This window comes from Gossypium hirsutum, chromosome D02 (assembly GCF_007990345.1).
Source record: "Gossypium hirsutum isolate 1008001.06 chromosome D02, Gossypium_hirsutum_v2.1, whole genome shotgun sequence".
NCBI classification, from domain to species: Eukaryota; Viridiplantae; Streptophyta; class Magnoliopsida; order Malvales; family Malvaceae; genus Gossypium; species Gossypium hirsutum.
In genome coordinates this window covers 60,816,049-60,887,909 of record NC_053438.1, presented here as the reverse complement: position 1 = coordinate 60,887,909, position 71,861 = coordinate 60,816,049, and the positions used below count along the sequence as shown (strand labels likewise).

Here is a 71,861-nt window from a genome sequence, read left to right as displayed (position 1 = left end):
AAACCAATTTCGATTGGGACTCATGTGAAAGGTGCAGGCCGAACCAAGGATCCAATCCTCACTCACTTTAGAATTGTTGACAGAAGTAACTAGAAGTTCACCATCGTTGTAGTCTTCTACAATATCAGCTTCACTAAATTTTTCTAGTTGTTTTCCCTTTTGATTCGCAGCCTCCCTTTTGATCTTGTTTTGTAGCTTATAGCACTCAGATTTAGTGTGCCCTTTCTTCTTGTAGAAGTTACAAGTTTTACCTCTGTTTGAAAACTTTGATCTATCCTTAGATTTACTGTGAGGATTTCTTTCATGTGTCCTTCCGTGATCATTATTAACATTCTGATATTATCTCCCACGAATAATGAGACCCTTTTCCTGAGAGTCGGGTTTAACCACAAGATGTTTCATCTTATTATACAAGGTCAAAGAATCATAAACCTCATTAACTATAAGAGACTCGCAGCTATTTAAAATCATATCTTTAAAGGTTGAATAAGACGGGGGCAACGAACAAAGTAGAATCAACCATAGATTTTCCTTATCATACTGAACCTCCTTGGCCTCCAAATTTGAGAGAATTTCTTTAAACACTGTTAAGTGTTCGTTCACAGACGCGCCTTCCTCCAAACGATGAGCATAAAGACGCTGTTTTATATGAAACTTGCTGGTTAGAGTTTTCGACATACATATTTGTTCCAGCCTCTTCCATAATGCAACGACGGTCTTCTCCTTCATCACATCCTGCAAAATTTCATTAGACAAATTGAGATGTAACTGTGTTAATGCCTTTCGATCCTTACGCTTCTTCTCTTCCTCCGTCAGTGTCAAAGGCACCTTATCTATCCCTAGCAGGGCATCTTCCAGATCCATCTGCACAAGAACTGCTTGCATCTTAATCTGCCACAACACAAATCTGGTGTTGCGATCCAACAGCGAAATTTCATACTTCAAATACACCATTACCGTGATTGAGATGAACAATCCGTAAGTTTGGATACCAATTTGTAAAAAATAGAATGTCAATAATGAAAATATATCACAAAGAAAATAGAAAGAAAAAAAAAGGGAACACACAGATTTTTACGTAGAAACCCTTTCGGGAAAAAACCATGGGCAGAGGAGAAGGAAATTCACTATATCGAATTTGAATGATTACAAGAGGAGTAGACTATGTCTTTTTATAGGCTTGTAAAACTATATTCTAATAGGAGTGTAGTAAGATTGAAACACATTATTCTAATCAATATCAAATAGATAGGATTTAATAAGGTTTAAAAAAACCTTATTCTAAAATAAAATAAAAGAAGTGTAGTTCTATGTAGATTTTACTTTTATTTTATTTTACCACTGTATTTTATTTAAATAAGAATTTTGGTCACTCAATTCTAACACTCTAAGAGACAAAAATTTTAAATTCGAATAATTTTTTTAACGTAAAAAAGTATCAATTCTTTTCGGATATTTTTTTTTCTTATCAAACAAATTAATTTAATGTTTTTTAAAAAGCATGAACGATTTAACTGTAAAAAAGATAAAAGAAAAAATCAAACTATATAAAATTAAATATTCCTTTCCAATATGTAAAAAAGAATAACTAATACTATACTAAAAGTTTTATAAATATAATTATAATTTTAAATTTTAAATTTAAAAACTTAAAGTTAATCTTATTTCTTAATACTAAGTATCCTAAATTAGACTTTCCGATTTTAGGATTATCATTGTTGATATATTTCTCTAAGGCATCCTATTTTTCAAGGATTTTCAAGGATTATCAACCATTCTCAGTGTTGATATACTCATAAGTTGTAACTTCAAAAAAACAGGGTAATGTATAAAAATCTGCATTTTGTAAAGAGATTGAACCAACTCATGTCAAACGAAGTTTCTTCTGGCCATTAAGAGTGAGACAGCATAACTCTATTAGCATTTCACCAGATAACATGACAGTTTGTTTGGATCCTGGGAAAATGCCTGAGAAGTACGAGTATACAGTCTTTGGGAAAAAAGAAAGATGTAATGGTCCATATTAGATGTAGGAAACGCAGCATTTTCCTAGAAACTGCATTATTTACTTCATTTCCCCCTCAATCATCATCTTACATTTCGAGATTGATGTAGACATCTTTTACGATGTGAAAAAGTTTATGGTTTTTACACGGCAAACTTGCTTGATGGTTGTCATGTTATGTCCCAAAAACGGTGGCTGGCGTTGTTGGAAGAGATTGTCGCGGTTCCTTATTGGCAAGGTTCTTAGAGTGAGATGGATATTTACAGCAATGATATTAACATCATCAAAACCAAAGGCTATCAGCTGAGCTGCAATTGAATCCTATTTTAAACCATAACAGGCTGGGAAGAATAAGATGTATGATTATTATTACATGTCTGGCAATGGCAATGGCACTGTGTCATCCTCTTCATTTGCTCTCGTACTCTCAACTCAACCTCCTTTTGCTATTGCATTGCATAGTTGTTGATTTAAACCCGAAGTTTATTGTTTGAAGCCTAATATGTGTATGTTGGGTATCGACTCATATAAACAAAGTAAAAACACACAATATTGTACGCAAAAAACCCTCAAAGAGGAAAAAACCACGGGTAAATGATCTATCGGCTTTTTACTAAATGAGTAAATAAACGAAAGTATAATATAGAGAAAATAAACCTTAAAGTACTAAGCGTACAATCTCAAACCTCAAAAACAAAGTCCTAACTCGGGAACAAAATTCTCTATATATTTACCATGAAACTCTCACCAAAATTCATATGCGACTAAATATTGTCGCCTTAAAAAAAACCCTTACTAATTGACATGTTTAAATCAGGGTTACAAAGGCCCTTTAAATATATTAGAGGTCTAATTATACTAAAATAATCCTGAAATAATCAGAGTCCAACTGAGAAAAAAAGTTATGTTGAACTGTACAAAAAGTGACTACTTAACATCAATAATCGTCGTGACGTGTAAGCTCTCCTCGCCATGACGTTGTCGCCACATCCATTGCCAAAAACTATCGCATCGTCCTGATGTCGGAGACCTTGTTGTCCCGACATAGAGCCTGTTCTGACCCTTCTTCAATTACTCATCAATTTTCTTCTAAGGTGCGTGTAATGTATCCGATAAATACAAGTCACACATCACAATATAAAATACTGCTGAATATATCCTCTCTCTTTTTTTACATGTTTTCCTTGATAGGGAAAATGTACATATCCTTGCAGAGTTGTAGCTATGGCCTCTCTCTTAATCATTTGTTTTTTATTTCAAGTATAGAATGATTAATATTTAATGTTTTTAAATTTTTTATTTTTTATTAGGGGTGCAATATGTTTTATGGTTCCACTCGATAATTTATTAAAATAGTTAATTTTAATAAAATTAACTTAAATTACTGTAAAATTAATTAATTTTGATTTCACTGTATGACATGTTGGTTGTTTAAGTTGATAAATGATTTAAGAAACCTTCATGTGCTACATTTATTATCTAATTTTAAATATTAATTAAAAACAGAACTGATTACTAAACATTGAAATGTCTTGGAAAAAAAAGAAGGATAGTTGTCTAACAGAGTGACCCAACCTCAGACTTCCGTTTCTTTTTAATTTATCTTAAAACGTGTGCTACTTTTAATTAATTAAAAAAAATGGTCACATTTTTATTTATATATTTAATTAAATTTGATCTAATTTACTATTAATTGGAAAGAGTAAATCAAAATCTCTACTTCTCTAGTCCTGTGGTTGAGAATGAGATTGCAGATTGTCATTTTTCAGATATCTTTGTTTGTTTCTTCTACTCAGACAATTTGTCCTTCCTTTTCTTCTTCTTCTTCATGGTGTTTCACCTTTGTAGCTATTTTCTAATTATAAGTACACACACATATATATATATATTATATATTATATCATAATGTACAACCAACCAACTACCTGCCTCAGCCAGCTTCATTAACTGGTTCCCTCCTCTTCAAGGTAAATTCTACTGTGCTTTACTCTTTTTTCTTTTTCTTTTTTAATCTTTTCCCTCTCTTAAACTACGATACAAAGAAGAAGCAAAGCATATTCCAATCATCAACGTGGACTCACTTGTTCGATAAATTCATTCCTCACCATTCTTATTCGTAAATTGTAAACGCCTTAAAACCCCATCTGTCTTTTTCATTGATATCGACCTTCTTTCTTCCATTTTTAATCCAATTTTAGCTTTATGGGAAGAACCCATCTAAAGTAAGGAATCTGACCTCTGTTTTCTTAATCTAAAATTTTATGTTTGTTTTTTCTTTTCTTCTTCATGTTGTTTATAGTTTTAGTTTTAGTATTCCTTCCTCCACTCTGCGTCTGCCTCCTAGTGTCTTTTGCAAAATTCTATAATATTAGCCTGAATTTTGATCATATACATGTGACCGCCTTTCAGGATTGCGGTTCTTGATTTTCTTTGTTTTTTTCCTAGCAATCAAATACTATCCTTTTTTTAAACAATAAGACTTTTCTTTGTTTTTCTTCATAAAGAATTTACTATTTTGGTAGCTGAATGTTGCCCCATTGCTTTCAGCTGTTTGGTTTTCAATTTTGATTTTATTTTAAAGAATTACCCTTTTTGAACATCCATGTTGTAGTTAGTTGATTTTTGGGTAGAGAGGCAATCATTTGTTATCTGATAATAAAGAAAGTTATGATAACCAATGGAGCAAGTAGGAGTAATTTATTGAGTTTCTTAACAGGATCCTCAACACATACTTGGCAGCCAGTCATGACTGCCGATACGGCCACCTTAAGTTACTGGTTGAATTGGAGGTTCTCACTTTGTGCACTATTCATCTTAACCACTATGGCTGTGGCAGCAATTATAATCTGGAAATTTGAAGGTAGGAAAAAATCAGAACATGAGGATAGGGACAATGATAAAGAAGCTGCAGGGCATTTATATGAGGATGAAGCTTGGAATACATGTCTCAGAAGCATTCATCCTGCTTGGCTGCTTAGTTTTAGAGTGTTTGCTTTCATCATGCTTTTGGCATTACTTCTAGCCAATGTCGCTATTGATGGAAGTGGCATTTTTTACTTTTATACTCAGTGAGTGATGTATCTCTACACCTTACGTATTCCTTTGCTTCTACTTACATACATTTCAGTAACAGTTTTGTTTTTGTTCCTGAACAGGTGGACATTTACTTTGGTTACAATATACTTTGGGGTATGTCTCTTGACATTTTTTATCATCTCTATTTGTTCGTTTTAAGTGATGCTCCCTCAGTTTCAGATCGCTAGAGAATCATCCTTTGATGACTTGTTCTGCTACTATTGTAGTTTGGATCAGCAATCTCAGTATATGGATGTCAAAAACACTGGGGAAAAGTTGGTGGTGATAGGGGTGATCATTTAAGCTTAGATTCTGAGCATGGCTCCTACACGCCTCCCATTCTTGGCGAAGCTGCAAATGTGTCCAACCAGTGCAAACATTTTGATGCTCACAGAGCACCTCATTGCCCTCCTAGAGCTGGTGTATGGACTTATGCCTTCCAAATTATTTATCAGGTATGTTTTGTTTACAAATTCTGGGTGAATTGACTGTATGGCTTTTGTTTTACCTTGAATGCTGCTCTTTTGTGATTCTAGTGCTCCCTGCTCTTGATTATATCCTAATTATTCTAGTGACATTTTTACTGCCTTTTCACCTGATTTTTAATATTTTTTGGTGTTTCCGAATAGACTTCTGCAGGTGCAGTAATACTCACCGATTCAGTATTTTGGTTTATTCTTTTTCCGCTCCTAAAATCCAAAGATTATGGTCTGAATTTTGTAAGTATGAAGCTGAAAACTCTAGTTGTTCCTGAGATTTTTCTTCTTTTAGTCGGAACTTTTGTTGCAATATATATGTTTAAACCCCTTTGCTCCAATGGCTTAAATGTAATACATTTCAAGATGGAGAGATCTTAGCTAAGCTAGTTGCATGTAGGAGCTAGTGTACCTTATGAAGCATTGAAGTCTGAAGTTAACGTGCAATGAAATACAGATTCTTTTGACACTGCATTGAATTCTGTAGTTGACCATTTGTGCCTAAATATGGCCGCCACAATGCAATATGAACTTGGGAAGGTGATCAAAAAAGCTTCATGGCTAGGGCTGCTAACTTCATTCTTTCATTTCCATTCATTTTTCTTCTTGTAATGTATAGTGGGCTGATAACCTACAATGAAACCATGCATACAACATTACTTGTTATCAATATGAGGACTAAAGTCCATGCAAGTAGTTGGCTGTCTCAAACAATTAGGAGAGTGTTACTTCTAAATTTTGACAAAATGTTTGGTTAAATCTCATTAGATTCCTCCACTTATTCACTACTATCATCACATGTCTTAGGTAGGAAATGTACAGTTTCGGTGGCACCTCAATCTGCTGGTCTTCCTATTAAGTAATTTAGGATATAAAAGAAGGAAACATTTTGCTCTGTTTTCACCTGATGCCATTTAGCTTTCATGTAAGAAGAGTTGAAATGCTGTTCTTTTATTTGTATTACATCTTTTTTCTGGGATTTACGTACGTCCACGTTGTCAACTGCAGTTGATTGTCTGTATGCACTCGATCAATGTTGTTTTCCTACTTGGTGACACAATTTTGAATTGCATGGTAAGTTTCCCTTTCTTGATTGTCTTGGTGGCCTGCCATTTCTAGTATCGTCTTATCAATAACAAAGCTAATTTTCCCTTTTACTTGCAGCGGTTCCCATTTTTTCGAATTGCATATTTTGTTTTGTGGACGGGCACATTTGTTGTTTTCCAATGGATCATCCATGCTTGTATTAACCTTTGGTAATGTTATATTTCCAGGTTACAGTTTTATCTATAGTTCAAATATTTTACCTCTCTTTTTTGTGAAATGCTTTATTCTCACATTGTGGTACCTATCTCTTTGCAGGTGGCCGTATCCGTTCCTTGACTTATCATCGCCATATGCTCCGTTATGGTACATATTCAATCTTTTATTAAATGTCACTGCAGACTCTGCAGTTATGTTTTGACACACACACACACACACACAGTCTTTAGGAAACCAATTGAAGTGAAAATTCATTGAATGGTTGAAATAGAGTCGGCGCTGTAATACCTAGTATCATACTAAAGCAAATGCAAGTTTTAGTTCCTTGTGCTGGTTGTTTGATATGAGCAACTTGTGGTAATCAATCAGTCGTGTCAGTACTGTATTGAACTCAATAAAATGTGCTGCTAATGTGCTCCTCCGTTTATATCTTGGACTGAAACAGGTACTTGGGAGTAGGGCTGATGCATATCCCATGCTATGGCATCTTTGCTTTAATAATTAAACTCAAGACCTTTTCTTTCTCAAGGTCATCACCTGAGTCCTTTCGAAAAAGGACATGAAAAGTGGGATTCCTGGTGTTGAAATTCGGGGATGCTATCAGCTAGCAGGAAGGTTACAGAAATCTAGTGTCTTCATTTTGATGGAAAAAAAAACTAATTGTTCATGAAAGTGCAAGCTATAGAGTCCATGGTAGGAAGTTCTACCAAATATATGATCGAATTTGTATAGAAACCATTGTCGACATGGTAAATATAGAAGATTTTTAACCTAAGCTATAGATTGTGTGATACGGGGGTTGCGCGCGGACCAAGATCGAGTTGCCAAGTCACGAGAAACTCCTACGAAAACCCTAAACAATTAGATCTGAAACGAAACAGAAAATTAAAAGATTAGATTTTTGAATTTTTAGATCTGAAATAAAATCCCCAAAACAGTAAAGAATTAAATAGAGAATAGAAATAAGTGTTAATAAGGAATCTTGAAACCCTAGAAGAGATTGCGATTCTGCCTGAACAATTTCTCCAAAAAAGAGTATGGATGAATCGGCAAGAACCCTAGAAATTGGGGATTTTTGGGCTAATTCCTTAAGATAGAAAAAGGCTGAAAACACAATAAGAACAGAAAATAAATTAGATAATGATTCAGCACAAGTAGAAATAAAGAAAGAATTGACAGTAAGAAATTAAAAGATAAGTCCTAAGAAGCCTTGAAATCTCGAAAGATCTCACAACTCCCTTCAAACGGCTCTAATCTCCCCTCCAAAGAATATCAATGGCAAGAAGAAGGTTGAAGATGGCTCCCACAATCACAAGATTGTTAAAACAACTTCTAAAGAAAACTCAAGAGAGAAATCTTGGAGAAAACTCAAAGAAAATTCTGCTCTCAACAAATCTGAAATTTTAATAATAATGATAAGTGTTTAACAAGGTGGACAGCCATGCCTTTAAATAGGCCTTATAACTAGTCCTAATCTAATTAGAAAACTAAAATAAAAAAAACTCCTAATTATTTTAATATGGAAATTCGGTCAAAGGTCATTTTATCTAGGACTCTTGGACTGAATATTGACATAAAAATTTAAACTAAGTAAATAAATAAATAAATAAATAAATAAAAATAAAAATAAAACTTTACAACTTGGGCCACTTTGACAATTTGGCCTGATTTTCAACTAAGTATGGATGGATTTCTTGATTGGGCTGGGAATTTGCTTATTGGGCCTCGCCTTCAAGAATTTGGGCTTTTGTGACTCGTATCATTCCCCCCTTCCTCAAAAAGATTCATCCTCGAATCTGAAAAATCAAATGAACTCGACTTTCCTCTATCGAACGGGACTAATGGCAATTGAGTCCACTGAGAAGAATAGCCATGAGATAGTAAATAGCAACGGAAATAAGCTTGTAGTCCAATCATAAGCATAATAGAACAGGTATAACGCATGTGAATGGACAGATTCAGATTACCATGCAAACAATCTAATTTACTCACCACTGCCTCGTCAAATATTTGAAACAAAGATGGACATGTTTTAAGGCATTCAGTCGTCTCACATTGTTCCCACAAACAATGAATAAATTGCGAGTAATAAATCAAATGGTAAACATAATCGTCACAAGTAGGTATTTGAAAAGATTCACATGGTTCACAGAGTTGCATAATCATACCATGCATTAATCGACGGTCTATAGATTCACTCACACATGCATTATCAAAAACAAGAATCTTTTTATCAACCATCAAAACAGATAGATCATCAATAAATAAAATAGGACATTCAAGCACGTTTCGATCTAAGTGTTCATCAACACGATCTTTATCACTATCCGAGGAGTACAAAAGTGTTTCAAAGGTTTCAAGCATCTTACCTCGATAAGCAGAAGAATAAGGGTCGATTTTACCTTTTTCATTTAAAACAAACCTTCGCTCATCAGGGGCATAGTGTAGTCGAATCTTCGTTGTTGAGTTAACGTTTGTCAAATGGAACTCAAACTTCATGTACAACCACATAAACTGTTTAAGGCACGAATATAAATTGAAAACAAATTTGGAAAATTTCGTTACCTTATTCTCCAAAACAGATTTGGACAAATTCAAGGATTTTACACAAGGTAAATCAAGAGAATAACAAATCACGCTTCTTTTCGTAATGACTTTATCAACCACAATCGAAGAGTAACAATTAATCGGATCAAAATGAGGGGATCTTTTAAGAACTAAGTCACCAAAAGTTTTATCAATAATTTTCAAATCTGCACTGGACTCGGTTTCTAAAATTTCCTTACCTCGCTTACCTTCGGGATCATGTAGTGTGATTTCATCTTTGCTTAAGTTGATCGTATGAAAGCGTCTTTCATTTGAGAGGTATTGAAGTTGAAAGTTATCTTTCGATCTTTCGGGAACCTGAAAAGTAGCAACACAAGAAAAATTCATATCTTGGTTAGTGGAAACATTCCTCACTACCCTTTCCACGTCTTTTTCTTTTGTTTCTTTTTCTAATTCATTTTCTCTTCTTTCTTCAATTTCTTTTTCACTCTCAATCTCTTTTTGCTCTTTTTCATTCTCTTTTTCTTTTTCCTCACTTGTTTTAACAGAATTTTTCAGTTTGATTTGGTCCTCATGGACTTGTTCCAGAGTGAGCGGCACTAAGGTGAGTTTCTTTCCTTGATGCTTGAAAGAATACCTATTGGTACGACCATCGTGAGTGACTTTTCGATCCAGTTGCCACGGTTCTCCTAGCAACAAATGGCAGGCTTGAATAGGCATTACGTCGCACACAACTTCGTCTTGATACTTACCGATAGAAAAGGCGATGCGCACTTGTTGAGTGACCCTAAATTGGCCTTCGTTGCTAAGCCCTTGTAGTTGATAAGGTTGTGGATGCTTGGTAGTGGTTAAGCAAAGCTTTTCCACCATCGTCGTGCTGGCGATGTTCGAGCAACTTTCACCATCAATAATAACTCTACAAAGCTTACCTTGTACGTGGCAGCGAGTATGAAAGAGATGTTCTCGTTGCTGCTCGCTCTTTGGTTTTGCCAAAGATGATTGTCCATGATCATGACAATCATCATCCATTCTAGGGACACGTTGAGGGTTGCACCTATGGGGCTGGTTATCTCTATCTTCCTTAATTGGATCTCGATATTGATGTTTTTGATTCACTCGTACCTTATTCGAAGTAGTATTCAATGCTTGAAGTGTAGCATTTATTTGTGTGATTGCAGCAGTATGTCTGTCTAACTGTTGTTGGACTTTCATAAGTGCATCATTATTATCACCTTTAGACATCTTCAAAACCTGTAAAAAATAAACACTCAACACTCAAAAATAAAAGTTAGCAAACCTCACCATTAATCACTCAAAAAGAAAAATCAAATTCTCAATGAGGTCGAATTCAATCTTGTGAGTTCTTTATCAGAGTTTATATCAACCAATTAGAGAGTGTGAACCAAACTACCAAAGAATCCTAATTTGCACTAGGATGCCAAAAACTGACGAGACACCAAGTGATTCGTGTTGCACCGAGGAAGGATTGTGCACACGTTTAAATCCTACTAACACAAGAAACAAGAAGGTGTTAGATATTTTAAAAGGATAATAAAAAGCAAACAAATGAAAACCTACAGCTAAGAATCAATAAAAATTGCTGAAAACAGAAAACCCGAAAAACTGTGGAGTAACTTGACAACTTCGTTCGAGGTGTTCCCAATCTCAAAAAATCACAAAATTAAATCTCGAATGTCCTTAAATATTTAATTTTTGATCTGGAAAGTTTGGGCACCAAACTCAACCCGCTGAATTTTTTTTAAATTTTTATTGGATTTCGTCTTTTTTTTCAATTTTTTGACTTTTTTGACTGATTTTTTTGCAGGAATAAATTTTTTATATTCAATCACAGTGCCACAAATATGTATGTAAAATTTCAGATCAATTTGACAACGTTTACCCACTCAAATAAAATTTTTTTGAAAGATTTTTCTGGGTAAAACTGCTATTTTTGCTTTAAAATATTGAGATCAGTTTAGAAATCAACCAAGAACACCCAAAACGCCCAAAATCTGATACCAAATGATACGGGGTTGCGCGCGAACCAAGATCGAGTTGCCAAGTCACGAGAAACTCCTACGAAAACCCTAAACAATTAGATCTGAAACGAAACAGAAAATTAAAAGATTAGATTTTTGAATTTTTAGATCTGAAATAAAATCCCCAAAACAGTAAAGAATCAAATAGAGAATAGAAATAAGTGTTAATAAGGAATCTTGAAACCCTAAAAGAGATTGCGATTCTGCCCAATTGAACACCCAAATAGTTTTCCCCAAATTTCGGCAATCTAATTTCTCCCAAAAAAGAGTATGGATGAATCGGCAAGAACCCTAGAAATTGGGGATTTTTGGGCTAATTCCTTAAGATAGAAAAAGGCTGAAAACACAATAAGAACAGAAAATAAATTAGATAATGATTTAGCACAAGTAGAAATAAAGAAAGAATTGACAGTAAGAAATTAAAAGATAAGTCCTAAGAAGCCTTGAAATCTCGAAAGATCTCACAACTCCCTTCAAACGGCTCTAATCTCCCCTCCAAAGAATATCAATGGCAAGAAAAAGGTTGAAGATGGCTCCCACAATCACAAGATTGTTAAAACAACTTCTAAAGAAAACTCAAGAGAGAAATCTTGGAGAAAACTCAAAGAAAATTCTGCTCTCAACAAATCTGAAATTTTAATAATAATGATAAGTGTTTAACAAGGTGGACAGCCATGCCTTTAAATAGGCTTTATAACTAGTCCTAATCTAATTAGAAAACTAAAATAAAAAAAACTCCTAATTATTTTAATATGGAAATTCGGTCAAAGGTCATTTTATCTAGGACTCTTGGACTGAATATTGACATAAAAATTTAAACTAAGTAAATAAATAAATAAATAAATAAATAAAAATAAAACTTTACAACTTGGGCCACTTTGACAATTTGGCGTGATTTTCAACTAAGTATGGATGGATTTCTTGATTGGGCTGGGAATTTGCTTATTGGGCCTCGCCTTCAAGAATTTGGGCTTTTGTGACTCGTATCATTGTGCGACTTGCATTATTTATACATGTAAGACAGGGTTAAAATTCTTCTCCACAGTAATCATTTTCATTCATAAAGACATGTATATTCTTCCCTGGAAAATAAAAATCTGGAGGTAATAAGGTTACAAGAAACTAAATCAGTAAAATATTTTTGTTTTGGTAACAAAAGGAGAAGTCACGAATATCAATGCCTCAAACTCAGGAATTGGTGTTTTGAGTAAGTGCAGATGTTAATGTTACACTACTAACTAATGGATTTTGTCACAGGACAACTAATAGGCTAACCATCTATCTTAGTAGGGCTTTTCTCTTGATTTCAACTTCATCGGGAATAACCTATGATCAACAGGCGGAACTCTTCGATCGGAATTCCAGACCTTATAATAAACAAATGGAACTCTTTAAAGGGAATTTTACACCATAGACTTGTTAAGAGACTTAAACCTTTGAATAAACTTCGACTTAATTTTATTGTTACTAATCATCCTCTTAGATAGCTATTACACGGATTTATTTATTGAAATAAAAATAATTTTAGACTCATATTGTGGATCTGAGGACGACTTTGCAGGTCTATTTACCAATACTCTGGTGGTTAAGAGTTTTGAAAAATATGTAGAGATAATGAGAATGCGAAATATGACTCGTCTACTTCACAAAAAACAAGTGAGAAATTGTTAAGATCTTGTGCCTAAGTGTAGTCCATTCGTCATTTGTACATTTAGTTTTTCAAACAAATTAAATTTAATAAAATTCAATTATTCACATTAATACCGTTTGTGTTTCTCCTCATTAATTTTTGCACGCAAAACCAAATATAAGCTAATATTGACTCACTGATTACCTAATATTTAACTAATACTAAGTTGCATTACATGGTCGAAGTAAACCTAAAAGGTCTATAGTATGATGAGTTAAAATTGAGCAAATTAATTAAATAACTATTATATTGTCTATCAAGTGTACTTAGGGAGATATCTTGTCTTGGATATTATGCTCAAAGTTTCTGGTTCTCATAAAGAGAATTAACTTTCCCACTGAAAGTTAATAAAAGTTTTCTTTCTGTGTGTTTGATTCTTTTTGTTTGAGTCCACACTCAAAGTAAGTTAGGGTTTGAGGATAACAGAGAAGATCGTTTGGTAAAAAGTCGAGAAATGACTTAATCGTCTCACACAAAACATAGGTGATAATTCAATTAAAGTTTTATTGCTATAAATATCATAAGACTCGGTTTTAAGAAAAAAGTTAAACTTCTATCGTGTCTAATAGCATTGTTTTCTAAACTGATTTTTCGGAAAAATATTTAGTCACGAAAGACATAGTGGGAAAAAGAACTAATTAATGTATAGAAAAGGTTACAACTTGAGAAGTGATTTAGAAAATTACTATACAGGGAAACTCCACATATACAAAAAAATTTCTTAATTGCAAAACCAAAGTTCATCTCATCTTTTAATTCTATTAATTAATAAGATTAATTACAACTAAGCATATAAGTGGATGGATACCAAACCACCCTACACGTTTCATTTTAACTAAATAAAAATACCTTCGTAGCTTCTATTCATGATCATTTTATATATGTTTGTTAGTTTTATTTGATAATCTTCTTTTTAATCCACACTGTTAGTTATAATCACTAAAAATAAGTCAAATAAAACATTATAGTTGACATGTGCAAATTATATATTCGTAACAAATTTCTAATAATTATGGATCCAAAATTAATCACTAAAACTATTAAATAAAGCTAGAAATCCTATCACACTCGCATGCGTGTGAAATCCTGTGTTTAAAAATAATATACGATGAATAATGAAACATAAAGTTTGAAACTAAAATAACAACGCATATGCAATATGTACGAAATTAAAATAAAAAATAGTTTAACTTGTGAGTAAAAGAAAAATGAAATAGGTAAATACATCATAATAAGAATATTAAATGCACTCCAATCAATGGCTATCTATATACACAAATTGGATGGAGAACATTTTATGTTAAAAGTTCACTCAAGAATTATTATTAGTGTAGTCGTAAATAATTTACTTTACACGGGTTAATTTATAGATATATCAATTATTTAAAAATTATATAAAAGTATAAAAAAATAATTATTATTTTAATAAAATAATATATTAACGTGTTATATCACCTCAATTAAAAAATTTTGTTAATGATAAAGTGTAGATAAGTTGATAATAAATTATTAATGATAAAAATAAAATTAATGAGATGCAGGCGCAGCTGGGTCCATGAAGGCGGCTCACCTGTCACTCCATTTTCTATTGCCCAACGATGATAAAAATAATTGGTCAATTGATTCTCAAGGATGGCTCCCCCAAAAAGAAAAATAATATCCCATCCCCTGAATTTATAAAAACATAATATTGTTTTTAATGGTATAAATTGGGCTAAATCATCTTTTCAGGCTCAAAATTTTGACTGAAAAATGCAAGAATTTAAGTAAAGATATAAACCTAAAAGATAAGACTCCTTTTTCAAATAAGTTTATACTATAAATTTTCTTCCAACTTTTAAAATCCGCTTAATTTGACTACTTTACATCAATATAATTTTTTTTTATTACTAAACTTTTTTTATTGGGTGAACTACACCCATGGTAATTTTTGTTTACCTCAAGTTATATTTTAATCACTTATGTTTGAAATTTTTATTTTTTAATCACTTACGTTATCATGTTGTAACATTTTAGTCATTAAGTCATTAATTAATATTAACGGTGTAACAGTAAGCTGACATGACACATTAAATCATTATTATAAACAAAAAATTTAGGTTAAATTATACAATTAGTTCCCATATTTTTTTCGTTTTGAGTAATTTAATTTTTTTATTTTATATTCTTTAAACTTTTCTCCCTTTTTTTTCTTTTTTTTTCATTCTCTTTTGTTTCTCCTTCTGTTTTCCTACTTCTCCATTTCTTTTAACATATCAGGAAGTCGAATTGGCAGTGAAGAAAGAAGTAGAAAGTCAAAAGTCATCATTGTTTATAACCAAAACCCATAAATTCATACCATCTACTAACCATCAAAACCCTTCACCACTACCATGACCTTCTTTTGAAAATATCTCAAAAAATCTGTAACTTTTGGACTACCCAAGATCAAATCTCATTCACTGGCAATTAGATCGACTCGATTTTCTAATATGTGCTCCTCTGTCACCAGTCAGTGTATAATCTTTGACTCTCTGTGATTTTTGGGGGCTTATTAATTGTTGTTTACTTGGATTCTTGATTGATTTGAACGTGGGTTTATTTTGTGAGGGGATGATATTGTTGGGTTTGTCATGAATGAGGTCATGGTAGTGATGAAGGTGTTACTAGATGAAATGAAGATGATGGGTGGTGGTAGAGGATTTTGATAGGTAGCAAATGGTATAGGTTTATGGGTTTTGATGACTTTTGACTTACTACTCTCTTTTTTTCATTACTAATTCGACTTCCTAATATGTTAAAAGAAATGGATAATGTAGGAAAACATAAGGAGAAGTAGTAGAGAATAGAAAAAAAAAGAAAAGAAAAGAAGTCTAAAGAACATAAAAAAATTAAAGTGCTCAAAATAAAAAATATATAAGGATCAATTGTATAATTTAACCTAAATTTTTTCTTTAAAATGATGATTTAACATGTCGCATTAGCTTACCGTTAGACCCTTAACAGTAATTAATGGCTCAATGACTAAAATATTACAACACGATAACATAAGTGACTAAAATGTAATGTTTCAAACATAAGTAACTAAAATATAACTTGAGTAGGGGTGAGTAAAATCCGATTCGATTCGAAAAACTCGATAAATTTTTCAAATTTTGAATTAAATAGTTCGAGTTATTTGAGTTAATCAAGTTATTTGGATCAATTCGAATAAAAAATTAAGTTTTTCGGTTTAACTCGAATATAAATTACACAATTCTAGTCATCCAAAAATTCGAAAAAGAAAAGGCAAAACTACGTCGTTTTGATAAATGTTTACCTTTTCTAAAGTTAAAAGTCAAAATCATTAAGTTAAAAGGTAAAACTACATTGTTTTGATAAATGTTTACTCATTAATTTAAAAGGCAAAACCATTATATTGTTTATGTAGTTAAATAATTTTGTACTTCGTTTACTAGTAAAATAATCGGTTCATGTAAACGGAACATTGAGTATAAATAATAAGATTTGTTAACTCGACTCGACTTAACTCGAAATTTTTTGACTCAATTCGATCCGATTCGAAAAAAATTCAAATTGAATTCGGTTGTTAAAATAGGATTCATCAACTCGACTAACTCAAAAATTTTTGACTCGATTCGATTCGACTCGATCTGACTCAACTCAATCAAATACTCACCTCTAAACATGAAATAAATAGAGTGACATGGGTGTAGTCTACCCTACTTTATTTTGGGAATATGACTTGGGGGTGGATAAAATATGACTTCTTTTCATTAAAGAACGAACGACCATACGCCTCAAAACATTAAACAAAGCCCAGCCAAAGCCGACAAAGCAACCGTCAACATCGTGGTGATCTGTATTTAATAATATTTCGATTTTATGTCAATTCATGATCTATTTTTAGTAATTATATTTTAGCATAAAATATAATCATTATTAAACCTTTTAAAGGAATAATCATTATTAAACTTGATGAATAATTTTAGAATTTACATTACATATAAACAAATTTTATAATACAATACATTTATACAGGCAGAATAGAATGTGCTGAAAAAAAAATTGAGAAATTAGCTTTTTTTAATTTTTTTTAAATTTATTTATCTATGTTGTTTTTAGAGAAAGAAAGAAAAACGCGTCTTACAGGGCTCGTTGTCACTGATGTGACAGTAAATACACGCCCTATAAAACATATTTTCCTTTCAACGGTAACTTTTCTAGCGGCTAAAAAGATTCCAACAGCCATAATATTTCCTATATAAACCCCCCAAACTTCATTCTTTTCAACTAAATACTCAATACTCATTCATCAATCTTAAATTCTCAACCTTAGTTTTCAACCCTCAATTCTCAATTGTTTTTTAATTCTTTTTTTGAATTTTATTCTCTTTGATTTTATTTTATTCGTTATCATTTTTAAATGGTAAATTAACTCATTCATTTGGATGACAGACATATCACCGATGTTAAATTACAAATGGTAAAAAAATATTATTAAATTATTTAATTACAAATGGTTAAAAAATATTATTAATTTTTTAATTTTAAATAATTAATTATTATGTTATTTAGATTATTAATTTTTTATGTTTATATACTCAGCCCAAAGATCGAATTTTGGAGACATACATAAACAATTTAAGCGAAAGTGCACCAGATGTCATTTATGGACACTTCGAGATGCAGGTTTTTTATACGTGGCTCGCACGCTCGGGGGACTAAATTGGACCCCCCCACTTATCAGTGTTTTGGTCGAAAAATGGAGATCAGAGACACACACATTTCATCTTCCCTACAGTGAATGTACAATTACACTCAAGGACATTAGTTTACAACGTGGTTTACCGATCGATGGGGAAGTCATTACGAGGCTAATAATTAGTGACGATTGGAGTCCAACCTGCGAACAAATATTAGAGAAGGTACCGAACAAGTTTAGGGGTAGCTGAATCGAGATGAGATGGTTAGAGGAAAACTTCCAAACTATCGAGGCTTCTGCGAGTGACGTTGAAAAAGAACAACTCACGCGCGCATTAATCTTGAGGTTGATTAGGGGTTTGCTAATGCCAGATAAATCTCGCAATATGGTACATTAAAGGTGGTTATTACTACTAGTCAACTTAAAAGAAGTGGGACGACTTAGTTAGGAATCAGTGATGTTGGCAACATTATAACAAGAAATGTGTCAAGCAACAATACCAGAAAAAGTTAAAATTGGTGGGTGGGTACTCCATTAATCGTGGGCATGGTACCAACTACTATTTTTACGCCCTCAGGTGGAACTCCCTTACGAATTCTCACTTTAATATAGTAAAATTCATTTGATAATATCATTATCGTTTTTATTTTTCATTGTTGTAATTTTGAAATAACATATTATTTAAATAGGTTGAACAACCTCACGAGACACAGCAGTATATCAACCGAGCTCGAGGATATCCGACTAGCTTTAAATTAACAAACCGAAGATGGGGTTAGTTTATGAATTTCAAAGTTAACGATTTTTTATTCCAGCATTTGAAATTAAATATTAGGCACGTGCTAAAATTTATAAATTTGTACTGCAGTTTATATGGATGCCATATGTGGATCCGAGGACTCAAGAATGCGTCTCGGTCGAATTTTGGCAAACCGCAACATTTGGCACGTGAAAGTGCCATTGATCATTTTTGCAATGGTCGGGATACACGAATTCGATTGAGTGATGCAGTAGTTCAAGTGTATGCAACGTATTTCGTCGCCACCCTAGGAGCTCGATGACCTGTACAAGATTGACATACGGGGGACACTCAAGGAAGATTGACCAACATTCCACAAGAAGTAAATCAAGATTTGACAACATAGGTACAATTACTTGCCAACACGTGAACCATTTCACACACCGAAGTTGGCAACATTTCCAGATTACATGGATTGGTTCAGGCATAATGGCAAGCCGTATCTACTATCGACTTTAGAAAGGAGTAGGCAATGTCATTGTAAGAGGCCAAGTCGAGGGTCCATCAATTCTAGGTCGGGAAAAGATGCTACGGGAGGATCAACATCCGCTCCATCTCCACAGGAGGACCTGATTGTCATACAACCTCCCGATCAATATGATTCATTTGTTTTTGGTTCTAATCCAATTTTTTTTTACACAAGCATCACATCACATCACATCACATCACATCACATCACATACAATCATTCCCCGCATCAGTTTATTTTACACAAGCACCAGAGCACACACAACCATTCCTTGCATCAACATATTCAGCACCAAATTATTTTGCACAAGCACCATATCTTGCACAATCATTCTCTGCATCAACATCTTCTCTAAAGGTATATTTCGCACAACCGGCACCCACTGCACCATATTACACATCGATACCACCAGCAACACCAACATAACTAATATTACCAATAATTCTCACCATTTATCTGCAATTGACCCATGTGACACCATATACTTATTCGTCAATATTGTTGCAAACACCCTCAGCATTGTTGTTCTACCGAAGTGGGTCATCCTTACAACCGCTGACTCAAACAAGAGGATGTATGATGGGTGGCTAGGACACAGTTGTAGTCAACCACGAAGGAAGGAGATGATTGTGGTGATCAACCCCGAAATACACGTGAAGACGAAGACAAAAGTCAATGAGGAGCCACAAACCCAAATAATGCAATGAAACCCTAGGTGTGCTTGATGCCCACTCGATTATGGCACACATCCAGGACGCCGATGATTATGTTATTTGTAATTTTCTCAAATTATATACTTTGTTTTACATCCTAAATGTACACTTATTTACAATATACAAAACAAGTTTATTAAATTGGTTTGCTTTGTACCATATTATATTATGAGTCTAAAATTTACAATTATTTATGTTACTTTTTCATTTAAGTTTTTCTTCGTCCATTTGTTAATCAAAATATTTTGAGAAAGTAAATGTTTGCTAAGAAGGTACGAAAAAAGATTAAAACTGTAGCTTGTGTATTATAATATATCTTACTTCAATAATTAATATTAACTTACAATTTACAAAACAAAATTAATGAATAAACGAATAAGTTAGTGTTTTAATTAACTCTTCTCTTTGATGCTCCTAGGTTGTGTGGACATGTTGACTTCATTTACCCTGGGTTCCTACAGCAACCGCATAACCTTAGTGTGTGTCTCTGCTCCTGAATATCCATATTACCTCGTATCTGAGTTGATTTCGATTGACCTTTTGGCTTGTGCTGCAAGTTCTAATCTAGTACCAACTTGAAAGGAGCGCGCGAGGTAGGCGACCACATGCTTTCATTTGGGATAGGTGGGAATTCAGATTTTCAAACTTTATACATGTGTTCAAGCTTGTAAACTTCGTCAATATAGGTCATGCAATCTACACGTGCTAAGGCACATGCCACAATTGCATATACGCATGGATAACAAAGTGCTTGAAATCTCTCATAGTCGTAGGTCATTTGTAGCAGGTCTACATAGTATGCTCCATTAATAACTCCTCAGTCAGGTCTATGAGGCTGTTTAACTCAGAATATTAGATTTGACTTCGAGTGACACATTGAAGTCATTGAGTTCGCGATTTCTACATTTTCCCCAATATCTTTTAGCACCGACTCACACCAAATGTGATCGTCTTTTATTTGTCTCGCGTATGTCTCGGCTCGGTTTGAAAACAAGGCTGCCAATCAGAAATATGTTTCATTGACCACTGAGGTTACTAGCAAAAAATGTTTCTCCTTCAGTACGCAGAATTAATGCATTCCGCCAGGTTCTTTATATAGGGAAGAAACTTTATGCGTAAGGTACCCATATTAATGACATGTCATTGTTCGACATCCTTATGGTATCGACCCATATAGTTAGACCCTATATGACACAAATAATACATATGGTATGCACGATCCCATAGGTTTGAACATCGACCAAATGTAACCTGTATTCTGGTGCCCTAGTCGAAAATGATGCATACATCGGGTTGTGGCACAACATGCCTTCTCAAGTTAGTTAAGAAGAAATCCTAGTTATCCTCAGATTTTTCAAGAGTTATTACAAAAGCTTTGGCAGGATTCTTCAGTTACCATCCTATGCAACAACTAATAACAATCGATGGTCTTATCTCCCCTACAGAAATTTGTTGGGAAATGTGTCCGTATTATAGTAAATATGTAATTGTTTTCTATATATTTGAACAATGAATGAATATTTCACATTTCACTATTATGTCTTTTATGTTTTGTATAGATAACAAAATTGTGACAAAAAAATATAGCTTATTGATTGTCTAAGTTCAAACTGATGATAAGTGGCATTGTAAAAACGTTTACATTAAGACAAAAACAACTTATTTTAGTAGATAATCTAAACGAGTCTGAAATTCCGAAAAAAAAATTAAAGTGAGTATTTGATTCAAATACTTAGAAAGATTATTATGTTGTCTATAATTCCAATTGGGGAGATGACTAGTCTTGGTTATCAGAGTAGTTGAGTCCACGGGTAGAGACATAGATGTATTCATTGGAAGAATGATATATTGGACTAAAACCAAGATGAATTAATTTTGAATCTGTTTGTGAATTAATTCACTTGTGACATTCATGGTGTGATTTACCTAATTCTTGAGTTAGTCACTAACCATGCGTATGTAACTCATTTACTTTGATATAATTAGAGGCTCATGCTCTAAAGATGATCGAGCCCATAGTTAATATGTAACTCATTTGCTTTGATATAAGCAGAGACTTATGCTCTCAAGATGATTGAACCCATAGCTGGTATGTTGAGTACATGACTTATGTATGACATGGCTTTACTGGCAACAATGAAATTTATTGCTCGATTAAAGACTTAACAATATCCTCTCATTGGCATTTTGTGGATTGATAAATATGGAACGTGATCATGGGTTGCTTGTTCTTGAACAAGCAATTTATCACGGTCATTTATTGGCAGTGATCATATTAATCATTAAGAAGACACAATGGTGACAATGAGATAAAATAGGATTGTATTGAGTGAGCAAATTTAACTTAAAGGAATTAAGGACATCATATGAACGTAACACACGCATGACGAGGTCATTGGACAAAACAGTTGTATGAATTGCTTTCGTAAAGAGTATACAATAAGGAATTTTCAATCATGGTACTTCTTATGGACTGACTCAATGATTAAATAAATGTGAATTATCGAAACGATTCTTCTGGACATAATTGTAATTACTCGAGCCTAACTGTATATACCCAATTGGTCCATTCACTAGCTCAACAAAAGCTCAATTAAATTGCATTTGAATCAGAAGAAAATAATTTAATTGTGTTAATTTATTCGATATGGAATTAAATTAGATGGTCGCGAGAATTGTTCAATTAGAAAATTTGATTAAAAAATTTTCTTGAAAAATTAATTTAAAAAATCCAAGTGATTTTTAGAAAAATTAGTTTTGATAAAGTAAAATTAAATTAATCAAATTAATTAAAATTAATATAATATTTTTGGAAATTAATTTTCAAGTCAAACAATTGGCCTAACGAATAATTGAACTTGAAAACTAGACCTGAAACAGGACCGACGATCCAACCGGTGGCAGGATCGAACCGAACCGGCTCAGGGTGCCATAAGGGTGTTGCACTTGCGATGGCACCATTAGACACGACAGTGTCGGCGGTGCCGACGGTGACATTCCGATGGTTGACAGGTGGTTCTTCGGTAGTTGAACAATAAAGGAATCACACTTTTATTAGGACTCTACTGGATAAATTGATTTCAAATTAGCTATTCCAAAATAATATTATTTTAATAAATTTAAATTTAAATTTAAATTTAATAATTGTCTTGATAGTATTTTATTAATATAATTTTAAAGTGATTATCTTAATATTAAATTTAATTAATATTTATCTTGTAGATAAATATTCTATTAATTTAATAGATTTAAATATTAAAGTGATTAAGTTTAATTATAGTTGAACTCTTTAAACTCTCTCTATATAAAGAGAGCCTTATATTATTATTTTCACATACTTGAATTCAAGAAAAAGTTGTAGAGAAGAAATTCTCTTAAAAAATTATTTCAGAGAATTTCTAAAGATATTTTTCTTATTTAGAACTTGACCCTAAAGTTTAGAAAAATTGTAAAATTACCCCATTGGTAATTTTGTGGAAAATTTTCTGATTCGAAGCAAGCCCACACTTGGCAAATATGAGCTTGAGGATAAAAGAGAAGACTACTCGATCAAAGCATTCATCCTAAACGAATAAAAAATGTACAATTTTGATTAAGTGTTTATTACTTTAGATATCACAACTAAGTTCTTGTTTTTAAAAAGAAAAATTAAAATTTTTGTTTTTCCTTATACTTATTTTCCTCTATGTTTTCCAAACCAGATTTTTCAACAAAAAAGTGTCAAGCATGTAATGGTGAAGTTGATGCAAAGATGTATGCTATACTGCTTGACTGAAGCTACAAAAGCATCTTTGGAGTCAAACTTCATCCCAACCTCTAAATGGCTAAAATTAGTTAACGAAGTTGCATTCTCTGGTCTTCTCAGGAGGCTGGAAATTCTAAACCACTTTTAGCAGCAAGATCGAACGTACGCATGTTGCAACACCCCTGACCCCTCTTCGTCGTCGGATTAGGGTCACAGGCCTTACTAACAAATCAAAACAAATAATCAATCATAAGTAAACATGAAAGCTAACCATTAAACATTATATTGTACAGGGGCAGGTCACGACAATCTAATACATTCATACTAGAGCCTTATAAAATCGAATAACAAATCATGCTATGCAATGCTAAAATTGATCTTCCACTGTCTACACTCTTATCACTATTTATACATTGCTAAACTTGGTTTTCCACTGTCTACACTCTTATCATTATTTATTCCCTCTTGGAAGCTAGAAATTGGATACATGACAAGACTCTTCCAATTATTAGCATCAGAGTATTGGTCCATGCTCCGACTATTATTACCTTCGATGATGTTAGTAGAATTCACCTAATTCAGGTTTGCTAAATTATTCCAATTCAGAGTAAAAATACTCTTACAAGCCTTAATTCGAGTCTATGTATCCCTAACAATAACCTATGAACAAACAGTGACTAATTTGGAACAATTTTGAAAGTTTTACGATAATTTTAAAAATTTTTAAAAACAGGGGACACACGATCGTGAGAAAACCCCCAGGCCATGTGACTTTCGAAATTAGGACATACGATCGTGTCCCAGCCCGTGTAACTTACTAACTTGAGACACACGACCGTGTCTCTGCCCGTGTAACTCACTAACTTGGGTCACATGACCGTATCCCAGGCCGTGTGACAACCTGTGTGAAAACCACACCTATAATATTTTTCAACACGCCCAAGGCACACGCCCATGTGTGTTGTCCGTGTGTGACACATAGCCGTGTGACAAACTGTGTCTCAAGCCTTGTGCACATATAAGTAAATTAAAACTCAAGTTTACCATTTCGTACTTACTTAGGCACTAAGCAACTCAATTACCAGCCATTTAACCTATTCAAAACATGATTAAGTATGCTTAAAATAAGCCAAAACAATCCATCAACACACTAGCAAAGCAATCAACCATTCATGCCAAATTTTACCATAATTGGACCAACACTTAGCTACTTAAGCTACTAAATTTTAAACTAACACATACCAAAATATTGAGATAAATTATTCTACCAACATAGCCTCATTCACTACTATATTTCCATATGATCATCATTTCACTATAAACCAAAATAACATCACATTAACAAACCAACTATCAACCATAGACTTCCTAGGTATATGCCATTACACAATAAGATATCACCACACTTAAGCTCGAGATTTGTTGTTTGATGTTAAGTCGGTGATAAGTCAAAAAGTACCTAGCCTGCGCATGAAAAACAAAACGCGCGCTAAGTAAAACTCAGTGGTATTTGTATAATCCGAATAATTTAAACTTGATATGAATAGATAAAATATAAAGATGCAATAAGTAATGTAATAAAACATATGTATCAAATCAATAATGTCGACTTACTCATTCTTTATTCACATTCAATAGAGTTCACAAGTTTTAGCACATTGCAATGATATTTCATATGTTCAAGCACATATCAATGTTATTCCATAAATATAGCATGTGGTAATCCAACTCGTGCGATGGCATGATTCAACATTTTGATCAATACTTGAATTCATTGTAAGATTCACATCTCATTTCATCATCCCATATTTCATTTCTCATATCATATTCATTTCTCAACATTGCCATCTCAATATCAAACACATAAATTTATTATTTAATTTCCCCTATTAACATAACTCAAACTCGGACAGATACACGAATCCAACTAACACACCAATTTGGCACCCAGTGCCTCATCGGATAAATCCAAAGTAATAACTGCGCCCAGCGCTATATAAATTGACACCTAGTGTCTCATCGGTTAAACCGAAGCAAATTGTCACCCAATGCCTCATCGACTCGAGGTCGAAGAAATCCTTAAACCCTTCTTATCCTATGGCATGTCATCTATATCCGACTTAGCCCAAACAGTTAATAGGGTTTCATTTCACTTTTCAATACAACCAATGTCTCAATTTCACATATATACACATTATCACAAATAGTCAATTCAATATTCATATAATCAACATATTTCATAATATACAAAATCAATCCATTTCAAATCCACTATGAATTCAATTAAATCTCAAAGTACCAAAGTACTCACCTCAAATGCTTACCATATGCAAACAATTAAATATGCAACAATATATTATTTAGTTCGGATTATAGAAACACAAACTGTGAATTCTGAGCTATTCGACGTCGATTTTATCTTCCCCTTTTTACTCGAGGATTCTGGTAAGACTTTAGCTACGGAATAAAACAATTAAAATACATTAATATTACACAATTCAATTTCACATTTAATTTCTAATTTTTACACTATATTTGCTTAAACTTTAATTTAGTCCCTAAAATGAGGCTAATTTTAACCTCCACATTTAACTTTATATTTTTATACTAATTTCACTATAAACTAAATTTAGCTCCCTATTTTCCAATTCGACCCCTTAATTTTTAATTTTTCTCAATTTAGTCCCTATTTCTCAAAATCAACAGTTAATTCCACAATTTAGTCCTTTTCCCTTCTAACTTAAAAATCTATTTATTTAATCCCTAATACTTAAGATATTTAACAATAGCAACATCTAAAATCTTAAACAATATTAAAAATTACAATATGAGTCGGGTAGTTCTAAGTGTAACGCCCTGAATTATTTATTTTTGTTTCTGTAAATTTTGTCATAAATATGTATCTGCTTCAGTGGCTAAGTGTTTTGATTGTGTGATTGAGGTCTTGGGTTCAAGTCCCACTTTTTGGAAAATTCTGTCATTTTGATCCTAGCCTTATCTTTGGTGGGTTGAGTTATATTTTATATTTAGTAAACTCATATTAGAATGACTCTGCTGGTTCGAGTGGTAAGGTGTTCGCTTACTGGAGATATCGTGTTCGAATCCTCGTGTGAACGTGGATGTTAATTTTTGTTTCGGTTGTCTGATAGAGGTTCGGTGGAGTTGGGATTCTAAGGGAGTTAGAGGTGGTTAATAGGTAGGATTCCATGGGATAATGTGGTTAGTGGTTGGAATGGGGATTAGTTTAGGTTTATTTTTAATTTATTTATTTTATATTTTTCCTTTTTCCCAAAAATTTCCATCATTCTAACGTTTTTCCTTCTCCTCCATTCTCTTTATTTCCTAAGTAATTTTCTTTTTCTCCTTTCTTCAATTTTTGATTTCGTTGGAACCGTGCGTTATTGTTGATTGATCGGTATTGTGGTGCATCTATTGTTCCTTCTATCCCAATTCTCAATTTGGTAAGTTTGGTAGGTATGGTTTTTGCTTTTGATTGATGATTCATTGTTGATAGTATTCTGTTATTGTCATTTTTGGGAAGACCAAGGGGCTCAAGGTTGTCCGTCGGTGATTTAGTTGCGTAGAACTATAGTTGTTTGATTGAAGGTTAGGGTTGGGTAGAATAATGGATTGAACAGATCAATTTAGTTTTAGGTTTAGTATTGATTTAAGCGTCTAATTCGGTGATTTATTGATCAATTCTAGGTTCTGGTTATCTCGTAGGAGCGTTCGCGTCAAATCCGAATCAGGTGTGTAACGAAAACATGAAAAAATAAGGTTCGGTGAAAACCAAAAAAGTGGTCTGTCGATGCCACACGGACGAGTGTCCAGCCATGTGCGACACACGACTGTGTGGCAGACAAGTGTGTGGTCGTGTGGGCCACATGAGCTAGGCCAATTTGGGTGTGTGGGCATTGGGCCAGGCTGTGATGGCCACACGGGCAAAGTCGATTTGGTGTGTAGGGGACACGGGCATGTGGAGCCAAAATTCTAAAATTTTTCCTAGGGTCGCATAAACTATTCCGATCGACTGTGGGCTTTCTGTAGAAGGGCAAACAAACCCTAATGCATGATACCTTCCTAATCTGATAGACTGATTTGAGATTAAGATATTGATACGTATGATTTGTTTGTTTTGTAAAAGCATGTATGATATATGTATGTGAGCATGCGGTACATATTAAATCTGAATATATGCATCTGTTATCTGTACTTGTTATCTGTATTTGTATATGGGGTGAGATTTGTATATGTAGAGGAAGTGTTTTGTGAGGCAACATATTGCCGGTAAACTGGCAGCTTGTCTGCATACTATTCTGATAAGTGACATATAGACACTATGTGGTGTGTAGGAATGGGTGGGTGTTTTTATACCCTACATGGTGTGTTGGGATGGACGAAAATAATGTGTAGATGATAGGGGTAGGACTTTATATATCTATATGTTCTGAAAATCTAATTCTAATATGATCTGACTCTGCTAGGGACTTATGTTCGCTTCTGATCTGAAATACTGGAAATTTGAATTTTATGCATGTATATTTCCGTGAGTTACACACTGAGTTTATAAAACTCACATCTGTTTCTCTGCTCTATTCAGGTAATTTAAATATTAAAAATAGAAAATTTAAATATTAAATTTTTTAAAAAAATTTAAATATTAAAAAATATTTTTTAATTTTATAATTATTAATAATTCAAAATTTTTAATATTTATTTTTTATAATTTTATAATTTTAAAAAATTAATTAAGTATTAATGTGACCTCCAAGTATATGTCTTAGCAAATATTAATTTTTTTTTATCTATTTTGGATGATTCAACTAACAATAAAAGTTAAAAAGTTAAAAATAACGAAAATTACATAACACTAAATTTTTTTAAAAATAAATCATTATGACTTGTTTATTTTGTTCCAACGCCTTTATAAATATTCCCCAGTCCTCTTTCTGATCAAAAAAATACTTCACGCATTACCATGACTACTGAAGGAGCTGATATTAGAGGAGATGTCCTAGAGTCCATCCTCTCTCATGTTCCTCTCATCCATATCCTCCCTGCAAGCCACGTCTCTAAATCATGGAATCACGCCGTCTTCTCCTCTCTTCGCTACTTCAGCTGCCCCAAACCTTGGCTCTTTCTCCAATGTCAAAACTCACGCCCTCCGTACGCCTCCTCCTCCTCCTTCGCTTACGACCCACGGTCCAACCACTGGCTCCGTATCCATAACAAAAACCCATCCCTCCAATACGCCTCAGCTATCCGTTCCTCCTCCAACTCCACCCTCCTCTACATGCTCTCTCCCTCCAAATTCTCCTTCTCTTTCGACCCCTTCCACTTGACGTGGCACCATGTGGACCCACCCCTCGTTTGGCGAACCGACCCTGTCGTAGCCTTGGTTGGCCGCCATGTCATCGTCGCCGGCGGTGCATGCGATTTCGAGGACGACCCCCTTTCGGTTGAAATCTACGACCTCGACGCTCGCAGGTGGGACGCCTGTGATGCCATGCCAGCAATCCTCAAAGACTCTGCTGCTTCCGCGTGGCTCTCTGTCGCATCCAGTTCAAAAACATTGTACATAATGGAACAAGTTTCCGGCGTTACGTATTCTTTCGATCCCACGTCCAGGATTTGGTCCGGACCGTTGGATTTGCGTCACGATGAGAACATTTTCTTTTCGGTGATTGGTATTTTCGGGGACAACTTGGTACTGGTGGGGTTACTCGGAGACTCTGAGAATGTTAAAGATGTCAAAGTGTGGGAAGTAAAGGGGAAATCATTTGAGATTCTTGAAGAAATTGGGATAATGCCAAAAGAGTTGGTGGAAAAGCTGAAAGGGGAAGACGCAAGTATAAATTCAATAAAAATAAGTTGTACAGGTGACTTTATATATATATACAATCCCCGAGAGCCTGAGGAACTGGTGATGTGTGAGATTGGGGGCGAAGGGGTTTGCCGGTGGGGGAGTTTGAAGAACCCGGCGGTGAGCGACTGGAGTAGGGTGGCGGAGAAGATGGTGCTTACAAGCGCGGACGTGGGGTTGGGTGATTTAGGGAAAGCGGCGGAATCCGGCAAAGTACGTTTCAGTATTTGTGAATAACGGGATTTTCATTTGATTATTAAATTAATTGGTGGATGTATAGTTTTAGGCAGGATGATTATTTGAACAGTTTGGTTATTACAGTTTCTGTTTTTATTTCTTTAAGTAATTGTGTTAATTTTAATTCTAAAATGAACACCATATTCTTTTCTAAACAAACACTAATTTTTAATTATATATCATTACACTCATCCATGGATCAAGTCCAGACTTGAGTTTAAAAAGAAAAACAGTGAAAGAACGACGAAATATGACCCCAAATTTTAAAAATGAAAAATGAAAGAATTTTTTTATTGGTGGAGAAGTTTGACATTATAGAATGAACCATAATTCAAAGGAAAATAGGCAAGGAGGGAGACTTATCAATTAGTTCTCTACATTATAGGACATAAATTAAATTTACTTCTTATACTACTAAAACAATTAAATTAAATTTTAATACATTTAACATTTATTATTTAGAAAATGTTTTTTTTATTTACTAGAGTTAATAATTTCTAATTCTACAAATTAATTTTTTTAAATAGTATTACAATTTGATTTTATTTTATTCTTTTTAATAGTACAAAGATTAAATTAATCTATTTAACAGTAGAAGGATTCAGTTCCTATAATAGAGAGACTTAACAAATAATTTTACCTTTATTAACTACAAAATGATAAAGTTTTACTTGGGTAATAAATCACTATACTATTGGTAAATTTTTGTTTGTCACTGAATTATTCAAAAATTTTCATTTAAGTCACCGACCTATTCAAAAGTTTTTATTTAAGTCACTAGGTTGTTAAGATTTTTTCGAAAAAAAAATTTGCTAGTGAGCTCCAAACGACAATTCGATGATTGGTATAGTGGATCAGTACTCATCGACAAGTAGAGGAACATACCTTAGATCAAAGCTGATTTGACGGTCAATTTCGAAGATCAGAGAAAAAAGTCGTTAGAAATTTTGGTTCGCAGATTTATGACATCCAAAGTTGTTTCATGAAAAAAAGACATAAGAGAAGGGGAAAGAGAGATTTTGATTGGTGCAGACAGTGTGAACATAAAGAGGCATACAGCATCGATTTTAACAGCCCAATAACTTAAATGAAAACTTTTGAATAGTTGAATGACCAAATTATAACTTTTTTTAGTTAAGTGACCGAAACAAAAACTTACTCATAATTTATGACTAATGGTGTAGTTTACCTATTTTATTTTTAACTCCTCCAAAAATTTCTAATTAATCTTCATGTCCTAATATAAAATTTCCAACTCGACCTTAATAGAATACTAGATGTAACTTTTTAAAAGTAGATAAACTAATCATTTATTGAATTTACAATGAAATGGGCCTACTTATAACCTAAGAAAAACGTAATAGCAATGCGTGTGTCGAAAAGGTCAAAAGTAGATGACCTTAATTCAGAAAAATTTACTGCATTGTTTTGTCTTAAAACAATCAACTTTGATCATTGAGAACTGCCAAATTAACTAAATCCCACCAAAACTGGTAACCTGTTTTTGGGCATAAAAGGCGTGCAGTAATTAATGGTTTAATACAGGTGAAATTGAAGTGGTAAGAATTTGATGACCTAAATTACAACTCCATTCATGCTGCAATTGCTTCAAAACTATCCTCGCTTGTTAGGCCAACAATCATATATAATTCACATATCATTCCATGTACTTAATCTAATTTGTCCATTTCTCAACTAATGACTATGCTTATCCATTTTAGTACAAAACATGTACAAGTAGACATTGTTTGGCCGAAAGTTGGTTGAAGGAGATCAGATCCACTTCAGAATGCTGTAATGAATTTGGTAGAAACAATAAAAGACAGTAATCAAAATGTTATTTATATTACAATCAAACTATTTTTCGAATACCAAAGATACAATCTCTTTTTTTTCTATATTTAGCATTTATTTGGATCGGAAATTTATTTTTTTGTTTTTATTTGAAATAAATAAATAAACACTACACAACGTTTTGAGTTATTTTATTTAAGGTGAAAATATGCTCACAATACGAAATTTAGTCCTAATATTTAATTTACTTTTTTTTCTTATTTGAAAATTTTAGTTCAATCACTAACGTTTTTAGTATTTTTAGTTAAAAATATATGCTTAATTTGTTCATTATTATTTGCTTTCTAGGTTATTATGATTGTACATGGCAAGTTTTGATAAAAACAAAAATATTACGGGTGTGCTTGATAAGTTGAAAATTTAAGTAATTAATTTTTAGTAATAGATTTTATAAACATTGAATTCATATTATAAAATAGTTTAATAAAAATTAAGTATTGGATACAATTATTTTATTTGATAATAGTAAATTTTGATTTTTGAAAATGCATTATTTCATAATTTGAATCTTAATAATATACTTTATTTCATTTTATTTTGAATAGTTTTAAATGGAAGTTAAAGACAAATTTTGAATATTTTAATTTTTTTAATAAAATGAGGAAATAATTTATTTCAAAAATAAAATTCAATTTAATATTTTTCAGTCATCTACATATTTATTATATTCAACATTTTTGTTGAAAACTTTATATTAAGTAAGAATATAATATTATCAAACAAAATTTAAAATTAAAATGTTGAACACATTCATTTTCAATGAAATGATCAATAATTTATCAAACACACTTTAATTGGACTAAGATTGTCACTAAAATTTTATAAAAATGCAAAAATATTGAACTTTTTAAGTTTATATATATGCTAAATCTCATGAAGTGAGGCCACCATAAGTTTACTTTTTTTTTTTTTTAATAACTAAAATAACCTTGATGCTCAACATTGGCTATTGTTCCTTGAGCTGTGTTCTGGTTCGATATCAGTTTAATTAAAAAAGTATTAAATAATTAATTTTATATATTAGAGTGTTTTTTTTTATATTATAATGTTGCATAATCTAAACTAAAAATAAATTTAGAAAAATAAGTATACTTTATGATATTTTAAGTGAAGACATCTTGATTTTTAATCACTCAAAACCAAAGTTCCATTTATCTTTGATGTAAATATCGTATTTATGCCATAATCTAATTAATTTAGAGTACAGAGTTTTCGTTTGTTAAACTAATTTATGCTTTTATGTATTATAGATGATTAGTTGAGGATTCTATTGTCTACTATGTTTGTCGATGGGTTATTTGCCTTCCTTTAATGGGCTCAAAATCAAGTCTAATAGTATCCAAAAAAAACTCCAAGTAGGGCAACAAATTAGTCCAAACTCCAATGCATGGTATTTAGGCCTTGTCAACTACAAAACAAAACAAAAAGTTTGCCACTATCTATGTTCAATCAAAATTTTATAAATTAGAAGTTGAGATGATTACACCATACGATCATCATACTCTACAACTTAAGCAATATAATATTGCTCACCTAGTTAAGACCCTTGGAAGGACCAGTGGCACCAACCAAGAGTCGCAACATGTCACCTTACATGTATCCATATATAAATCCCTTCTCACCTCTTAGAGGGGACACACCTTAGTTTTACTCTAATTCTCTCCTCTTTTGCCATTCCTACTCCTTACGAAAACAAACCAATACATATATTAGCTAGAGAAGTTAAAAGAATTGAGAAAATAAACGAGTTCATTATGGAGAAATTATAAGGTACAAGAAGCGATTTGAGAACTTAAAGATACAATGCAACCTTTTAGGTAAATTTTGAGGAAAAAACTTTTAAACAGAGGGAAAATTGTAATATCTCCACATTAATATCAAATTATAAGTAGTATTATCAAAGGTATATTTATGGTAAAAGCCCTTCAATAAGTGATTTATAAACAATTGGTTGTACAAGAAATTGAGATTGTTTTTAGATAAAACTGACAGATACGAAGTTGTAGAGAATTATTAGCTAAGATATTTGGAATAGACTAGAAACTCGAAAAAAGTTTAGGGTCTAAGTTAGAAAATACAAGGACTAAATAAAAATTATTCCATTTTTATTTTGATGAAAAGGACTTTATGACAATTTTACCATTACTAAAAAAATCAATAGTTTCATGATAATATTTAAATGATATTTTTTAATTAATAAATATCTAATATTTTGTTTAAAATAATATTGTTTTATTAAAGTAATATAATATTATATGTAAAGAAAAAATGATATGTTCTTCATCTCGCCTTTCTTATGTTCAAACCTAGCTAAGGAAGAAGAACAAATTTTCTTTCATAATTGTTCAATTTTCAAGCATAAGTTATGGTTTTTCTTCAAAATTTTCTTAGATTTTGAATCTTTGAATTTTATTTTACTTATATCTCCTATTAGTTTTTGAAGTTATTAAGTATGGTTAAAGTTGCCATTGATGGAAACGTAAGAAACCTTGGAGAAATAAGCTAGTTTTTGGATAAAAATGATCAGGAGAGATGATTATTTAGTTATTAGAAGTGAGAAAATGAAAAAAAAAATTGATGGAAAACCACCTTGTCATATTTGGCCTTAGTGAAGGAGAGGTAGAAAATGTTGATGATTTTGCTTGAATCTGGTGCTAAAGGATAGCTTGAGTAGTGAAAATACTAGTGAAATCAAAATTGAAAACGATTGAGGTGAAAGTTACACGAATTTTGGATTATGGAACTTTTAGGTAGCCATAGTTAAAACATGCTTTGTAAGCTTATTACTATTATGTTTGACTATGATATTAGAATGAATAATGATTGTATTTGTAATGAATTCTTTCAATTATAGCTAAAAACAAAATTGACACTTCAAAGGCAAAAGGAAAGGAGCCGATCGAGTGAAAACTTCGGTTTGCGCTAATATACTTGAACTCATTACATAGTGTCATTAAGTAGTTTAATTCTATTAGTTGAACTAATTAGAAATGTAGAGACACTTATATGCATGTGTGTGTATGTTGTTGGGTATGGGTCCCACTATGTGGGAAACCCATATTTTATGCCATAATGTTTTGTCCCTTCTTTGGTTTTGTCAAAAAAAAAAAAGCCATTTTGGGTTTTTAACGGGTGTTGGGCAAAAATTTTAGTAGAGAGCTAAAGAAAAAATAGAGAGAAAGAGAATAGAAAAAAATCAGATTTTCAAGCTTGGTGCAGCAGTGATCAACTCTTCGATCGAAGGTCCATCCGTGGTTCGATTGAGCTGATTTTTGGACAGCAGCTAGGTGATAAGGTGTTCTTGACTTTGTACGGTCGGATTTTTCATCCGAGTCTTGTAGCGTCGGAAATACCCATTTTTCAGCAGCTACGTTTTTGGTGATGTTCTCTCATTTTTCTCTCTTTTGCTAAAGATTACATGTTGTTAGCCTTGTCGGAGTTGAATACTTGTTGTAGGCTTGATATTGTGATCTTGTAGTTGAACATTTGATGATAGTGGAGCTCTTTATCGGACTCTAAAGTCCCGTGGTTTTTACCCTTAATTTAGAGGGGTTTTCCACGTAAAAATATTGGTGTCTCTATTTATTTTTGTTGTGGTTGCATTAGTTGATTTGTGGTTGATTAAGGTTGCTAGAGAACATATCTTGTGCTATTGTGCTTGCCATAATTTTTACAGGAGTTATAAGGAGAGAAAGAACACCGGTTGTGCTTTCGCTTTGTTTCGGTTGTTCGGTTTCTTCCCAACAAACTGGTACCAGAGCTTGGTTATTGTGTCAGATAATTATGGAAATTAATACGAGCAAGATGATTATGTTGAATGGCACAAATTATCAACTTTGGCGGAATAAAATGAAGGACTTGTTGTTTGTGAAGGCTTTGCATCTTCCGGTCTTTACTACTCAAAAACCCGATTCGAAAAGTGATGAAGAATGGGAATTTGAGCATCAACAAGTGTGTGGCTTTATTCGGCAATTTGTTGAAGAAAATGTTTACAATCACATTGATCAGGAGACACATGCTCGAACATTGTGGGAGAAGCTTGAAAGCTTGTATGCTTCGAGGTCGGGCAATAACAAGTTATTTTTGCTGAAGAAAATGATGGCGCTGAAATATAAAGAAGGAATGTCTATAGCTGACCATGTTAGTGAATTTCAGAGTATGATGAATCAGTTGCTTGGTATGGGTGTCAAATTTGATGACGAGATTTTAGGACTTTGGTTGCTTGCTACTCTACCAGACTCTTGGGAGACCTTTCGAGTCTCACTCATTAATTCTGCCCCACAGGGTATTATTACTTTGGATTTGGCTAAGAGTGGTGTGTTGAATGAAGAGGTTAGAAGAAGATCTCAGGGTTCTACATCACAGTCCGAGGTGTTGGTTATCGAGAACAGGGGGAGAAACAGAGACAAAGATGGAAAGGGTAGAGATAAAAGCCGAAGCAAGTCAAAATCGAGATACAAGAATCTTGAGTGTCATCATTGTGGTAAGAAAGGTCATATCAAGAAATATTGCTTCAAGTGGAAGAAAGAGAACAAAGGTGGTGGTGATAAACACGACCGGAATGACGATGAAAAATCCGAGCGTGTTACTACTGTTACTCGTGAAGATTTGTTAGTTATTTGTGATCAGAATTTGGTCAACCTAGCATGCGACGAGACTAGTTGGGTGATTGATACTGGTGCATCACTTCATGTCACGTCGAGGAAGGAATTCTTCACATCTTATACTCCTGGTGATTTTGGGGTATTGAAGATGGGTAATGATGGTTTGGTTTCGGTTATTGGTATGGGAGATGTTAGCTTGGTAAGTAACAATGGAACAAAGTTAACTCTCAAGGATGTCAGACATGCACCGGATGTCCGTTTGAATTTGATTTCTGCAGGAAAGCTTGATGATGAGGGATTCTGTAACACCTTCAGTGAAGGGCAGTGGAAGCTGACTAAAGGCTCCTTGGTTGTGGCTCGAGGAAAGAAGAGCTCAAATTTGTACTTGATGCAAGCTTTGACTTCTCGAGAGACGGTGAATGTGACACTGAATGACAACTCAACTGAGTTGTGGCATAAACGACTTAGTCACATGAGTGAGAAGGGGCTTAGCTGTTTAGCGAAGAAGAATCAACTTTCGGGTTTAAAGAATGCTACACTGAAGAATTGTGCTCATTGTCTAGCAGGAAAGCAGAAAAGAGTTTCATTTAGAAGCCATCCTCCTCATAGGAAATCAGAGTTGCTAGAGTTGGTCCATTCAGATGTTTGTGGTCCGATAAAAGTAAGATCACATGGTGGTGCACTTTACTTTGTGACTTTCATTGATGATTGTTCAAGAAAGCTATGGGTTTACACTTTGAAGTCTAAAAATCAAGTCTTTGAGGTGTTTAAACAGTTTCAAGCATCAGTTGAAAGGGAAACTGGGAAGAAGTTGAAGTGCATTCGTACTGATAATGGTGGCGAGTACACAGGGTCGTTTCATGAGTATTGTCTGCGACAGGGAATCAGACATCAGAGAACACCACCAAAGACTCCACAGTTAAATGGGTTAGCTGAAAGAATGAACCGAACATTGATTGAGAGAGTCAGATGTTTGTTGTCAGATGCAAAGTTACCAAGATCGTTTTGGGCTGAAGCTTTGAATACAGTGACACATGTGATAAATCTGTCTCCTAGTGTTCCTTTGAAAGGTGATGTGCCAGATAGAGTTTGGTTTGGTAAAGACGTGTCATATGATCACCTACGTGTGTTCGGTTGTAAAGCATTTGTTCATGTTCCAAAGGATGAAAGATCCAAGTTGGATGCCAAGGCTCGACAATGCATTTTTATTGGTTATGGTCTAGATGGTGAGTTTGGTTATAGACTCTATGATCCAGTTCAGAAGAAACTCGTGAGAAGCAGAGATGTTGTCTTCATTGAGGATCAGACTATTGATGACATTGATAAGACGGAGAAAGTGGATTCACAAGGTAGTGGTGACTTGATCGATGTGAATCCGGTTCCCCTAGACTCTTCACCAGATCCTATCCAGGATGATGTGCATGGTGATGTTAGTGGTGACCATCAGACTATAGGTGACTTTGATACTCCCATGGATGATGTTGTGAATGATCAACAACAAGCACCTATAGCTCCACCAGCAGTTCCACTTCGAAGGTCTTCCAGAGATCGACGATCTTCTGTCAGGTATTCTCCTGATGAATATGTTCTTTTGACTGACGGGGGAGAACCTGAATGTTATGAAGAGGCTATGGAGAGTGAATGCAAAGATCAGTGGGTTGAAGCGATGAAAGACGAACTTCAATCCTTGCATGAGAACCATACTTTTGAATTGGTGAAACTGCCTAAAGGCAAAAGAGCTTTGAATAATCGGTGGGTTTACAGGTTGAAGCAAGAAGAGAAGTCTTCATCTCCACGATACAAAGCTAGATTGGTCGTTAAGGGTTATACTCAGAAAAAGGGGGTTGATTTTGAAGAAATATTTTCTCCGGTTGTGAAGATGTCCTCTATCAGAACTATACTGAGTTTGGTAGCTTGTTATGACCTAGAGGTTGAACAAATGGATGTGAAAACTGCTTTTCTTCATGGTGACTTGGAAGAAGAGCTTTACATGGAGCAGCCAGAGGGTTTTGTTGCACAAGGGAAAGAGGACTATGTGTGCAGATTGAAGAAGAGCTTGTATGGTTTGAAGCAAGCTCCAAGGCAATGGTACAAGAAGTTTGAGTCTGTTATGGGGGAGCAAGGCTACAAGAAGACTACTTCTGATCATTGTGTGTTTGTTAAGAGATTCTCTGGTGATGATTTTATTATTCTTTTGCTCTATGTTGATGATATGCTTATTGTTGGTCAGAATGCTTCTAGAATTGAGAAGTTGAAACAAGAGTTGAGTAAATCCTTTGCAATGAAGGATTTGGGGCCAGCAAAGCAAATTCTTGGCATAAGACTGACACGTGATAGAAAGGCCAAGAAATTATGGTTATCACAAGAGAGGTACATTGAGAAAGTACTTCAAAGGTTTAGTATGGACAAAGCTAAAGCGGTGAATACTCCCTTTGCTATGCACTTTAGATTGAGTGTTAAGCATAGTCCTTCCACAGAAAAGGAGAAGGAAGAGATGCAGAAAATTCCTTACTCTTCAGCCGTGGGTAGTTTGATGTACGCAATGGTTTGCACGAGACCAGACTTGGCTTATGCCGTTGGTACAGTTAGTCGGTTTCTTTCTAATCCAGGCAGAGAGCATTGGAATGCAGTGAAGTGGATTATGAGATATCTTCGTGGCACTTCCAACATGAAACTTTGTTTCGGCAATGAGAAACCTGTTCTTGTTGGGTATACAGATTCAGACATGGCCGGAGACATTGACTCGAGGAGATCTACTTCAGGTTACTTAATCACTTATGCAGGGGGAGCTGTGGCATGGCAATCGAGACTGCAAAAGTGTGTTGCATTGTCCACCACCGAATCAGAGTTCATTGCAGTAACCGAAGCGTGTAAGGAGATGCTTTGGATGAAGAAGTTTGTGCATGAGCTTGGTTTTACTCAGGAGAAGTATGTCCTGTACTGTGATAGCCAGAGTGCTATTCATCTTGGTAAGAACTCAACTTTTCATGCTAGATCTAAGCATATTGATGTGAGGTACCATTGGATACGAGATGTTCTTGAAGCTAAGCTGTTAGAGCTTGAGAAGATACACACTAATGATAATGGTGCTGATATGTTGACGAAGGCCTTACCAAGAGGAAAATTTGAAGCATGTTGTTTGACCTCCGGTATGGAGGCATTCCCCACATAGTTGGAGGGGGAGATTTGTTGGGTATGGGTCCCACTATGTGGGAAACCCATATTTTATGCCATAATGTTTTGTCCCTTCTTTGGTTTTGTCAAAAAAAAAAAGCCATTTTGGGTTTTTAACGGGTGTTGGGCAAAAATTTTAGTAGAGAGCTAAAGAAAAAATAGAGAGAAAGAGAATAGAAAAAAAATCAGATTTTCAAGCTTGGTGCAGCAGTGATCAACTCTTCGATCGAAGGTCCATCTGTGGTTCGATTGAGCTGATTTTTGGACAGCAGCTAGGTGATAAGGTGTTCTTGACTTTGTACGGTCGGATTTTTCATCCGAGTCTTGTAGCGTCGGAAATACCCATTTTTCAGCAGCTACGTTTTTGGTGATGTTCTCTCATTTTTCTCTCTTTTGCTAAAGATTACATGTTGTTAGCCTTGTCGGAGTTGAATGCTTGTTGTAGGCTTGATATTGTGATCTTGTAGTTGAACATTTGATGATAGTGGAGCTCTTTATCGGACTCTAAAGTCCCGTGGTTTTTACCCTTAATTTAGAGGGGTTTTCCACGTAAAAATATTGGTGTCTCTATTTATTTTTGTTGTGGTTGCATTAGTTGATTTGTGGTTGATTAAGGTTGCTAGAGAACATATCTTGTGCTATTGTGCTTGCCATAATTTTTACAGGAGTTATAAGGAGAGAAAGAACACCGGTTGTGCTTTCGCTTTGTTTCGGTTGTTCGGTTTCTTCCCAACATATGCGTGTGATAATTAATAGTTACATATTATATAGAGAGTTATTCAATATGTTATTCGATTAAGATTAAGAAATAATGAAGTACGATAATGGATTATGATTCAATTACATAAAATTTTGAGATTTCTCTATAAGTCGATGAAAGACTAGTTTGGATATAGTTAACATGTCATAAGATCAAGATTTGTATATCATTGATTTTTACTCTTCGATTCTTAGAGGATTGTGGGAGAATTAGTATTCAAATTCCCAGAGGGTTGAGTACTATGACAATCATCGTTGTCGGGCAACCCGGGGTGACATATACTTTAAGCCATTATTGCTGGAAAACCCGAGGTGACGGGCCAGTGTATCCCATCTTATGTCTAAATTTGAAAAATGAGGGACTAAAATGAAAAAATATAAAAAATGATTTCAAATTTTTTTATTAATTTGAGCCACTTGGAATTGGAAACTGTGCAAAAAAAATGAGTTCAATAATGTTAGCTTATATATCAATGAATATTATTTTATTTTTATTATCATTATTGTTTTATCATTATTATTTTAATTTGTGAATTACTTAATGCTTAATTTATGTAGTGATTTTAAATGTTATTAGCACCACTAGACATTCAATGCTAAGCGTATGATTGTTGTTTTCGTGCACAAGTAGTTAGGTTTTTAAAGACTACTATTGGTGTCATTAGCATTTGAAGCACCGACTTCAACTCAACAACGTTGGTGATTTTTCTTTTGTTTTAAGACTTTAATGGCATGTTCATAGGCTTTTGTAAACTTTTATATTTATGAAATCTATCTTACATGTGCATTGAAATATTTTTCAAGTTTAAATTGCAAGTGGGTTTGAATGAAACTAGAGGAGATGTTGTCAAAATTTTTATTAGAAAAAATGTGGTAAATTTATATTCTTAAATTAATTTGATGAGGACTAAGTTTGAGTTGCTCCAGCAACGAAATGTGACATTTTATATTCGGATCTGGTGACCATATCAGGTGTAGGGTGTCATAACACCTATGTCAACCAGTGTGAAACTTAGTTGGATGTTGAATGAGTGCTCATAGGATCAAGCACATTTCAAAATATAATTGGGAGCTTATTGTATTTAACAACAAGCGGGCCTAACCTTAACTTTGTTGTGAATGTGTGTGCTCAATTTCAATTTAATCCAAATCAATCCCATGTTAAAACAGTTAAGAGGGTGATCAAGTATGTATGTGGCACTCTAGATTATGGCGTTTGGTTATCTAAAGATAGTGCTATGTCCTTGGTAGGCTGTAATGATGCAGATTGGGGTGGAAATGTGGATGATCGAAAAAGTACATTTGGTGACTGCTTCTACCTTGGTTCAAACTTAGTTTCCCAGAATAGCAAAAAGCAAAACTCTATCTCACTTACCACAACTGAGACAGAGTATATAGCAGTTGGAAGCTACTATTCCTAGCAAAGTTGGATGTCGCAAATGCTTGCAGACTATGGTGTGGCAACTTCTGTGGCCACTGTTTTTTGTGACAACAAGAGCGCAATTAACATTTCAAAGATTATTATTCAGCACTCAAGGACCAAGCATATTGACATACGTCACCACTTCATCAGAGAACTCGTTGAAGAAGGGAAGGCTGAGCTAGAATATGTGAAAATAGAAAATCAATTGGTTTGAAGGGCCGAGAAATCCAATTGAGGTTTGTCGCCTTTAGTACGTGGGGTTTTTCCCTTAAACCTATTTTCTGTTGTGTTTTTCAAACTCAATTTTTCAACAGGACGGTGGTGAGTGAAGTTGAACTCGAAGGTGCGTCACTGTGTTAGGTTAGGGTGTGAAAGACGATGGTCGATGGCGAATGAACGTCGAACAATGATGATTACCTGGTGAATGCTGGACAGTGGTGACTAGTAGTAGGGATTTTGGGAGATTTCATATTAGGGATTTAGGGTTAGGGATTTTTGGTGTATTATTTTTAGTTTTTAAGATTTTTAGGTTTTTTTTTATTAAATTGTTTTTATTTTTTAGAATCGGGTTGGGTTTGTGAATGTATTAGATTGAGTTTATATTGGGTAGGAGTGTTGGGGGGAGGGCCAGTGGTCGGGGCCTAGGTGGGCATGGACAATAGGCTAATACATATAATATATAATATTAATTATTAGGTTTGGTTAATTATCGGATTTCGAATCGAATTAGACGATAATCAAAATTTTAAAAAATCATTAATCGACCTCTGATCGAACTAAGTTCAACCACTGACTGATTAATCGAATTAGATCGATTAGATCGATTAATTCAATTTTAACTGAAGTTTCAACACCCCTAATTTTAGTTACACTTTTAACCTTTGATTTACTTTAGTAATGGTGGTGAAATTTCTTATTGATTAAACTTGTTGGGAGTTGGGACTGATTAATAAAAGTAAAATTATTATTAATTAATGGAATCAGAATGGAGGATTAGTAATTAGTTTTTGATACTTACTAAAATTATCATCAACTTTTAGCAATGATTTAAATAACTTAATTCAAGATTCTTAAGCCATATGATAATCGACTTCCATGTAAAGAAAGTCCCACGTTACGTTTGGAAAAAAAGGTTACTATTCACTTACTATGATTATCAAATTCCCCATTTTGCTCAAAGGAAAATGGCGTTTTCCTTTCTTTTTACTCCACTCTGCCTGTAAATTCCACAGTTCACCATTAACAAAAATGGGAACTCAAAAAAGTTTTACAGTTCCATCCCCAGTCCCCCACCTCCTTTTGTTTGTGTTTCCTTCAAAGGCAAACTACCAAACTCTACCCTGTTTCAGCCTTTCGCCCACAACATTTTCATCACATTTTCCTTTTCTTTTGTTTTGTTTTTTTTTCTTCTTTTCCTGGGAATAATTGTCTCTCATAAATGCAGAGAGCAAAATGAAATCGTTCACATGTTAGCCTTGTCTACGCCTTCTTTGTTAACTGCGGACCACACTGACGCACTGTCCTCTCTCTTTTTTCCCACCTTATATCACAACATAATTTGTTCACATTTTTTAAAAAACCTTTTTGGCTCTCGAGTCTCAACTTAAACTGTAAGCGAGTGTTCGGTGGTTTTTCCTTCGATGGATGTGAAGAAACATGCTTTATCAGACCAATTGTCACCCAAGAGAAAGGTGTTTTCCAGGCTTGGTTGGGGGTTGGCAGTTTCTCTTATCGCTATCACAGGTCTTATGCTTAACAGCTCCTTTAACGGCCCTGTTGTGGGATCTTTGTTCCAAGGGTATTATGGTGTTAGCGACGCCACTGTTTCACTTCATTTTTCTTCTTCTTCTTCCGTTAGTAATGCTACTGCGGATACTCAAAATACGTTAGAAGTTGACAATGGTTCTTCAGTGATTGCTAAAAAGCAAGAATTTTGGGAGGAAAGTGAGGGTGGTCAGGTGGATTTGAAGGATGGGGTTGACATTGATATAGAGGGAACCCAGTTGGAGAATTCTTATGAGGGGTCTAAAACTGGAAACTTTGATGTTGTGGAAGGAAGGATTCAACAGATTGCCCAACATGCAAATGGTTCAGTTGTTTCCAAAAATGGTGATGGAGTGATTTTGGAGAAGACACAGTTAGGGAATTTCTCCAAGACATTAAATAGTGCAACTTTAGCTGGTAAAAATGTGAATGCCAATATAGTTGTTGATAATCCTGGTGGTGCTAATAATGTGACCAATTTGTCAAAAAATGGGGAAGTTGTTGGACATTTTGTTGCAGAAAAGAAGGTTGTGGAATTGAATAAAACCACAAACTCTCCTGGTGGTGATGATCATCCTCGAGTTGTGAAAGGACCCAATGGTTCTTTTGAGAAATGTGATCTCTTTGGTGGTAGGTGGGTGAAGGATGATCATTCAAAGCCGTATTATCGTCCAGGTTCTTGTCCTTACATTGATAAAGATTTTGATTGTCAGCGCAATGGAAGGCCTGATAAAGGCTACATTAAATGGAAATGGCAGCCAAATGGATGCAACTTAAAAAGGTATTATCTATATTGATGTTCATTTATCTTTAGTTACAGGCTTTCCCCCTGTTTTCACCCATCATGCAAGGGGACTTAAAGATAGGTTTTGAGTTTCATAAATATCTGTGAAGTTTGTTATTGAGTGATATAGGAGTAGAATGGCTAAGGGTTGGTTTTAATAATACATTTTTTGTTGCATTTTGTAATGAGAACAAAAACGATCCCATTGTTTAAAGTTCAGTTCAACCAACAAAATGTTAAGGCTCATCCCACTTTCAAGGGAGAACTCATGTTCGAACCTTTTGAGGGCCAGCTAAGAACACCAAAAAGATTAGTCTCCATGAACCATAAATCAAATGTATGAATGGGTAAATGGCTTGATGTTTTATCATTCTTTTTATGATGTTTCATAGGACATTGGGATATGTTTCAACTATGAAGCTCTGAATACGAGTCTATTGAATGGAATTCCGTGTGTTTTCAGTGTACTTATGTATATAACTTCATTGTCACCAATACCATCCAGGCTGAATGCAACTGATTTTCTGGAGAGACTGAGAGGGAAAAGGTTGGTATTTATTGGGGATTCGCTGAATAGGAACATGTGGGAGTCTATGGTTTGTATCCTCCGCCGAAGTGTCAAGAAGAGGAAACGAGTTTACGAAATTTCTGGAAGAAGTGATTTTAAAAAGAAGGGGGTTTATGCTTTCAGGTTTGAGGCAAGTTTCCAGAGATCCTTATGTTTTTCAACAAAGTTGTTCCTATTGGCATTTTGTAAATAGAACTTGTATTTGATATGCCCTTGTAGGATTATAATTGCTCGGTGGACTTTGTTGCTTCCCCATTTCTTGTTAAAGAATCATCTTTCAAGCGAGAAAATGGATCGATTGAGACACTAAGATTGGATTTGATGAATCCTTCAACTTCAATGTATCATGATGCTGATCTCATGGTATTCAACACTGGTCATTGGTGGACCCATGAGAAAACCTCCAAAGGGTAAGTATTAGTGACCATTTGTTGGGTGTTTGCAACATTTAACCTTGGATTTTGATGCTACATGATTATCATGAGGTAAAAAAACTGAGAAAATAAATTAAAAACAAATAGGTATGATGCCAAGTAAGAGCTCTAATTGTTTGTTTTAAGTTTTATGCATTTTATGGTCATGCAGAGAAGACTATTACCAAGAAGGTGATTATGTTTACCCGCGACTCAAAGTCTTGAATGCTTATCAGAAGGCACTCACAACATGGTCCAGATGGATTGACAAGAATGTTGATAGCCGCAGAACTCAGGTTTTCTTCAGGGGATATTCAGTTACACATTTCTGGTACGGACCTGTTTCATACATACATAAGCATGCGTTACTCTTGGTTTGATGCTTTTCCAGATAACAAGAGTGTAAAACATTTAACATTCTATTGCTTGCAGGGGGGGCCTGTGGAACTCAGGAGGACAATGCGACAAGGAAACTGAACCCATTTTGAACGAAACTTACTTGACCAAGTACCCTTCCAAAATGAGAGCTGTAGAATATGTTATCCAAAATACCAAAACTCCAGTTATTTATCTGAATATAAGCAGGCTTACAGATTACAGGAAAGACGGGCATCCTTCTATTTACAGAAGAGAATATAAGACGGAACAAGAAGGGAATGCTGCAGGGAGAGTTCAAGATTGCAGTCATTGGTGCTTGCCTGGAGTACCCGACACTTGGAACGAGCTGCTATATGCTTCGCTGGTGAAGGCTGGAAGGGAAATTTAGAGAAACTGAAAAATATTTATGTGCAAAAACTAAAAGAACCAATTTTTTTTTTCTTTGAGAAATATCATGTAGTTTGGATGTATTAACAAGCATATTGAAGCAAACGTGAAATCCTTAATCCAGTTAGATAATAAATTTAGAGAAAAACCTTGAATTTTACCACACTAATTCTCAAAGCAAGAATCAAGTACTTGTGATCTTATAAGCTGAAAAATAATGTTACTTGCATGCATTCTAATTTCTAAGCTGAAAACATAATCAATATGAAAATTAATCATACACCTTTGTCAAGTAGAGGTTACAAAACAAACACTCAAACTTTGAACCCAACCCACAAAATATTGCAGATATCTACAAATTCATCCCTCATATAAACATCACAAATATCATCATTATTCTTTAAAATTTCTTAATTTGAATTAAAAGTAGCCTACTTTAGATTACATTATAATCCTTTTATTTAAAAAATGCATTATGAATATAAATAATATGAACCCTCTCCTAAAATATTCGTCTACTTTTACCATCAAATTTTAATATATTTTTAAATTAAATGTCAAAAAAATACCCACTTATGTTTCTCTTTTTAACATTTCCTCTGAATCCTAACACTGATTTATCAAGATGAAGAGCACCCCAATCGTGTAAAGTGGGTAAGTCTTTGCCCATGAGTTTTTTCTTTGACTCCACAATTTTTGGAGTTGCATAAAAAATTATGGGTGTCACTATTTTGCTCGGTGGTACAGAAAGTAATTATTTATGAATTTTTTACTATGGATAGAATCAATTCATGTATTTTTATTCGTGTCATACACGGGTTAATTATGTGTATTTATTAAAATATGATATATTTTATTACTTAATTTATGTGAATAATTTTTTTAAATGTTTATTTAAATATCTCAAAATCATATTTAAAAAAGTAACCAATGTAGTTAATGTTTTAAATCTTCGGTATTTAACATTAAAATTTTCTATAAAATGACATTAAAGCTTGTATTATGAATACCTTTTAAGTACCATCAGAAAAAAAATTAATTAATATAAACTCAAAATAATTAAAAATATAAAAAAATTATTAGTATACAATTAAGCGTCAAAAATTAGAAATCTTATTAATGTGTCATATCTTCAATTTATACTTGCATTTAATATTATTATAACTCTATGTTTGAGAAACAATAATAATTTATTATCTTATGTATTAACTTACATTCAAATATAAAGGCATTTTGTAGGGTATTAAAATCATTAAAATTTTATTAAATCAAAATTAATTAAATTAACTAAATTGTACAATACTATATACATACAAGTGTTACGGGCCGTAGATCAAAATTTGTGACAAATGTGCAAAGAGCGTCACATGAAGGTCAATTGATGAAATGGGGCTCATTTGACCCTCTTGAACTAGTTTAACTCATGGAACATATGGAGAAACTCATCTACTTAAAGTTTTAGTAGCCCAGTGAAACACTCTAGTAAAACTAGAGCTACTAGGGTAATTATTGTAAATCTTAAGGGATAAAGATGTATAAAGTTTAAATCTCTTAGGACTTTTATCTTGTAGATAGACTCTAATATCAACCGTCGATATAACTCAATTTGTATCGTTAGACTTGGGAAGCTCACCTATAAATAGAGGTATTCCCCCTCATTTGTAATCACTCAATTGTAATATTTCATAGTAATTGAATACTCTTGTGAGCATTTACTCAAACAACTTGCAAGTGTTGTTTTCGTGTGGCTTTTCTGTTCTTTCGTTACTCTTTTGTCTTTGAGTTTTTTTCCGCATTAATTTTAGTACATTGGAGAATTTCTATAAAAAATTTCACTTTATGGGAGTTAGGTTGACTTAGGCGGATTTAAAACCAATAAATCGCCTAATGACGCACAAATTACAAGATTAAAGTTTTAGCCTCGTGACATAAGTGCATTAATAACTAGTCATCATAATTAAGATTAAAAAAAATCCATAATTGTTTGAATATATTGCGTTATGCCAAAAACTTAAAATAGATGACGTACCAAATTTTATTTATTAACTATTGACAATTTTGATAAATAAACATTTTAATATTTAAAAAATATAATGAAGGAAATTTGGGTTAATGGTATTCTAGGAATTATAAGTTGTGGGTAGTAAAAAATTATTTAAGAATAAACCCTCACTGTAATATAAATTATTAAATGTATTCGAATTAAGTCTTTAGTTGATTCAGAATATTGCTTCCATTAAACAAAAAACTTTTGAAATTTTCAAATGTAACCTAAACTTATGTTGTTTCTTTCTCAAATAAGAGAAAAATGGCATACTCATTGAATCATTTTAAATATTATTTATGTATGATGGTAAAATGCAAAATTGATATTATGTGATTCTTGTGAAATTAAATTGAAATTGGAGTAAATTTTTTAAATAATTCCAAGACAACCCAAAATAAATAAATAAAAATGACAATTAGAACATGTAATTTTTTTTAACATAAACATATTATTAGATTAAACCTTCATTAACTCAACATTTATATTGATTATTTATGAATATTTTATTATTAAGTGAATATCTATCAAGATGAAATTAAGTTTGATATATATATATTAAGACTCTAATGTTTATTAGAAGAAGAGTTTTATATCTTGTATGCTCATTATGCCGGTAAATGTAGACTTTAGAGAATAAATCATTTTTTTTGGTTTTCTGGAAAAAACAAATTCAATACTTACTTAACCACCCAACCACATAATTAACATGGATAGTATATAAAACCAATAGCCTCTAGAGAGATAAAATTACCTAAAGCAAGTTTCGAACCCATGTTCCCTAATAACCCTCACCGCCTTTTACCAGTCCGTTGCTAACAAATTTAACCTCAATATTGATTTTAGTTTTTGATATTAGATTTATCGAACAAATTTTAGATTGGTAAGGAACTTTGATGTTTTTTTTTAATTGAGGTATGATTATTATTTATTTATTTTAAATCTAATCGAATTCCTAAGTTATATTATTAAAGATTGGTGGGTTCATAAGTTTTACTAATAAACCTTCATAATATTAACCAGCTTGATAATAGGGTTACACCGATTCCAACAATTTTAGCAGAAACCTTCAGGTCATTGAGTGCGTGCTGAAAAGTGGGAGAGGGTAGATTCATCGGATGTGCACAACTCCTACTCGCGTGGTTTCACAGTCATTCTTGGAAGATTGACAAGGTTTCGTATCGGGTTTTCTCAGAAAATTATTCACCACTAAAGGAGATTGTAGCCACACCAAGGAGAGGCGACATTTCAGAAGAGAAGTGGATCATAATTCTTCAGAATCTTCAAGAAGAGGACGTCGAGTGGAGAGCTCTTTGGTTGCTTCCAGATGAGATCTTGTATAGATGTGGTAATTTCGATTGGGTTCCTCTGCTAGGAATTTGATGAGCTGTTGGATATGTCCCATTGTTGGTGCTAAGGCTGTATAGGTCAAGGCAATTTATACCTGCAACCCAAGGGATAGCTGATTGTGAATTTTCGTACAAAGATGATGGTTATAGAAAGAAGATTCAAGAGATGTCTAGTGCATGGAAACAGACTCACCGAATGAAGAGGTTAGCTGTGGGTCTGATGACAACTCCTGAGTATAATGAATGGTGGGTTAGGAGAATCAACGACAATATACCCAAGATAAGTCAGGAAAATAGCCAGTCAATAGAGGAGCATTTGCGAGTCATCCCTTCTGAGTTGGAAATCATAAGACAAGATTTTGAGAGAAGAAATGTGGATTTAGAAAAGAAGATAGAGAAATGGAGGAAGACAAGACGAACTTGAGATTAGACATAGACGTTTAGAAGCTCAAAACTGAGAAATTAAGGAAAGAGAAAAACAAGGCTGAAGAGGAGCTGGGTAGTCTGAAGACGGATTATAAAAAGTTGCATCTGTCAATGAGAAATGTCGGGTTAGGAAAAACTTCAGAATAGTGGCGAGCAGAAATTCGAGAAGAAAATGACAAAGTCGATAGATGGGAACAGAAATTCCAAGAGATGCAAAGGTGAAACGAGGCTTTAGAAAAGAGTTTGTTAGAAAGTCAAAAGGAAAATGGCGAGTTAAAGGGTAGGGTGATCGTGTTGGAAGGATCTCTTCGTCAGTATCAAAATCGAAATCTCGCAATAGAATTGAAAGCAAGCTTAAGCAAGACTGAAGAAATGAATAAAATAATCGAAGAGCTAGAAATGGCATTGCAAAGTTGTGAAATCCAGACAAGTATTTGAAAGCAAATGAAAGTCGTGATAATGAACAACTCCGCTACTTTCAGAGTCAAGTTAGGAGTAGAGATCATCTTATGGGAGAAGCTGTGGTCCAGATTCGAGAAGTAGCTAATCACATACAGACTTTAGCAGTACAGGCTGACATGCTGAGTGTGAAATATGAATTAGATTCGGATCAAGGGCAAGAATTAGCTTTGTTACTTAGAAGGATTAGAGTTCTTGGTACTAGGGCAAAGTCTTATTTGTAATTTACTTTATGTAAAGAAATTTAATTTCTAATAAAGTTTTCTTAAATGGAATTGAATCAAAATTGACGCTTTTTTTGCATTCATTTCATGCATTGCATTACTTCATATGCATTTAAAAAGTATTAAAAGATTTTAATTAATTTAAATCACTCTTCAGTTAATCTGGAAACCAACCAACCAACCAACCAAACACTGTTATAGTACCCACGCAAAGTCAGGAGACATGGACCAAAGATTGGAGAGAATTGAGCAAATGCAAAAATAGATGCAAGAGCAATTGACTGAATTTCAACAAGAAATAAAGAATCAGATGCTAGAATTCCAAATAAATATGAAGAGCCAGCTAACCCAATTATTAGGTAAAGGGGTAGAAAAAGGGAAAAGCCCAGCGGTTCACTTTGGGGATGATAATAAGGACCCTGTATATTTCCCAGATTTTACCTCGATAAGTGTCCAGGCCTAGCCAGACGCATGTCCACAAAAGGCACTCTTTACTATCAGATCCCGACAATATTCGACTGATACATCGACACCAGTATATCGCCTGACAGACCCAGAATCCAATTTAGCTAATCCTGTTGCTCTTGACAATCCAGCAGGAATAAAACAGGCGAAGGTAGAGTACCTAGATACTGTAAAAGCCTCAAGGAAGAAGGGGAATAAGGGGAATAATGCAAACATATATAACAAGGGCCACTCAAAACCAATCGCTGTGGGTCGGCCAAAGACAGAAATCACCAGCCATCAGAACCCTTTAAAGCGAGAATCTTACATGAAGGCAAATACAGAAAGGCCTCAATTCACGCCTATACCAATGTCATATCGCGACTTATATCAAAGCCTATTTAATGCACATATGGTGTCCCATTTCTACCAGAAATCAATGTTGCCTCCATTTCCTAAATGGTATAACGCGAATGCTCAGTGTGAATACCATGCAGGAATTACGAGGCACTCGATAGAAAATTGCACCGCATTCAAAAAGATAGTTGAAAGATTTATTGATATAGGCATTGTCAAGTTCGATGAAGCCTTCAGTGCAAAAAATCTGCTACCCAACCACATTGATAATGGGGAGAATGCAATGAATAAAGAGGTGTTGGGAAGGGTTCACATCAATGTCATATACGAAGAAATAATTGAAAAATGACCTTGTTAGATATCCACCATTATAAACTTGGGAGTGTTCTGAATAATCGGACTGCAGAAGAAATCCCTGTAGTATTTAGAGCTTACTTAGAGTAATATTCAGAACACACTTGTTGCTTTCAGCCTAGAAGCAATAAGAACTCATTTGTGAAATAGACTAATGTCTGAACGTCATTATTTTAATGAAATGCATCTTTGCGATCATTTTTAAGTCAATATTCTTTCATTCTTTATGACTAATTATTTTTTATTCTTTCATTCCATTAGATTATCTTCCAAATAAATCTTTCATTCATAATCATACTGTACAGATTCTTAAATCATACATTCTTTGTATAATCTTTTGTACCTACAATAGGTCCCTGGATATCAACAACATGAGTGACGCTGTTACAGACTCAGAATCTCCTTTTGAGCGAGACATGTGTTTAGAGGGATCTCATGACTTTGAATATGACATAGATTGTAGCCTATTTCCGGACTTGTTAAGGATGGTAGAACAAGTCGAGAAATGGATCTTACCCTACAAAGAATCATTGGGATACATGACTTCTCCTTATGGGGGGCATGAAGGTCATTTGGTCGATCTCACCAAAAGAATCTGACGGTCATCGATTCATCTTTGTGGTCGTCAATTACTTTACTAAATGGGTGGAAGCTGCTTCATATGTTAATGTCACAAAGTCGACAATTAGCAAATTCGTGAAGAATCATATGTCAGTATGGAACGTCAAAAGGATCATATCTGACAATGTACTAAATTTGAACAACAGCACAATATCAAAAGTTTACAGTCTGTTCACGATTAATGCCATATTGCCAAAAAAAAACTTCACCGGGGCAATGCCTTTCTCTTAGGCCTATCGCGATTTTGCCTATTGAAGACAAGATTCTTTCTCTTTGAGTTTTTGGATCCAATTCCGATTGAAGAGGAATGTTCAAAGTTATCCATCATGGTCAAATGCGCTAAAAGCAAATGATGTGAGCTCACAAAAAAGGTCCGCCCTAGAGAATTCCTTGAGAGGGACCTGATATTGAAGAAGATCTTTCCTATACAAAAAGAACTTTATCCCAAGCTAGGAAGGACCTTATGTAGAATGTCTTATCTGGAAAAGCGTCAATTTTTATCAGAAGGTATAACAAGGACATGCCTAATCCTATGAGTTCAGATTCAATCAAAAAATATTTCAAAAAAAAAAGAGAGGCCAAGGTGAAATCCGCAAAGGATGCCTTAAGACCAAAGGGGATTTGAGTTGAAAACCCGAAAAGGGCGGCTCAAATTTTGATCAGAATGGGACATGAGGTGATCAGAGCAGCTCAAATTTTGATCAGATTGAGGCATGTTGTGATCTTGCTATACCTGAATCAACAGAAAAGGGTAGGCGACATCTTGGGACATCGACGAAGTACTGTAGATCTCCTAAACACATGTCAAATTCAGAATGGTCTTCAGAAAGTTTGTACAGAGAAGCTCAAGCTGCGATATCTGTGGCACCCAATTTTTATACTATTTATATTGAATTTGTTGTTCTTAGAATATTTCATTCTTTTCCAAGATATATATTCTCAATCAATTTCTTTGTTTACTATTTTTGATAATCTATTCCTTTCGAGCTATGCTCAAAACCAATTGTATTCTCATCTATTGTTATGACTTTTTCGCAAGCATGTTGCATTGGAATAATGATTAATGGACTAATAAAACTTTCACAAAGGATATTTTGCACATTACTCTAGAAGTTTCTAAATAATACAGGAACCTAAAACAGGACTATTGTTTAGAACGTGCCATGTTTAAAGGTTGGAAATCTGAAAAGGAAGAGTCTAAATTAGGATTTTCTATTTGGATTTTGTTGTCAAAAACATTGATTGAAAAAATGACAAGATGTCGTGTTGATGAAAAAGCTTAAATAAACAAGTAAGCAATGATCACAAACAATGGGAAGAGGTTTCCTCGGAGAAGAAAGCCTTTGTTTGTGCATGAGCCTTTGGTACGACACCCTGAGAATGGTGTAAGGGACCAGAGAGATTTAGATCCTATATCCTTGAACTGTGATAGGAGAGGATTAAGGAAAAGTCATATATTTCTACCCTTGGGTTACAGTGGAAGAATGATGGTACAAATTTTGCGCTCCAATGGATTGAACTTTGAGGTCTACAGTGGGGGGCAACTTGACTAAATGTTTCTTCAGAAAAGTCAGCCAAACAGGAAGGCATTGTAGCACATCAATGTTAAAGCCTTAATAAACTTCGAGCAATGACAACTTAAGTGGGAGCATTCTCGAAAAAAAAATTACACACTCGTGCAAACACCATTCAAACATGTCTAGTTAGGAGCATTTGATTCATTTTATGCCATCCTAATCATTAGGCATAATTAGGTTCATTATACAGGTCATGTTCCCCAGAGAGAAGACCAGTGAAGATAACAGATCTTTCCTTCCTGCACCGACAGTGAAGCAGATCGAAGACACCAGCCTTGCCTCCCTGGGTTGCAGCAGAGTAGGTTAAAAATAGTAGATCTTGCCTTCCTGCACCGACAGCGAAGCAGATCGAAGACACCAGCCTTGCCTCCCTGGGTTGCAGCGGAGCAGGTTAAAAATAACAGATATTGCCTTCCTGCACCAATAACGAAGCAGATCGAAGACACCAGCCTTGCCTACCTGGGTTGCAGCAGAGCAAGTTAAAAATAGCAGATCTTGCCTTCCTGCACCGACAGCGAAGCAGATCGAAGACACCAGCCTTGCCTCCCTGGGTTGCAGCGGAGCAGGTTAAAAATAGCAGATCTTGCCTTTCTGCACTGACAGCGAAGCAGATCAAAGACACCAACCTTGCCTCCCTGGGTTACAGCGGAGCAGGTTAAAAATAGTAGATTTTGCCTTCCTACACCGACAGTGAAGCAGATCGATGACCCAGCCCTATCTCCCTAGGCAGTAGTGGAATAGGCTGAAGATTGTGAATTCTATCTCCCTGGTCAGTAGTGGAATAGGTTAAAGATTGTGAATCCTGTCTCCCTGAGCAGTAGTGGAGTAGGTTGAAAATTACAGATCTTATCTCCCTAAATAGTAGTAGAGCAGATCGAAGTCCCCAGCCTTATCTCCCTAGTCAGCGGTGGAATAGGTTGAAGATTATAAATCCTATCTCCCTGGTCAATAGGGGAATAGGTTGCAGATTGAGAATTTTATCTCCCTGAAGTTGCAGTGGAGTAGATTAAAGTCAATAATCCTATCTCCCTGAAGTTGCAGTAAGAGCGGATTAAAACCATAGATCTTATCCCTCTGAAGTTGCAGAGAGCATATCGCATCTGGTCTTATCTCCCTAAAGTTGCAGCGGAGCAGACTGAGTAAGAAAGTCTTATCCCCCTGAAATTGTAGTGGGGCAGACTAAATGAACAAATCCTATCTCCCTAAAGTTGTAGTGGAGTGGATTAGAATGATGGATCTTATCTCTCTGAAAATTACACCAGAACAGATCCAATCAAATTCATCTTTAAGTTGCAACAGATCAAGTTGAAGCTATAGGTCTTATCTCCCTGAAGTGGCAGTAGGAGCAGATTAAAGATAGCAAATTTTGTTCTCTTAAGAAACTACAACATACAAATCCTACCTCCCTGGCATTGTAGTGGAGTAGATTGAAGCATTAGTTCCTATACCTCTGAAGATGCAGTAGGAAAAGAATGAGGCTACTTGAAGAAGAAGAATACCAAGGTCCAGCATGACCGGGCAAAATTGGGCATTTTTAAAGTCTTTACTCTGTTCCCGTTACACGATAACGAGCAAAGAGGGGCAGTTGTAATACGCTATTTTGGCCCGGGTCTAAAAGGCCCAAACTACAACGGGTCTAAAGGGCCCAAACCCCAAAACAAGATAGAGGCCCAACGTTTCCAGCACAGAGGAAACCCTAGAGATCCTTCCACGTTCGCGCCGCAGCCAAGCCTCCGGATCTCCGCGTCTTCGCCTGCAAGAAATAAATACAAAAGAAAACAAAAATCAAAGATCACAGATCAAGAAGATACTGAATATGATTTGTTTCCCTATTTTTATTATCATCATGGCTATAAAAAGGCCATTAACACACTGTAATCAATGATCCGGATTCAAAAATCAATAAGAGAAAAGGACAATTATTTTCAGCAAAGAAAAGAGTTCAAATAGAGGGAGTTCAGCAAACATAGATCTAAAGGTTGATATTCACCATTTTTGTCTACTGTTATTTATTTATTTTATCTACCTACAAATAAAACAAATAAAAAGAAAAAAATAACCTTTTTTTGAACGACGTCGTGACGATCGGAAGCCGAAGGGTTCCTCGAGATCCTGGGGTATTTTCTGCCATTTGTCGAGGAGTTTGAACCCAGATTTAGGGTTTAAGAGGTCACGAGGACCAGATTAGGGATTTTCCCTCTTTTTCGGCCACCGCAGACGGCGGTGCCGGCGCCGGCGATTGGCGGTCGGCGCGGTGGCCGATGATCGGCCGGTGCCTGGACGGTGCCTGAACGATGGGCAAAAGGAGAGAGTTTTTTTTGAAGGAATGTGGTTTTTTTTTTAAAAAAATGAAAAATGAATTTTTTTTAAAAGGTTTTTGGCTTAAATAGCCAAATAAAACGACACCGTTTTGGGCATGGGTCGACCCGAATCCGACCAGACCCAGCCCAGGATCCGCGTGTTTTTATACGGAGGGGTAAATTGCGCTTTTAGCCCTCTCTGCCTTTTAGTGTCTTTATAATTAAGTTTTTTATTTTAAATTTACCCTTTTAATTTATTTTTAATTACTATTTGGTCCAATTCGAACGATGCCGTTTTAAAGGAGAAGAGAAATTTCCCTTCCAGCCCCTCTGAATTATTAGCGTGTTCAATAGGGTCCTTCGATCTTCAAATATTTGCAAATTCGCCCCAAATTTTTATTTACAGTTCAAATTAGTCCTTTTTCATTTTCTTTATTTTTTATTAATTAATTTTTTATTCTTTTTCATATTTAATTATTTTTTAAAAAATATATGTATATTTTTTTTACATACGCATATTTATTTTTGTAGTATAATATAATTATTTTTATTTTATTTTATTCATATGTAATTTTTTTTATAATCTATATATGTATATATTTATTACTTATATATGTGCACACGCGCATATAATTTTTTTTTAAAAAACAAATATTTTTTTATTTATATATATACGTATTTATTTATTATTTAGTTTTTTTTAAATGCTCAAATATATATATTTTTAAACACCTATTTTATAATATATATATGTTTATATATTTTTCTTTATTTTCATAAATATATTATGTATGGTATATATATAAATTCTATAACCCAAAAATTTATTTGTAAATTATATGTAAATTCTTAATCTTCATAATTTCCATGTGTATATTATATATATTTTCTGATCTTTATTTATTGTGCTTGCTTTCTCCATTCGTTATTCAATTGTATATACATTTATTCATGTAATATTTTGCATGTCATGGATTATATTATTTCGTTTATTTATTTGCTTATATTGTTTCTATGCCATTGATGTATTTGTTATTGTGACATTTATGCATACGTTCAATCACGTCATCTTTTTACTCGAATTTAAAAAATAGAGATAATACTCGTATTTAGGATTTTCAAGAAAGTTGTGCCCTAACGTATTGGGTTCCGATTTTCTTCGTTAGATCCAACAATCGAGAATTACTCTTTGATCAAACAAAATAAAACTTGTCATCGGGAATTCAATATGTTGTGTCCTAACGTATTGGATGTGACACGTTGATTTCTCGAGACAAAGATTTTTTTTAAAAAAATAATAAAGAAAATATTCCAAGTTTAGGATTTTGAGGAATTGTGCCCTAACGTACTGGGCCGCGATTCCTTAAATCTTAAACAAATGAATATTCTTTTAAATTTTTATTACACGAGTATTTTGGACTAATTCATTTTTGAGGAATTAGAATGTCGTGCCCTAACGCATTGGGTGTGACATTTACTTTCTCCGAAATGATAAAAGTCTTAATAATTAACTTTTTTTTAAGTTTTATTAAGGATCATATTTTTAAATTTTCGACATTAATACACTAATTAATTAACTAGGTACCAATTTTGGGCGTACGAGGGTGCTAATCCTTCCTCGTACGTAATTGACTCCCGAACCTGTTTTTCTAAAACTCGTAGACCAAAGTCATTTTTAGGTGGTCCAATCATACCTGTACAGTTCCAAATTGCCCGGGCCCAAACAAAAGAAGCAGGCAATTTCAGTTTTTTAATAGCAGGCCTAAACTTGTCTAAGGCCCAACAAGTAAGTGGCCCAATAACCCCTAAACCTAGCAGCTAACAGCTCAACACATCAAAGTTAACAGAAAAACCCTAGGCAATAGAGAGCGCCGCATCAGCCTCAGCGGTAACAGCCCTAGCACGTCGCGCCCAACGCCCGTTCGCCGCACAACTCGGAGATCGACCCCTCTCCACGCACGGCACCTGCAAAAACACGGACTTAGAGAGTCCCAGAGAGAAGAAACAGCAAAAACAGCATTTAGATTAGATTATTTTATTTTCTTTATTTCGACCTATAAAAGGCCTATCAAAATCTGTAAAAGGGGAGAAAAAGGGAAGCAAAAAAAAGGAGTAAAGAGAAAACACTGAGAATACATAGATTTTCAAGGTGAAATTGGATTTTTGTTCTTTTTTCTTTTCGTTATTTTCTTTTTTTCTTTTTATTTTGTTTTTCTAAATAAATAATACAAAAAAGGAAAAGGGAATCTTACCTCTTTCACCGGCGACGCCAAGGGAGGCCGGCTTCATCGCTATCGGGGCACGAGCACGGGCGAACGGCGCTAGGACGCTAGGGATTAAACCCTAGTAGAGCATCGAATAAATTTTTTTTTCTTCCTTATTCGGATTCAAATGATTTTAAAAGAGAAAAAATTGTTTTAAATAACATGCAAAACGGCGTCGTTTCGTCCAGGCCCTGACCTGCGCGGTGACCCGACCCGAAGGGGAGGATCCGCGCTCTCTGACGTCATATGGTCTATTTGCGCATTGAGTCCGTCCTGTTCGTGGCGCGTTGCAATTAAACCTGTTTGTTTTTTAAAAAATTAGGCCGCACATTTGATCTGCGTTTCGATTCAATCCTTAGCTGCGCAATGTTTTGAGAGGATGGATTAATTTCCACTTGGGTCCTCCTGCTGTCGTGCGCACTTTAATTGAGTCCATTCGCGTATTTTTTTAAAATTCGGCCCTCAAAGTTCTTTTATTTTTTGATTTAATCCTTCATTTGACATTTTAGTTTTTTTAATATTGTTAATATTATTATTGCATTCTTACTATTATATTATTTATTAGTTTTGTCATCACTATTATTTTCATTATTTTTTTATATATTTGCACGCATCTTTCATATACATATTTTTTTTTATAATTACATGTGCATTTTCCATATATATATGTATATATCCTATTAATATTTTATTTTCATTATTTCCTATACATATATATATGCGCATATTTTTATATAATGTACATGCGTTTTCATAGTATACCCATGCATTTTTTTAATAGATATATGTTTTTATAATATATGAATATTTTAAACTTCTTTGTGCATACAAGCAAATTTTGATATATGTATACTCTTATTTTTTTTACTTTTGAAGATAGTATTTATGTATATTACCATATATTGTATTTTCATATATTATTCTTCATTTTTTTTACAAATATATATATATATATAAATATACACACACATTTTTAGAATATACAGGTATTTCCTATATTTTATCGTAATAAAAATATATTCATTTTCTATAGTATATACACATATTTTTAAAATCTTTTTTTTCTATATTATACATATATATACATAGGTGTTTTAATATATACATATACGCATTTTTCCTATTTTACCAATACATATGTGATTATACATTTTTACTTTGTAAATAAATACATATGCATGCTTTTAAACTTTTTTTTAATGCATGTATTTCTATTTGTTTTTATCTGATGTATTTCATTCCTTCTTTTGTTTGCAAATGTATGTGTATATTATACTTGTATATATATTCGTAAATATTTATGTATATATACTTTAAATTAAAGGATCTGTATCATATTGTATATTAACTTTTAACATACCCTTTTGAAAATATATTTTGGTTTTAACCATTCATCAATGTTTTTTTGATTTAAAGATTTTTTTTTTGAATAAAAGCATTTTTGGAGGTTTGGGATTTTCGAGGGGAATTGAGCCCTAACGTATTGGGTTCTGATTTTCTTTGCCAATCTTAAAAAGCCAAGAATAGTCTTTATTAAAAATGCATAAAAATCATTTTTGGGAACTTAACTTGTTGTGCCCTAACGTATTGAGTGTGGCATGTTACTTTCTCGAAATGAAGATTTTCGAATAAAATAAAAGTGATATTCAAGTTTGGGGATTATGAGGAATTATACCCTAACGTATTGGGACTCGATTTCTTTACATGACTCGAACAATTGATTATCCTTCTGCAAATTTCATCATTCAAGCCTATTTTAAAATCTTTTTTTAACTTTCGACACTAAGACATTAAATAGTCAATTTGGTACCGATTTTTGGGCGTTACGAGGGCGCTAAGCCTTCCTCGTGCGTAACTGACTCCCGAACCTGTTTTCAAAATTCGCAGACCAAAATAATTTTTAAGGTGGGCCGGTCACACCTTAATAAAGGATCGGTGGCGACTCCAGTTTTATTTTTAAAAAAAGTCGACAACAAAATTTTTGTTTTCAAAAAAAAGGTTTCGACAATACCTTAATAAAAGATTGGTGGCGACTCCAATTTTCATCGACAACTAATTTTTGTTTTTTCCAAAAATAAAAATTGTTTCGACATCTTGTATACTTCTTATACTTATAAATATAAACTTTGAAGAAATATTTATTATTTATTTCATAAAAAATTTCAAACATATAAACTAAGGAGTGAATAGAATCTAAAGTTGAAAGTAAAATATGCATTTAATTCACAGAAACCGAAATAGAAAAATTAAATATTAAAAAAATGAAAATTTTCTTTTGAAATAAAAATGGAAAAACCCAAAACCTAGATTTACAGATCATGAAAAATAATTGAATGAAATATTTGAGTAAATTAAAAAAAAATAGATATGATAGCAGCTTAATATATTTGTTCTTCCCCAAAAATACCTTTAGAAATGAAGACAAGATCTCAGTTATGGTGAACCATCAATTTTTTACATGATGTCATTATATGACACGTGGTAGTATATGATTGGTTGGATATTGTAATCTTTTTGTTTTTAAACATTTAAAGGATTAAACCGAGAATATGTGACAATTTTAGGGATTAAAAAGGACAGAAAAAACTTTTAAGGACCAAAGTGGAAAAAGTGATATACTTGAAGGACTAAATTATGCATTAAACCTTTATTTTAATTATTGGACTAGTTTGACTGTGAATCTAATTCCAAAAACAATGATTTCCACACTGTTCCCATTAAGTAAAAAGGTCGCAAGTGGTGTCATTGTAGGAGTGGTTAACAATATGTTTTCAGAAATGCAGCATTTGAGCAAAACTAGAGCCAAAATGAATGGGGTTTAAGTGGTGATGGGGGAATTAGTTTCAAGCTCGTCCAATGAAAACTTAACAACCCTCTTCAACACAAAAGAGAAATGTTTTGGAATTTCTTCCACCAAGAGGGGTGCTCAACTTGTCATCATAATTTCTTACTGTTGGCTTTCATTGCCTTTGTCACCTGTATACAGGGGTTTGCACCTGTTTGCCTTTCACATCACATGGATTCTTGGTTCAAGTCTGGGGATTTCTTTTTCTCCTTTAAAATTCGAAAAAATATCTAAGAATAATTGAATGAAAATAACCTGTCTTTTCCATAAAGAAAAAGGGCGCAGGGTGTACGTTTTAAATTCCCTTTTTTTGGTGGGCTGGAATGTGTTTAATCCAATCATCCAAGCCCAGCCTCACAAAAACTTATTATGTATATTAATTTGTGGTAGGTGATTAATATAAAAATTAAATATGGAAATGATAAACACCATGATGTTTTGGCTTCGAATGGAATTATAAGTTTTATAGATTTATCAAAATATATAGACATAAATAGTTTTAAAATAATAAATTTGCTACTTTGTAATGGGTTACACCAACTCAATCAAACACATTATAATAATATATAAGATAATGTCACGCCCACAATGCGGATGAAAAAAATCATATAACAAATATATTTATAGAAAATTAATGTTAAAAACAAATAAGACTTTCGTTGGAATGATATGATTAAGATATTAAAGTAATGACTTTTGGGATTCAAATCACATCAAGTGTAGTTTTCTAAATTTTACATAATTTAAAATGAAAAAAAATCCACCTAATAATGTTTCTTCGTAATTATTTAACTAAATAGGGATCTAGTTGATAAGTGACTCAATCTGCCCTTTAACTATAGTATATTACATATAGATAGATATAATATACTAGATGTATGGCACACCCACAATGTGGGTAAAAAAATGTAATAAATATATTTATTAAAAAATCATATAAAAATCAATTAATGCTTTGGTTATAAAAATTCAAATCTCATTATAATCAAATTTTAATTAATTTATTGTATTGGAAAAGACAAAAACACAATCATAAAAATATAGCTTAATTTATATAAGAGGGGATATTTTAAAATTCCATAACTTAGTACCCGATTAACTCTTAATATCAGCTCGATAAAACACTTAAAATAATAGATACACTAGATTATGGCATACCACACCGTTTAAATACAACTTTGGTTGAAATGATAAAGTTGAGATGTTAAATATCATAATGATTTTGAGTTTGAATCCCATTATATTTTCTGGAACTTACTTGAAAATATAAAGTTACCCTACAAAAAACTATACATTGCTTTACAAAAATAACAAGCTTTTGGTAACTTTACGACTGAGTTGGGACCTAATTGATGGGCGACACCAACTCAGTTAACCCCTTAATATATAGTACAAGTAAACAAATATTTTATTCAATAAAGATTATTGGTGGGGTAGTAAATAAGTTGTATATAAATTTTATTAAACGCGTGTTCGATCCTTGAAAATGATGTTTTTAGTTCTTTTATTTAAAGATTAAATAAAAGTATGAAAAGATAAAAATATCATCTAAAAAATATTATTTATGATTTAAAAAAAGGATATCAGTCTCTTCCCAACTAAGTTGGTACCCAGTTAACCCTTGATACCAATTTAGCCAACAACTTTATAATAAGTGTATATATACTAGATTTATGGCACACCCATGATGTAGGTGGAAAAAATTATGTAACAAATATATATTATTAAAATTTTATATAAAAATCACTTGATGCCTTGGTTATCCTGATAACACGTTAATTGTTCATGCATAGTGTTTTGGATTCAAATATCGTTATGATCAAAATTTTATTGGTCACTTAATTAAAAAAGTTACAATTTGGTCATTGAACTATTCAAAAGTTTTCATTTAAGTTAGTAAACTATTCAAAAGTTTTTATTTAAGTAACTAGGCTATTAAGTTTTAAAAACAAAAAAAGAGTTCCACCAGCGAGCTCGAAGCGATGACTAGAAAAATATGCTGTTAGAGTTGTGACCCAAATTCTTATTAAAATATAATACGATACATGCTGCACAAGAAGAATCCGTATAGAAGTTTACTTCCTTTATTTGATGTTGATTTGAATAATGTTTTTCAACCTTACTGCATTACTTCTATTAGATATTGATTAGAATAATGTTTTCGAAACCTATAAATAGACGCAGTCTATACTTCTTGTAATCATTCGAATTCGACATAGTGAATTTTCTTCTCCTCTGGTCGTGGTTTTTTCTGAAAGGGTTTCCACGTAAAATCTGTATGTTCTATTTTTCTCTCTTTTCTTGTCGTTATCGACATTCTATTTTTACACATACCTTTGATCCAATTCGATTTGATGATCAATGTCGGAGTTCAAAGAAAAAAGCCGCTAAATTTTGGTTCGTAGATTCGTGACCCCAAAAGTTGTTTCATGAAAAAAATATTGATTTGTAGATGAGGAGAAAGAGAACTTTCAATTGGTGTAGACAATGTGAACAAAGAAAGCCATATACAATTGATTTTAACAATTCAATGATTTAAATGAAAACTTTTGAATGGTTAGTGACCAAAACGAAAACTTACCCTCAATTTAATAACTAATAGTGTAGTTTACTCTAACTTAATTTGTATATGAAAGGATGTTTTAATAATTTCATATAACTGAGTTAGTGTTCAATTGACTCATGACACTAACTTAATGAAACATTTAAAATAAGTATAAATGAAATACAGAAAAGAAAAATATTTAATTGTTGAATAAATGTTACTAAACTCGAAAAGTGAGACCGAAATATAAGAGTGAACAATATGGAATCAGTAGAGGGAGAAAAGAAATACAAAGGTGTGTTTTTTTTTCTTTTTTCAAAAAAAATAAATATAAATTATTAACATAATTTTAACAATATATTATTGATTTTTCATATGGTTTTTTTATCAAAAATTACTTATTTTTATTTTTCATTAATTTTTGGAAAATTCTTTAAAAAATTTAAAATTTCATATTGAATGTCATATCTTTTAATTTGTATTTAATGAGATACAATTTTTTTTATTAATTTCTCATCTGAATCAATATTATTAGATTTAATGACATCAAACTTGGGGTTTTTTTTTCTTTTGGTACAATTAAAATTGTTGGGAAGAGAGAATGAAGTATATAGAGTTGGAACATTGATCTTGCTTCCTTTATATTTTATCGTTGAATCTCTTTATTACTCGTATAGAAATATACTTAATATATAAATGGCAAGATGTTTTGATTCGATCTAAGATATAAGTCTAATTTGATTTACGAGTTGAGTAATCGAACTTAGTTGGAAAGAGGAGAGAAAAAATACATTGCTGCTTTATATATAAATAAAAAGAGTTTTTTAGGAAGTTGTTTTATAGTTAATGATGCAAGTCCCAAATTAGAGTTTGAAAATAGTTGGCTAAAATAGGCAAAGATGTTTTAAAAAAGCGCATGTGATATTAAATAAGAAAATATACTCCCACTAGAACATATCCTGGGGGTAGGTCTAAAGGCGAAGAAGATAATAGGAATTTTGATTTTGATTTAGGGATGGACAACACACTTTCCAATTTCCAAGTTATTGCACTACTTCCCCTTTTGTCTCCTGGAATAATATGCTGAGAAAAAAAGACTACCTTTTTGGCCCCAAAATGGCTATCATAATTGTACAATCTTTCCCACTTTTGACCCAATGCAAATTAGTCCTTTTTCTTTGACGTCTCTCACCTCACCCCCAATAAATATTGTATTAGTTTAGTATTTATTAATGTATATCTGCCTTCACTGTTTTGGGTTCAACGTTTTTCCTCCTCTTCACTGTTTTACTGTGTGTTTTTGGCAATCTTTCGTTTCATGATTTTGTACAAATTTTTCAATGTTTGTAGTAAAACTACTGTTTTCTTCACCTATTTATTTATATGTAATCTACAAGAGAAAATAGACAAACATTAAGCGGACACCATTTTTGGTGTTACAAAATCATGAGCATCAAGTCAAAAACCGCATCAAATGGAGAGTAAAAGACGAAACATTACAACGGTTAACCCCAAACCATTAGCAAGATTATATTGTTTTCCCTGTAGACTTGTTGTATAATCACCTCCATTCCTTCTTCATGTATGGACGAGCTTCTGACTCAAGTTATGCTCCTCAACCTTAGCACTACTGTTCAACATATTAACAACTTCAATATTATCCAATTCAAGAGTAACTCTTCTCTTTCCACTCCAAAGTTCTGCTTTCAATGCCGAATAGAAACCAATGAATCTAGAAAATCCGACAATCCATTTCTCATTCCAATCATGTATAACTCCTCTACAAGCGGCCATACCTATAGTTGGTTTACATGCGCCGCCATCAATGTTTAACATGTACCATAAAGAGAAGGGCTCATTCAGCTTATCAATTACATACTTCTTGAACAAACACAATCTACAAGCATGTTTTGACAAGTTAGTTGAACAAATATGGATACACGTGGATATATACACACTATTATTTAAGCTAATGATGAGAGAGTGATATCGAACCATAAATCGATATGCACCGGTTGAACATGTTAAAAATGATTAAACCGATGGTTAAATTATGTTTTTTTAATGATTTTTTAGTCGAACCAATCGGATTAACGTACCGTTTTTTCTAACTGATTCAACTACTAATTTAGTTATAAAAACATTAATTTAAACTTTTAATTGAATTTAAAGAGGTAACAGTTAGAAGATAAGGGTGACGATTGTTTTAAGAAACAAAACTTTTTTAATCCAAATACAAAATAAAATTAAATAATTACAAGATATAAATAAATAAATAATGGAGGAAGTATTATTTATAATTTCTTTGAATATATATATACACAAACAAGTATAAAGGTACCATTGTCTTTTTTATTTTAATTTTCTCAATTTATGAATATAGCTTAGCTCTTCTTGGTAAGTACAGAAAGATTATGATAATGTAGTATGAGATTTGGATGCCCTATTAATATAATTTTCTCTTTAATTAATAAAAAATTAAGTCGGTTTTGCTTTTTTGCCGTTTGAGTTCTATAAATTGTTTAAAGCATATATACTCTAATAATTATTTGTTTCCGCAATGCTCTCTTTGTTGACCGCTTAATATTAATTTTTTTTAAGAAATATGGAACGTTAAAAAGATACGAGTGACAATAATGCAAACAAATATATATTCTTTTTCTAGAATTTGGATAAATTATACCTAAGTCACCGAGCTATTAGAAATTTTATATTTTGATCATTTAATTTTAAAAAATTTCAAAATCATTTAAGTCGCTACACTATTAAAATCGTTTCTTCTTTGCTCTTCAACACTAATCGTCAAATCGACTTGGATCTAAGATATATTCTTTTACTTATTGGTGAGTACTAATTCACTATACTAATCGTCAAATCGTTACTTGGACTTTTCTTAAAAGAAACTTAACAACCTAGTGATGACTTAAATAAACTATTTTATAACTTTTTGAAGTTGAATGATCAAATATAAATTTACTAATAGTTAAATGATCTTGTGTATAGTTTACCCAAAAAAATAAATAAAAAAAAGAGGAGGAAATAATGCAAAAGACAGAACCCAAGATAAAGAAGGAAAGAAAGAAAAATGTTCCATTGAGGCTTTTGACTATTATCCTGCTATGGTCAACTCATGTGATCCAATCTAGTTGAGCCATTAACCTATAATCTTTTTACGGATATTTTGACTTAAATTCCAAAGTCAAAGAACATGTAAGATAATTTCAGCATTTATTGTCTAGCTTTAATTAGACAAAAGATGAAAGGTAGCACTAAAAGGAAAAAAGAAAATTATCTCTCCAAACTCATTAATTAAATGGTAATTATGTTTGTAATTGCATCGATGTTCATATATTCAATTTTTACCAATCGTTAGCTAACAAGATAAATTATTCTTAAAAGGAGTTTAAATGGCAGCACAAAGATGGGTTAATCAAGTGCCGGAATTTGGACCTTTTTCACAGTCCAAATTGGAACGTGGATTCATGTCAGTCGTGATTTGTGCTTCAATTACAAGTCAAATACTATAAAATTTGGGTTTTATTTATTTCACATGATGTGGTATCTCTTGAAAACGACTAGGGTTTTTATCTTTCATCTTGCATTGTTCCAGCTCTCTTTCTTTCTTTAAACAAAAAAAAAAAAAGAGGCACCATTTAAGGTTGTGGTGTCATTACATATAAGCTTTTTGTTTGACTATCTAATTGGAATGTTGTTTTTTTTTTTGGTTGAGTGCTTTGACTCTTGGTGATGAAGATGCCCGAGAAATCATTTGTTGTTCCCAACATTCAGGGAGATGTTGCCCAACAGGTGTCCATATTTAACTTGTTTAACTATTCATCTCTAGTTTCTTCTTTTAGTTTTATGCCATTCTAATTTATTTTACTTCAAACTTTTCATTTTAATATTAGGTTTTAAGTGTTTTTAGTGAATGGAAATAATTTTAATTCCCTAAAACTATTTACTACTTCACTTTATTATAGAATATTTTGGTTTTAATGAATTTATTTATAAAATAATAAAGTGAATTAAAAAAATACTAATTATTATTTAATAAAAATAATATCTTTATTGAAGTTTCACCGATATAATATAAGCATATGTTTGACTAATTACAAGATACAATTCAATCAATACAAAACATAATGAACGAAAAATTAAATAAAATCCACCTATGATAAATATGCACATCATAGTTACGAATAGTAGGGCTCGAGCCAACTTAAGATCTCTGCCATAATTAAACTTCATTTATAATGAAATAAATATTAATTTTGATAAAATTTAGTATTATTTGATTACTTATTTAATAAGAAAAACACTTTCACCGCACTGTGCCTCATGTGGTTCCCACTTCATTATTTTACTCGAAAACTGTAATTTAATAATATTTCATTCTAATCTCTAATAGGAAATTCCCGAATTGGCCCCTACATTAGGCCATTTCTCTTATTCTCAAGTACTTCATGGAGGGTAAAAGAAAGGAAAGAAGGTGTAGTAGGGTCTAGCTAGGTCAACTCAACCATAACATTGAACACTCAAAGAGTGCAGACAACGGCGAAAACTGCAGTCTACTTTAATTAATTTAATATAATCTACCTTCGTGTTGCTACACGTGTCGGAATGTGATAACACGAGAAAAACAACAAAAGCAAAGGAATGCGTCTAAACTCACTATTAGATAAATGTGTAACTCCGAACCACACGTGCAAAATATTATGGGGAATTCATTACATTAATGGGATTTTATATAAATAAAAGATTTGTATATGAATTTTATATAAATATATTTTATCGAACGTTTAACTACTCTTTTTTTTTTTAATATTAAGGTATTTCATTTTTGTTTTTAAAAATTTAAGAAGATATAAAGTTGGAGGTTAAATTTATTAATTAATACAAAATTGATAAAATCTGTAAAATTGAAAAACTAAAATTATAACTATACCAATAAAAAAAAGCAGGCAGACCAATTTGTATATAAAAACGCACACATTGGTATTTCAAAGTCTTTAAATATAGACCTAAATTAGCTAAATTGGGGTTGAAAAGGAAATTGGTGGCTGGATGATAAAATAATTGAAAAGGAATCCAAGTCCAAAGGGCCAAAATTGTGATCCCTTCTAAAGCTAATCATGGATACGTGGGAGTGTGTTGTGCGTATATATAAACTCCAGTCCCCCACAAACACCCTGAAAACGAATAAATGAACCCCATAGTGTTTTAAAGTGAATCAAAGCAGCTCCTATTTTACTTTCAGAAACAAAAAACCCATTATGGAAGTGGAGATTGAAAGACAAAGCCAAGTTTCAAGCACCTCTCCCTCACACAGGTACTTACCAAACATTTATTCTCTCTTTACATATGTTCAGGATTGATTATAAGATGATTGTTGAGTTAGGTTGGGGGATTGGAGTAGGAGTGGCGGAGGGCTTTGTTTCCCACTGCTCTCTCATATCCCTGTTCACATTTGAGTTATTCCTTTGGGTTTAATACTATTGGGTGTGTTCGGGAAATCAAAATTAAATTTCAATAAAAAATTAAACAAGTTTAAAATACCCATAATACTTTCTTTAGCCCTTCAATTTTACAATAATTATCATTTTCTCCTCCATTTAATTTTTTGCTTCTTCTCTTGAACTTGTATTTTTTGTTAAATCACCCAAAATGGATGGAAAAAGTTAACTTTTGTTTACTTTGCTAATGTGGCATACATATAGATTACCCGTAGATAAAATATCAACATTTTATTAATTTTTTAAAATTTAAAAATATTTTTTTATAATTTTTAATAAATTTAATGATTTTTTTAAATTTTTTTGAATTTTTAAATTTAAAAATTAATTAAAGGCTTACATGTCATCCACGTGACAATTCAAGTGTATTCAATGTCAACAAAATTAAAAACCATTAATTTTTCTATTCATTTAGTGAAGATTTGACAAAAAAACGTAAATTTAAGTGCTAAAAATTTTAAAAATTAAATGAATGGTTAAAATGACTTTTCTTTATAAAGTTTAAGGACCAAATAAATAATTATACCTTTAAAATGTCAATCAAAATTTTAACTTCCAAAATTCTAATTTAATTTAGTTCAATTGATTTTAATATTATAATAATAATGTAACACACCTAACCCATTTTCGTCGCCGAAATAACGTTATAAAGTATTACTGGAGTTTACAGAACAAATATAGGTAATTCATGTCATTTACTATTCATATCCGTAATCAAACATATTCGATCTTATTGTCCCTTAAATGGACCCTCGAGGCCCAATTCATGAGTTAGAAACAAGTCGGGACTAAATCGAGAACTTAGAGAATTTTTCGCGAATTTTTTAAAATTTTTCCTAGATGTAGGGGACACGCCTGTGTGGCCAAAATTGTATATTTATATAAATTTACCAAAATTCAATCCAACCATACTAAATACACATATATTAAACATGATATAACATCATACATATACATCAAACATGCCATTACTAGCCATTCTAATGGCTAGATACAACCAACCATTTACATACCATCATTAGCCAACTTAGTTTATACATGTCATTAAAGGGTCTCGAAACCACTATAAAATTTGTGGTCCCGAAACCACTATTTCCGTCACCACTGAAAACCAGGCTGTTATAGTCCCCCTTTAATCAAAGGATGACCCAAGTTTCCCCTTTGCATTCTCATGAGAAGGGGAAGAGAGGTATCACCTTGAGCATTGCCTAAGGTGGAACTAACCTCAATCAAAGACCTTACCGAGAGTAAGGCATGAGAATTACCAAAAGAAGACACATTTTCTACAAATAAGAAATAATGAATAATACACATAGTAAAAATCATTAGGTCCTACGAGTAAAGGTTGACATATTATGAACTCGCGTCGGCTACATCCTTAGGATCCACAAGCTCCTCATCAAGGTCTTCCATAAAATTTTCAACTATAGGAGCCTTGAATTTTCAATGCTTGCACATATATTGGTGAACAAAATTAACAAAATTGTTCTCTTTTCCAAGCATTAGCTTCTCTAAGAGATCCTCACCACCCTATGACAACACCTTATGTGACATAAGGAGAACAACAACATTAGGAATGTTAAGAACCTCCGTCATTTCATTTGAGGTCGCACCATTAAAACTACACTTATTGAAATAAAAACTCCAAAAGTTACTCACTAAATGAAACTTCCTCAAAACTTAGGCAAAGAATCCATCAATGGAGGAGCTAAAAGCCTTGTAGGCACAAGAATGGTCTACCGTAGAGGAAAAGGAAAATCTCCTATCTTTTTCTTTATCAAATTGTATTTTTAGGGACAAAAGGCCACATTTTTTAAAAATTGATACACCTTGGAGATGTCATTGTCCCTAACTAAAATTCATCCATGTTAGGAGAACCTTCAAATGTAAGGGTACATATATTTTTAAATCTATTCGAAGAAGGCATCTCTTAATGTTTCCTACAATCCAAGAAGCATATGCCAATAGACCCAAAATGTCCTTAATGATTGCCTAGAATGCAACATAGTACATTTGGAGAATTTCCATAAACCACATATGAAGGTGTAGATCGAAAATTGCTTCATATAAATGCAATGAGAGATAAAAGCCTCTCCGTTGGTAGTAACTTGTTAATCCAATGAAGCTTTGACAATACCGAGAAGTCACCTCTATAGTGAGGAGATTTCAAACATCGCAATAGTAGTATGACTACTATATTATCTACGATGGTAGTATATAATTGCTTTTCAATCTATATTAGCATGACATCTATTAAGAGCCTTATGTATGACCATCTTGAAAGAAAAAATGACAAGAGTAGCAAAATATAAAAAAGAATTGACTTTCTAGCAAAAGACATTGAAAGAATAAATCAGAGTAGTAACATAAGAAGAATAACAAGTGCAAAAATATATCGAACCTAAAGTCTTAAGGATGCCCTATTATAGGTATCTTGGTGGGAAAATGAAGTGATACGACAAAGAAAATATGCATTCTGAAAAAACTCTAGTCAAGGGTAGATGTGCGTATAGAAGCAATTAATGTAGGGACACAATTGTTAGAGTAGTAATAATGACATTTCAAAACTCCTTATGAGTTTGCTAATATCCCCAAATAAACCTCACCAACGGATTGAATCCAGTATAACCTGCCACTCTTCTAAGGTAGCAATTGTTATATCTTCATTGAGCTAGCCAACATGATCCTCAAAATATACGTGGGGAAGAGTTCTTGACAATACATGTCAATTTGTCGTAGCTCCAGCCTAATGGGCGCCTTGTCCAATTCCTTCAAGTGAACTCCAATAGTACTGTCAACTAACATTCACCACTCTATCACCCCAGA

General features: G+C 33.2%; 4 protein-coding genes and 1 pseudogene across 9 annotated transcripts in view; all 5 read left to right on the top strand.

The window, feature by feature from the left end:
• Positions 1-3,728: 3,728 nt before the first annotated feature.
• On the top strand, positions 3,729-7,594 carry LOC107909685 (uncharacterized). Of its 6 annotated transcripts, none has more exons than XM_016837308.2 (9): positions 3,729-3,972; positions 4,722-5,073; positions 5,161-5,194; positions 5,308-5,535; positions 5,710-5,799; positions 6,565-6,630; positions 6,721-6,812; positions 6,919-6,966; positions 7,265-7,594. In XM_016837308.2, exons 2-9 carry the CDS (start codon positions 4,751-4,753, stop codon positions 7,380-7,382), a joined length of 999 nt encoding a protein of 332 aa, XP_016692797.1. In that variant the 5' UTR covers positions 3,729-3,972; positions 4,722-4,750; the 3' UTR covers positions 7,383-7,594. The 6 variants fall into 6 exon arrangements, 5 of the variants coding, with proteins under 5 accessions (XP_016692797.1, XP_040944859.1, XP_016692798.1 ...); XM_016837309.2 differs by lacking the exon at positions 3,729-3,972 and adding an exon at positions 3,985-4,227; XM_041088925.1 differs by lacking the exon at positions 5,710-5,799.
• Positions 7,595-28,476: 20,882 nt separating this feature from the next.
• On the top strand, positions 28,477-29,760 carry LOC107907865 (F-box/kelch-repeat protein At1g23390). Its single transcript, XM_016835177.2, has one exon. The coding sequence runs from the start codon at positions 28,484-28,486 to the stop codon at positions 29,603-29,605; it is 1,122 nt and encodes a 373-aa protein (XP_016690666.2). The 5' UTR covers positions 28,477-28,483; the 3' UTR covers positions 29,606-29,760.
• Positions 29,761-42,686: 12,926 nt separating this feature from the next.
• LOC107909687 (protein trichome birefringence-like 2) lies at positions 42,687-45,873 on the top strand. The gene is made up of 5 exons (XM_016837311.2): positions 42,687-43,964; positions 44,473-44,665; positions 44,755-44,945; positions 45,121-45,279; positions 45,381-45,873. Exons 1-5 carry the CDS (start codon positions 43,060-43,062, stop codon positions 45,712-45,714), a joined length of 1,782 nt encoding a protein of 593 aa, XP_016692800.2. The 5' UTR covers positions 42,687-43,059; the 3' UTR covers positions 45,715-45,873.
• A 3,869-nt stretch (positions 45,874-49,742) lies between these two features.
• On the top strand, positions 49,743-51,365 carry LOC121214575 (uncharacterized; annotated as a pseudogene).
• A 17,357-nt stretch (positions 51,366-68,722) lies between these two features.
• LOC107909688 (homeobox protein knotted-1-like 6) overlaps positions 68,723-71,861 on the top strand; it is a 16,769-nt gene continuing 13,630 nt past the window's right edge. The window contains exon 1 of the mRNA XM_041088923.1: positions 68,723-68,851. The gene's annotated coding sequence lies outside the window, so the exon portion shown is untranslated. The remainder of the gene's footprint in view (positions 68,852-71,861) is intronic.

Excerpts from the sequence above, each read along its gene's own strand:
- LOC107909685 (XM_016837306.2), top strand. The coding sequence starts at position 4,673 with ATGATAACCAATGGAGCAAGTAGGAGTAATTTATTGAGTTTCTTAACA. Across the intron at positions 6,631-6,720 it reads ACACAATTTTGAATTGCATG|CGGTTCCCATTTTTTCGAAT; the intron begins GTAAGTTTCCCT and ends TTTTACTTGCAG. Across the intron at positions 6,967-7,264 it reads TCGCCATATGCTCCGTTATG|GTACTTGGGAGTAGGGCTGA; the intron begins GTACATATTCAA and ends GGACTGAAACAG.
- LOC107907865 (XM_016835177.2), top strand. The coding sequence starts at position 28,484 with ATGACTACTGAAGGAGCTGATATTAGAGGAGATGTCCTAGAGTCCATC.
- LOC107909687 (XM_016837311.2), top strand. The coding sequence starts at position 43,060 with ATGGATGTGAAGAAACATGCTTTATCAGACCAATTGTCACCCAAGAGA. Across the intron at positions 43,965-44,472 it reads AATGGATGCAACTTAAAAAG|GCTGAATGCAACTGATTTTC; the intron begins GTATTATCTATA and ends AATACCATCCAG. Across the intron at positions 44,666-44,754 it reads TTTATGCTTTCAGGTTTGAG|GATTATAATTGCTCGGTGGA; the intron begins GCAAGTTTCCAG and ends ATGCCCTTGTAG.